Below are 72,089 nucleotides of genomic sequence, written 5' to 3' on the forward strand. Positions count from 1 at the left end.
AGTATACAGTTGGAGTTTAGTACAGTTTATTATTCTCAGACTGATGGTAAATCAGAGAGAGAGTTATCTAGTTATTGGAGGGGCACCTTATGAGATGTTGTATGGTAGGGAATGTATATTGCCCATGCACTGGGATGAGGTGGGTGAGATGTTATATTTGGATCCTGTGGTAGTTTAGAGGATCATTGAGATTATTGAAAGGTTGAAGCTTGGATGCTCGCTTCCTAGAGTAAATAGGAAAGTTATGTTAATCTGAAATGCATGAACATGGAGTTCCAAGTGGAAGACTGTATCTTCCTTAGAGTATCACCATGGAAAGGGGTGAGGAGATAAGGGCAAGTTAAGCCCTAGATTAGTAGGACCGTTGGAAAATCCTAGATAGGAACGGTCAGGTTGCCTATAGATTAGCCTTAGCTTCGGCACTGTCGGCCATATATAGTGTATTTCAAATTTCCATGCTGAGGAAACATGTGTTAGATGAGACTCATGTGTTGAGTTGTGAGGATTTGGAATTGGAGGTTAAGTTATCCTGTGAAGGGTAGTCAGCTCAGATATGAGACTGAAGGAACAAGGTTCTGAGAAACAAAGTTGTACCTTGAGTTGAGGTATTATACAGAAACAATAAGGTCAAGGGAGCGACCTGGGAACTGGAATCAGTGGTGCGGGATTGATACTCCGGGCTAGTAAGATAAAATTTTGAAGACGAAATTTTCTGTAAGGAGGGGATAGTTGTAACGTTCCAAATTTCCTAATAAGGCTTAGGGCCTTGATTAGGGGGTCGGGAAGGCCATAATTGATTTAATGTGTGATTATGTGATATATGCATGATTATGTGAATTATATTATTATATAATGATATTTGCATGCATGTGAGCCCATTTCTTATTAGAAGGGTATTTTCGTAATTTTGGTCGTAAAGGGCGTATTTGTATATTTATGTACATATATGTGATATTTGGGTGAGACCACATTTTTATGTGGATATTTTTTAGTTATTCGGCATGAGACGATCCTAGGATGCAAGTTAGCGGTTTGGTCATAACAGGATTAATTACCCAGCTTGGGGTAAGTCGAGGGGTAATTTAATGCTTAGCACATTACCGGGAATGAGCGGGTAATGGGATATGATTTATTAATTATTTGAGGAAATTGGGAGTAACAAGAATTGGAGGACGTTAATTATGATTAACGAGATAGGTGGGAAATGACAATTATGCCCTTAGGTGGCTTTGAGGAATTAAATGACCTTAGGGGGCATTTTGGTCATTTTGACCATTAGATAAACGCAGCCAAGGAAGGTTGTGGATTAAGCTGGGCAAAACAGAGGGTTCCCTTTCTCTCACTTGATTATTTCCTCTTCTCTCCTAGTTGGGATTTTTGAAGCAAGCAAGAGATTTGAGGCTTAAGGGTTTGAGGATAGAGGGTTTAAGATCGTGTTCAAAAATTGAAGGTGTTAATTCAGGGATTGAGGTAAGGTTTTTAGTTTAAATTTATGAGTTGTTACCCTGTTTTGAGGTAGTTTATAAGTTTGAGGTTTTGATCATAGAATTGGATGTTTGGTGTGGTTTTAAGTCGTATAAAGCTTGGGTTTTGTTGTTAAAGTAGTGATGATGTTGTGGTAATGTTTACTTGGGATATTGGCATTGGTTTGATGAGTTTTGGTTGAGGTTTAGATTGAGAAAAATGCAGGGGAGCTGGGTTCACGGGGTTAAGTCACGACCGAGTTCATGCAAGTCGCGACTTGAAGGTGTTCCAGAGCCTCCCCTGGGCTCTGTCAGAAAGGCGTGCTGCGACCCACAGGGTCAGGTCGCGGCCCGCCCCTGGCACTCAGACAGGGGACCTCTCTTCCTTGGGGGCGTACGCAGCCCTTGGGGGCAGGTCGCAGCCCGTCTGTCTCCTTTGTGCTAGGATGGATTTTAGCCAATTTTGGGTGCGAGTTTCCAATTCTCAAGGCTTGAGATCGAATCTACTAACCATTTTAGTAGGATTCGAGGTCCCGGGAGCCGAGTTTTAGCTCATGAACCTTTTATTACTTATTTTATTGATGGGATTCCATATTTGGTTATGATTAGGTGACCGCTAAGGACCTAAGGACATGATCGTTCTTCATTTATTTTATGCTCAAGTCTAAGGTAAGAAAACTGCACCCAGTATGTGATGCATGTGATTATGGCATGCCATGAATATTGAATATGGAATTGATTAGAGCTTGAGTCTCTGTAATTGTGCATGATTATGATTATGCTTGTGATTATTGGTTAAGCATGATGAATGCCTTATATTTGGATATTTGACATAGGATACATGTCTATTTGCATTACCTCATTGAGGAAGCACTGACTTATTAGTCAGGGAACGACATTGGTGTTTAGTATTGATTATGAAGTTCTGACTTGTTAGTCATGATCGACAGTAGTACTGAGCACTGGTCGTATGGTTTTGACTTATGAGTCAAGAGCGGCATTAACGTGTTTAACACAGGCCGAAATGATTAGATCTAATCAACATGAGCATCAAATGCTTGACCGATCTATTGGTCGAAGAAAACTAAAGTGTTGGTCTAGTCTAAAGGCTAGTTACTTAGAGCCAAAGCTAAAAGGCTCAGGTGACTGAAACGTCACATGGCTTGGGGCGTAAAACCCCAAAGAGACTTATTAGTCATCTATTAAGAGAGACTTATTAAACATCTATTCAGAGAGACTTATCGGTCATCTACCTCAAAGAGACTTATTAGTCATCTACCCCAGAAAGAGAGACTTATTAGCTATCTAGTCAAAGTGCAGGACTCTATATTCCTTTATTAGTACCTGTCTACATGCGTGAATAGGGTTATTACTGCTAGGCATGCTTTATACTCAAAAGCTTGTGTCAATGAGAACTAAGCTCCATCATTCATTAATCTGTTATCTGAAAGTTCTGAAGTGGCATCGTCACAAGAAGAGTTTGAAACATCAAGGAAATTTTTCTCCCGAAGATTGTCTAATAGACTTTCAGCTTGGAAAACTAGAGTCCATTAGGTTTCTCAAACAACTGAATTCTAGGTCCTTGCTAACTCAGATGCTTCCTTCTCTTCCCCAATCACCCCAAGCTACGTGGTTGTTACCCCTGTGGTGGATTGACACTGTCCATCGCCACAGGAGCCATGAAAATTTTATCTTGGAATTTCTGAGGTTTAGGCCATACCTCGAAAATTCTTGAGTTGAAGGCCTTGCTTCAGTCACTTATGCTGGATTGTATTTTTCTCGCTGAAGTGAAAATTGATACCAAGAAAGTGGAAGATCTGTTGAGAAAGTGGCACTACTACCATTCTGTTGCTATACCCGCAATTGGTTTGGTAGGAGGATTAATTTTCGCATGGAAATTGGGGTTCAATTTGAACTAATTGCAATGAACAAAAATAACATCTCTGGCTTCGTTTAATCTGACCCCAACTTTCACCCTTGGCTTATCAGCTATGTCTATGGCCCTCCCTATGCTCAGGAGAAGAAAAGTTTTTAGGATTCTTTGCTAAAACTACAGCAAAAATTCAATGGCCCTTGGCTGACTATTGGGGTCTTAACATAAGATTGGCCAACACTAACAAAGTAGGAGGGTCTCCAAGAGTATCCCAATCGATCTAGTATTTTAAGGAGTTGTTTGATGAAGTGGGTCTTTTTGAGCTCCATGTTAAAGGTAGAGCACTCACTTGGGAAAATCATATGGATGGCGTGGCTCATATAAAGGCAGCTCTAGAAAAAGGGGTCATTAATGAGGATTGGGCGAATCTTTTTCCAAAAGCTTTGCTCAAGTCATTCCCTACTACTAATTCATATCATAGGCCAATCTTACTGAACACGGCTGGGCTTTTCTTCCAAGGAAAATAGATGTTCAAGTTTGATGCTAATTGGACCAGGGATGGCAGAAGCCACTTCATTGTTAAACAAGCCTGGACATCTTATTCCCACAGTGATCCCACGACCAAGCTGTTCAGGCGCATAGGGGCTACTAGAGTAGCTCTTTTGAGATGGAACACAGAGCGATTTGAGGATGTATGGATAAAGATTAGAAAGTTGGAAATAAGAATCAATGTCCTTCAGATAGAGAGGGTGGGAGTTAGATGTTTGGGCAAGGATATGTTCATTCGTAGGTAGATAAATGAGCTACAACAACAACTAACTGTTTTTTGGAAACAAAAGGCACGCATTGACTAGTTAAAGGATGGGGACAGATGCACCAAATTCTACTTCATCTCTACTACTATAAGGCGTAGAAGAAACATGATTGAGAGTATAAATACTGAGGATGAGACTTGGCTGACATCTCGTGACCAGATAAGTAACAATTTTGTTGAACTATTTTCAAAGATTGTTTTCATTGAATATAGTTGAGTTGCCTTCTGAGATTATTGATATTTTGTCCCCAGTCGTTGGTGGTGAGGAAAGGATATCAGTAGTCATTGTTCCTTCCAGGGAGGAAATCAAAGAAACTTTCTTCTCTATGGGGAGTGTCAAGGCCCCCGGTCCTGATGGGATGACAGTTCTATTCTACAAGACCTATTGGGATAGTATGGAGGATGATTTTTGTGAAGGAGTTCAACAATTCTTCGGAGAAAGGAATATGCACAGAGGGTTCAATGCGTCTAATATTGTCTTAATTCTGAAGATTAAGCATGCTTGTAAGGTAATTCATTATAGACATATTGCCCTGTGCAATGTGTTTTATAAGGTCATTTCTAAAACACTTGCAAACAAAATAAGACCGTCTCTATCTCGTATAATATGCCCAACCCAAGCAGCATTCATCCTTGGGAGGTCGATTAAGGATAATAATGTATTACTGCAAGAGGTCATTCACTCCTTCAAAAGGAAGAGAGGAAAAATAGGGTACTTTTCTTTGAAAATTGACTTGGTCAAAGCCTATGACAAACTGCGATGAGATTTTATTCTTAAAGTAGATTACTTAGGCTTTTCTCAGGAGTTTTTCTCGTGGGTTATAAAATGAATTGAAATCGCCTCGTATTCCCTCAAGTAACTTCAAACCTGAGAGAGGAATTAGACAGGGAGACCTCATATCCCCCTATCTTTTTATTATGGCTGCTGATGTCCTTTCGAGACTAATTGATATAAAGATTGGTGAAAGAAAAATCCTTAGGGCGCATCTGTCAAGAGGTGGCCTGCATCTATCCCATCTCTTCTTCGCATATGATATTATTTTAATGGGAAGGGATAATTTGGAAGAGGCCAGAGCTTTTTGGGATTGCCTGCAAACTTTTGTAATTGGTTGGGCCAAGAAATTAATAAGATGAAAACCACCATCTTCTTCAGTAACAACACCCCAAACTCCACCAAGAAAGAGTTTGTTGGGATTAGTGTCATTTAAAGCATATGTTTTGAACAATGTTTTATGAAATAAATAATTGAAATTAATTTTTGCATATATTGTTTGTTTATTATTATTATTATTATAATAAAATTATATGAATATCAAAAAATTCTCAAATTCGTTATTGTGACTGCAATCTTGAATTGGTACGAGAGGACTAAGATTGTAGTGAACGAATTTAAACAGTTCGCAGTAAAACAAAGTTATATGGAATCTTTGAATAAATACTGTAAGTACGGTTCACTAGTATTATGAATACATGTAATCTAGATCTGAATTACTGATGTAGTAGGACATCTTAGTGGAGATACTTTGTATAAAGTGATTATATATGAACGGGACCCGATATGTTATTAATACTTAATAATACCGTTTACTTTATAAGTATTAATTTAACATATCAATTAGATGATTATATAAAAATTGATCTTAATCCTGAAGTTATTATGAACTCCTGTTTATGTCATATGAGTTCTTTTATTCACTTGTTATGATTTGTCAGAATGATCAGGCTGAAAACTTCTATTTTGGGAACTCATTAATGTAGATGGCTAGGGACATAATATACAAATATGGAATCTATACATTTCCGAAAGGAATTGAATAATGGCTCTCTTAAGGGTTAGCTTTTGGAACTGAAAGGTTATTGAGCTCAAATTCATAAATCAAATTATGAATTAATTAACATTTACTAGTAAAGTTAATGGTACTTAGGAAACAAGATATAATTAAAGAGATTAAACGGTGATTACTTCCTACTTTAATTATGAACCATTAATAGAGCATTGAATTGTATGTAGTGATTAAATCGATGAACACTTTTATATATTTAAAAGTACTCAATAAATAAATGTCTATAATTACAAGAGTGCATTCTCATATTTTTAGTGGAATAATATTGAGATTAATAAATTAAGGTTATTATATTAAAGAGTTTTAATTAATAATCTAAATTTATTGGAGCTTAAAATTATAGGTTCATAGGTCATCGAGATGGCTCTATCAACATTATTCAAGGTAAGAGTTTAAATTGGGAAAAATCAAGAAAATGGCATATTTGGAATAAATTTGTTCGTCGAGGTCAAATATGAAATTGAGACAAGTTATTTAATTAATGTGGTAATTTTTTAAATTAGCAATTTCAATTAAGGCAATTTTTCAAAAATTATTTTTTAAAAATAAAATGGCATTTTCAAAAATAGCATATAAATAATCTAAAATAGGGATGCTACATGCCAACCACAGTCCAGGGACTCTAGTTGGCGTGTACAACAATATCAATATTGGATCTTGATATTTTTCTTTTATTTATTTATTTAATAATATATTTATAGTTTGAATTTTCAATTTTGAATTTAAGTAATTATTTTATAAATCTATCAGAAATATAGTTTTACAAGAGATACGTAATATTTTAAGAATATTCAAAAAGAGAAAGAAAATACATCGTAATATTTTCCTATTCTTGAAATTTGTCTCAGACCTAATATTCCATGATCTCATGTGTTGAGAATATCTTGTGAATTAGAAATTTTCCTACCGTTACTCTACGTGCCCACACACGTCTTGAGATGTAGAGATACATCTTGGAAGATCTTGGTCTGAGTATCTTTCAAAGAATAATTTAGATTAAATATTCGTTAGAGATACAAAAAGATGGCGAGGATTCTTGATAGTTCTTCAACTGGAAAACCCTCATCTTTTTATTTCTCTATGATTAATGTTTTGCATGTTAATGGATCTGATTATTTAAAATTTGTTTAAATAAAAATTCTTTGAAATCTCTGGGCCCAACACCCCGTGCTTTCCACTGCGCACTTGGTAAACCAGTTAGCAAAAGAGTTAGCAATTGACCTTGGGGTAACCACTCAGATTGGAAAACTCAAATACCTTGGTGTGCCAGTGTTCAGATCCAAAAGCATAGTGAATGACTTTAAATATATTATCGATGCCTTGGAGGAGAGGCTTGCTGGTTGGAAAGCCAAGAGTTTGTCCAAGTCAGGGAGAGCTACTTTGGTTAAATCTGTGGCAATGGCTTTGCCTACTTATACTATGCAGAACTCTTATTGAATAACAACTCTTTAATGTATTAGGAAATATATTCAGAGAGAGTGACAAAAAGTATTTCTTGTATTATTGTCTTACAAAAGCTGATTGGAGTACATATATAATCAGTAGGGGAAAAAGGTTAGTATAACTAACCATAGTTAAGGATAAGGTAGGTTAACTATGCACAAGGGTAAACTAATATCCTAATACTCCCCCTCAAGATGAAGTGTACATATTTGTAAGACTCATCTTGTTTAATAAGATTTGAAAATGAGTAGGAAACAGAGGTTTTGTGAGTATATCAGCTAAGTTATCTTGTGATGGGACATGAAGAAGCTTCAGTTGGCCATTTTGAACTTGCTGACGAACAATGTGACAATCTATTTCAACATACTTGGTGTGTTCATGAAAGACGGGGTTCTCTGAGATGTGCAAGGCAGCGGTGTTGTCACAGTACATGACGGCTGGTTGTGTATGTTGAATCCTGAAATCCTTTAACAAAGCAAGTGTAACTCCCTGGTTACCCCAGAACAGTTATAGTGAACCGAAAATTTGACTCGCTACCCGAGTCCTTTGGTTAAAAACGTGCTTCTAAGTGTTATTAACAGGCTAAGGTGGAAAATCAATAAAAAGGAAAGGATATATTTTATTAAGTATATAAACTGTTCATGAGCTCATCAAAATATTTACAAGTTATTTATTACACAAAAAGCTCTCTACTGCTTCAAATTTACAACCCGCCGACCTAAGTGACAAAAATAGGGTAAACCCCCTAGTTCCTCTGAGAACTCCTTGGCTGTGGTTCTCAAGCGGCCACATATGTACACATCACCACCTAAGCTCTCCACTCAAGGCTGGGTGAGCTTTTCTTTCCCTTTACCTGCACCACATAGCACCCATGAGCCAAGGCCCAGCAAGAAAAACACAATATAGCATGATATAATATCAACAGTGTTCATAATAATCATTCAGGACTATTAGTCCAAAACAGATAAGTGACAGTTACAAAAGTCACTAAATTGGGTATAGCTCCCTTTAGCCTTGTGACGATAGGGTCACCGGGTCTTAACAGATAAGTGAACCTTTCACTAGCTTAAAGCAGGATAGGTGCATGGTGACTAGTCACCAACATAACCTTCCTCATGACCATAAAGTCATAACCCTGGAACATCGTTCCCTAGCCATGTGACGAACGGTCACCTAGGCCTTTGGCCCTGGCTCTCAGTAACTAGTCTTAGACTAGCCAAGCGCTTATAAGTTTCATCGACCTTAGGGTCGGTCCAGCATTAATGCCTTAGATCCATTCAATGTTGATATTGATTAGATCTAATCTTCATTCGGCCCTGCGCTCAGGACGCTTATGTCGTTCTGACTCTTAGGTCAGTATCCCTGACTAGTCAGTACCATATACAAGTAAACAATATTCGCTAGCGTTTAATATGCAATCCATGTCCACATTTATCAACCAACATGCCTCAATAACGTTCATGCATGTCACATACACAGGGTGCAGTTCTTACCTCCTGTTCGAGCGAGAGATATAATAAGAACAACTACTGAGAACGATCGACCTTTTGGTTCCTTAGCAGTTACCTGGTCATAACCAATTATGGGATTCCATCAATAAAATGAATAACAAAGGTTCCCAAACCAATACCTAGCCTCCGAGACATCGAATCCTACTAAACCGGGTAGTAGGATCGATCCCGAGGCCTAAGGCTAGAATCCCCAAGCCAAAAACTCATTTCTAGCCAAAATGCCACTAAGGGTCGCGGCCCTCCCTAGCCATGCCGCAGCCCACCCCTCAAACAGAGGCGGCCTCCTTCAGCACCCATCATGAGCTGCGGCCCTCCCTGGCCATGCCGCGGCCCAACCTACACTTCAGCCAAAACTCTGGTTTTTTCCTCCCTTGCGATTTTCCTTGAAACCAACCTTCCAAACCAAATCAAAACACCACCCAAACATCCAATACAACCCCTAAACTTGATCTACATCACACCCTCATCAAAACCCAAGTTAAACACCAACCAAAACTTCCATTACTTCCAACTATCCACAACAAAACCACAAGCTGAAAACTAAAACCAAAACAGAGCAAACCAGGGAACTAGTGGCTAGAAACTTACCTCAAACTCAGGTTGTGATGCTCTTCAATGGTAGAACACTCTCCCAAACTCCCAAGACTTATTTCCCAAGCTTGAATCCTTAACAATGGCTCAAAAATCACAAAGAAAAATGAAGGAGAAGGAAGGTACGGGTAAGCTCTTGAACATACTCTGTTTCTCTTCATTTCAATAGCCATAAAGGGCTCATATCTATCCTAGGGGTAAAAAGACCAAAATACCCGTAGGTTTAATAAAGGTTTCTAAAGACTCCCAAGGGAAAAATTGGTATTTCCCATCTATCTCGTTAATCATAATTAACGCTCTTCAATTCCCGCTATTCTCAAACACCAATAATTCATATCACGTTACCTGTAATGCCCTGAATTCTTCGGTATGGTTTAATGGCGGGATTAGTAGGCCGGGAGGGCCATACTTGTTTAATTATGCCATTAAATGATATTATGCATGTATATGTGAATTATATTATGATATGATGTTATATGCGTGCATGTGGGTCCATATTTGAATAATTATGCTATTTTGATAATTTGGCCCATTGAGGGTGAATATGTGTATTTGGGTGCATAACTTGATTTGTGAATGAGATTCCATTATTATGGAGATATATTCGAGCTATTCGGCATGAGACGGCCATATATAATGGATTAGCGGTTTTATCATAACGGGGTCAATTTTGGGGTAGTAGAAATGTTTACTTGATGATAAATTGGGAATATTTGAGATCAGGATGAAATTTCGGAGGTTTTGACTATAATATCCCCGGGGGTGTTTTTGGGACCCCAAGCACTAGGTTTTATTTGAGGTTACTTAAGCTTGAAGTAGCTGTCAAATAGAACGTACGATTAGAAAACCTCTCGTTCTCCCTTTTGATAGTCCGTTTTACCGTTTGAGCATTTTTGAAGATATCTTGAGTTCTAGGAGTCGGAATCAAGTGAGGATTGAGGCATAGCAATCCTAGGAAAGATTAGAAGCTTCTTAACTGAAGGATTTGACAGAAAACAACCCAATCAAAGGTAATCTAAGTTTAAAGTTTTGAGTTTTCCGAGTTTCTAAGCTTTGAATTGGACTTTGTGAATTGTTGAGTTTTTTGTGAGTTTGAACCTTGGGTTTTGGTGTTTTGAGAAGCTTGGGAACCTTGTTTTGATGATTGGGGATGGTTTGGTATGATTTTGGAAGCTTGGAGAAGTTGAAAACACGTTTGGGTATGGCCCAGGGTTGGGGGTCACGGCTCTGTTCTTGGGCGCCGCGGCCCTTGGGTTGGGCGCCAAGGCGCTTGCCTCTGGATTTTCTGGGGGCCGCGGCCCATGGTGCCAGGGCCACAGCCCTTGCCCTGTTTTCACCCCGTTTGCTTGTTTTGACCCCGGGAACTTAGCTATAGGCCTCGGGAGTGTTCCTACTACTGGGATTAGTTGGGATTGATCTTCCGGAGGTTAGATATTGGTGTGGGAACCTATGTTGATCATTATTATTGATGATGTCCCATGTTTGGTTATGATTAGGTGACCGCTAAAGGACTAAAGGTTGATCGTTCTCACGGGTCGTTCTTTTAATCTTTCTAGCTCGAATCTGAGGTAAGAAAACTGCACCCTATGTATGTGTGACATGCGTGATCATTATTGAGGCATGTTGATTGTTAAATGTGGACATGGATTGCCTATGAAATGCTAGCAGATGTTGAATAATTGTATATGTACTGATTAGTTAGGGACACTGACCTAAAGAGTCAGAAATGGCATAGCGTCATGGACGTCGAGCCAAATGAAGATTAGATCTAATCGATATCAGCGTTGAATAACTCATATGGGGTATTACCGCTGGACCGACCCTAAGGTCGATGAACTTATAAGCGCTTGTCTGGTCTAAGACCAGTTATTCAGAGCCAGGGCATATGGCCCCGGTGACTGATTGTCACATGGCTAGGGAACGCTTTTCCAAGGTTTTGACTGTAAGTCATGAGGAAGGTTATGTTGGTGACTAATCACCATACACCTATCATGCTCAAACTTATGAAAGGCTCACTTATCTGTTAAGCTCTGGTGACCCTATCGTCACATGGCTGGAGGGTGCTGTCCCTGTATTAGTGACTCCTGCAGTAGTCACCTATTTGTTGGGACTGATAGTCCTGGATGATTATTACAATCATTGTTAATGTAATATCATGCTTTATTGTGTTTTCTTGCTGGGCCTTGGCTCATGGGTGCTATGTGGTGCAGGTAAAGGGAAAGAAAAGCTCACCCAGCCTTGAGTGGAGAGCTTAGGTGGTGATGTGTACATATGCGGCTGCTTGACCACCACGACCAAGGCGTTCTCAGAGGAACTAGGGGGTTTACCCTATTTTGCCGCTTAGGTCGGCGGGATTGTGAATTTGGAACCGTAATGACCATTTTGTACTGAGAACAACTTGTAAATGTTTTAATTAGCTCTGCAGAGCAGTTTGTAATGAAAATATCCATTTCCTTTTTATTAGTTTTCTACCTTAACCTGTTAATTACACTTAGAGCACATTTTTGACCAAAGGACTCGGGTAGCGAGTCAAATTTCCGGTCCACCGTTCACCATAACTGTTTTGGGGTAACCAGGGCGTTACATTACCCCTTTAATTCCCGGTAACACTCTAATCATTAAAACCACCCCGAGTCTCATCCCGAGCCCCGAACTTAAACCTGTTATGACTAGACCGCTAATCAATATTCCAAGATCGTCTCATGCCGAATAGCTTGAACACACCCACATTATAATGTGGTCTCAACAACATATCACCGACATGCATACAAATATACAATTATACCCTCAACGGGCCAAATTACCATCACACCCCTGTAATTAGAATGTGGACCCACACGCATGCATTTAACATCATATTATAATATAATTTACATATACATGCATATTATCAATTAATGGCATAATTAAGCAAGTATGGCCCTCCCGGCCTACTAATCCCGCCATTAAACCACATCGGAGAATTCAAGGCATTACAGCAAGTAACCATAGTAGTTCACAAGTTGTGTTGGCCATAGCACGGTATTCAGCCTCCGCAGAAGACCTTGAAATTGTGGTTTGCTTTTTAGATTTCCAAGACACAAGAGATTTGCCTAAATAGATGCATTAGCCAATGATGGAACGTCTTGTATCCGGACAAGTAGCCCATTCGGCATCTGAAAAAGCTTTGAGCTGAATAATAGATGCTGAAAGATTTGGGGCAGCAACATTATTGGATTGTGAACATGTAGCTAAGTGAAAAAATAAGCCTTGAGCAGGATTGCCTTTGAGATATTGGAGGAGTTTTTTAGCAGCCTTATAATGAGGTTGTCTAGGCTCTTGTAAAAATTGGCTTAACCTGTTCACAGCATAAGAAATATCTGGTCTTGTAATGGTTAGATAAATCAATTTACCAATTAAACTCCTGTATGAAGTAGGATCAGTTAGTAACTCTCCATCATCTTTGCTCAACTTAATATTAGGTTCCATAGGAGTTGAAGAAGGTTTGGCACCTAAAGAACCTGTTTCATGCAATAATTGTAGAACAAAGGGTCTTTGAGAGACAGAAATACCATTAGAAGCCCGGCCTATTTCAAGACCAAGAAAAAAACGTAATGGTCCAAGATCTTTCAGTTTAAACTTGGAGTTTAATCTGTGCTTGAAATCATCAACATCAAGATCATTGTTACTTGCTAGGACTATATCACCAACATAAATCAAGACAACCAAAAAATTATTATCATTATTCCTAATAAAAAGTGAATGATCGGAATGTGATTGAGTAAAACCTTCTTGGAGCAAAGTGGTACTAAGTTTAGCATACCATTGTCTTGATGCTTGTTTGAGACCATAAAGGCTTTTGTTAAGCTTACAAACAAGATTTAGTGGGAGCTCCCCCTTAGGTTGATAGCCTTGAGGAAGTTTCATGTAAACCTCTTCATCTAAATCACCATGTAAGAAAGCATTATTTATGTCAAATTGGTGTAGTTTCCAATTATTTAAGGCAGCTAGGGCTAGGAATACTTTTAAAGTATTGAATTTTGCAACGGGTGCAAAAGTTTCAAAGTAGTCTATACCTTGTTGTTGTTGAGTATATCCTTTGGCAACTAGACATGCCTTGTATCTTTCAACATCACCATTGGACCTATATTTTATTTTGTATACCCATTTGTTGCCAATGATATTATGGCCATGGGGAAGGGAAACAATGTTCCAAGTGTTATTGGCAATGAGGGCATCAAGCTCATTTTGCATTGCTAATTGCCATTCATGAAGCTTGGAGGCTTATGTGTAGCTAGTAGGTTCTACCAAGGTATGGGCAGCAAGTATAGCATTTCAAAAAAATGGATGAAACTTGTCATAGGATATGAAATTAGTTAAAGGGTGAGCAGTAGAATACTCACATATATCATCCTTGAGATGTGGTGGTCGATTAAGTGGGCGGCCAACTTTAGAAGTAGTGAGTGGCTGATCATTGGATGTGCTAGCAGGGACCAAGATCATATTCTCGGTATTGGAATCTAGAGAGGATTGGTTGCTGCCAAAAACAGAGTCAAAAGTGTCAATAGAACTTGGTTGAGTCAAAGGAAATATATGCTCATAAAAAATGACATCTCTTGAATGAAAATTTTGATTAATAGCTATATCAAGTAATGTGTATGCTTTCATACCTGGGGGTAGCCTATAAATATACAAGCACGAGATCTAGGAGTAAACTTGTTTCGTTTACTATCAAGAGTACATGCATAGGCAAGACAACCATAATTCCGAAGATGATCATAAGAAGGAATTTGAGCATATAAAAGTTCAAAAGATGATTTAAAATTTAAGAGTGCAGGTGGCGTTCTATTGAGAAGATATACAGCATTAGTAATAAAGTGATTCCAATATGATAGAGGTAATTTGGATTGTATAGCTAAAGCCCGAGCTACATTGAGTATATGTTGATGCTTGCGCTCAACAATAGAGTTTTGTTGAGGACGCTCAACACAAGAATGATATAAATGAATGCCTTTTGTTGCATAAAAAGAACTAAGATTGAGTTCTTTAGCATTATCCGATCGTATGGCTTTTATGGGAATGGAAAAGTGAGTGAGAACATAAGTATAAAACTGTGGGATAATAGTTTGAACATCAGATTTGCATTTCAACATATAGACCCAAGTAAATCTAGTATGATCATCAACAATGGTGAGGAAATATTTATATCCTTCCAATGTAGGAATGGAGTAAGAACCCCAAATATTCATATGTACTAAATCAAAAGCATTAGGAGCCATATAATTATGAGAGTCAAAAGGCAATTTCTTTTGTTTAGCTAAATGACATACATGACAAGGAACATTATGATTTGAAGAAGTTGAAAAATGTAAAATTTTATTCAATTTGTTGGTAACTTTCATAGAAGGATGTCCTAACCATGTATGCCAAGATGGACATTATTACAAGAGTTCTTAGAATGTACATAAGAACAAGAAGGTAAAAGGGTCTTGTCTTGTTGCAGTAGGTACAAGTGTCCTATGCACTTAGCAATCCCAAGCATCTTGTTCTGTGATGTGTCCTGTATTAGACAATGAGTTTGAGAAAAAGAAAGAGTGCGATTGTGAGTGTATAACAAGGCGGGTACATATATTAAATTTAATTGAAAATCTGGGACATATAAGACATTATTCAGGGTCAGATTTTTGTTTATTTTTACAGTACCAGATTTACACACTTTTATTCTCAAACCATTCGGCAAAGTAAGATAAGAGGCTATTGTGAGATTAGAAAAAGATGTAAAAAACTAGAAATTGCAACTAACATGGTGAGTAGCACCACTGTCAATATCCCAATAATCATGAGAAAGAGATACAAAGTTACCAGAAAAATTGGAGATCACAAGTTGTTTCTCGGCCTTAGGAGTATGGGCTTGCTGAAGCTGAGTACTGAGCATAGCAATTAAATTCTGTATAGCCGCTTGACTGCCCAGTTCAGGAGAAGGTAAAACAGAGGCAGTAGCTGGATGGACAGCAGGCTTATTATTGACATTTTTGGTGTCATATCCAGGAGGAAAACCATGGATGAAGTAGCATTTTTCTTTGAGGTGTCTCGGCTTTTGACAATGAGAGCAAGTAGGCCTCATCCTCTTTGTTCTTGATGGCGGAAGTGACGGTGGGTTGGAAGTAGATGCAGCAATGAGATTGGTGGTAGCCGATGGCCTTATCTTCCTCTGTCTTTCTTCTTGCACAATGGTGGAAAAAACTTTAGAAATAGAGGGAAAAGGATCAAGAAGAAGAACCTGAGATCGGACGGCATGGTAGGACTCATTCAATCCCGTAAGAAATTGCAAAACTTGCTCAAGATTCTGTAGCTCAAGGCTATCATTGGCAGCAGCACAAGTACATGGTGTTCTTGGTCAGAGTTCATTAATCTCGTCCCAAATTGCTTTCAGTTTAGTGAAATAGGCGTTGACGGAATCATCTCCTTGATGAAGCGATATGAGGGATGTCCAAAGATCAAAGATGTGAGGCCCATTTCCTTGATTGAATCTTGTGTTTAACTCAGTCCACATTGAGCAGCGGAATCAAGATAGATGATACTTGTAACGACCCAAAATCATTAATATGGCTTAAGGGCCTTGATTAGTGTACCAGGATGGCATAATTGGTTTATGTGTGAATTTATTGATTTAATGCATGATTACATAATAAGCATGCTAGTATGATTATATGAATATAAATGTGATTAAATGTTATACTTGTGAGAACCACATTATTATGTGGGTAAATCTGCAGAGCACGACTCGAGGCGATCCTAGGGCTAGATAGCATGAAAAGTCACATCGGGGCTTAATAGTTGACTCTGGATAAGTCAGGGGTATTTCAGGTATCAGGTAGTTATTTAGACTATCGGGTTATGAAAATAAATATATGGAGATATATTTGAGGTTAGGAAGTCTAGGCGGGAATATTGGGGAATTTTACCATTTTGCCCTCAGGGACGTTTCGGTACCCCGAGCCTTGGGATTGACTTAACTAATTAGTGATAGAATAAGTAAAATATAGAACTCGGTGGAACAAAAGTTAGAACCGACCTTCTTCCTTCTCTCTCTCTCTTTTTCTCTCAAAGGAACCACAGAAGCAATAGGAAATTGGTTGGGAAATTCAGAGAAATTGAGCTGAGGCTTTGGGGATTAGCTCATGGTTAGCTAAAGGATCTAATCAAGAGTTAAGGTAAGTTCTGAGTTTTATTTTTGGTGGTTAAATTCTGTGTATATAGCTGAGTTCTAAGTGTTTATGGGTTTTGATTAAAGGTTGAATTTGAGGCTGGAACCTTGGAAGTTAGGTCAGAGAACTCTTGGAGGATTGGTTCTGCAGCTAAGGTAAGCTCTAATTTAAGGTTTAAAGGTTGGGTTATAGTGTTTTCATGGCTGGGTTTTGTATTCTTGAGTTAGAAAGTTTCAGTAATTGAAATGGGTTTTTGATGGGTTTCTAGCCTAGATCTCAGATGGGTTGTGTTGTTGGAATCTTGTGGCAAGTTTTTGGATAATTGAGTTGAGGAATTGGGGTGGTTTTGGGTGAGTTTGCTTTAAAATTGAGGTTTTTCTGGGTTCGAAGGGGTCGGGCCGCGACATAGTTCTTGGTGAGCTGCGACCCTTCGAAGTTGATGGGTGCTGAGGAAGGAGGGCGAGCCACGGCATGGTCTAAGTAGGGCCGCGGCCCTTACCTATTTTTGGGCATTGAGAGGTCTCTGATTGGGGCCATGCTGCGGCATGGGTGGCTAATGCCGCGACCCTTAAGGGATTTTGGGATTTTGAGATTCTAGGCTTGGGAATTTAACCTAGGGTGCTCGGGATTGAATCTTTTACCATGTTTGGTGAAGTTCAATGTTCCGGAGATTAGAAATTTGTCTAGAAGCTCATTTAAGTTTGTTGATGGTATCCTTCACCTTGGTTGTGTCTAGGTGATAAAAGCTAAGGCTCGAGAACGAATCGTGCTTAAGGAGCGTTGCTCATAATCGGTAACCGCAAAGATTAAAGGTAAGAAAACTACACCTGGTTGAATATATGTAATGGGACTAAGGGTTCCCTATTGTGTATGCTTGAAAAGATGGTATTAAGCCATGCAAGCTAATTAGTGAACCAACGGCCTAAGGGTGCCAAGGGTTACACTAGCGCACAGGGCGCGACTTGGCCACTGGTAGCCAAGGACAACTTAATATGCACTGAGCTCAGTTTAAGCGAGCCGGAGTCAGTGGGGTAAACAGAGGGTACGGCCCTGATTATTATGTGATATGAATGTTATAAGTGATTGATTGCATCCATGATTCTGAATATAAGCTGAATGATTAATGTGGATTATTTGATGAGAGTTCATGCTTAGTGAATTTACTATCTGTTGTTATTGTTTGTGTTGCACATCATGTTTTCTTGCTGGGCCTTGGCTCACGGGTGCTACGTGGTGCAGGTAAAGGCAAGGGAAAACTTGATCAGCCTTGATTTGGAGAGCTCTGCGAGCGGAATGTACATGGCCAACTGCTCAGCCGCCACGATTGAGGTTTAGGTAAGGACGCGAGACCCAGAAATTGTTCATTTTACCTTAGTATGGCTGATAGTTGTCTGTATTTTTGGGAGTCTGTAATCCAACTTTTAAACTCTGTTACTTTTGGGATCCCATGTATATAACTGCTTAATTTTATAAAATGAAACTTTTGAGACCAAAACCTTTTTAACCCTAGCTCATACATGTTTAGTGACACGTTTTTAAATTAATGACTTGATTAGCAAGTCTTGCACCTTTATAAGTACACAGTGTAGCAGTCTTGGCTATCCAGGGTGTTACAATACTGCTCTTGATTTCTGGGGAAAGTGAGTGAATAATCCAAGACATAACCATTTGATTACATCTGCTCCAGTGATCAAACAAATGGTGATCAGAAGAGGGTTGGGGAATGGTTCGAGTGAGGAAGCCAGTTTTGTTCTCGCAGCCACGGAGAGCTTGAAGTCATGAGCCCACTGTTGAAAATTGGTGTCCGTGAGAGGTGGAGAAGCTAAGATCAGACTTGGGTGGTCTCCAGTGCCCATGAAGTAGGGATTGTTGGCATCTTCTTGAGCAGGTTGATCACGCAGAGGAGGATCGGAAACCGTCAAAGTGGTCCTTTGTCCAGTAGTGGTCGGCACCTGAGAGGGAGGCAGCACGTCGGAATCTATGGAGGAGGAAGGTTGCTCTCGTTGAGGTATATTTCTTGTTCGTGCCATGGGAGAAGCAAAGGAGAAGGAAGGGTTCAAGAATTAGTTTGGGGTTGTGTTCTGGCTGATACCATATTAGGAAATATATTCAGAGAGAGTGACAAAAAGGATTTCTTGTATTATTGTATTACAAAAGCTTATTGGAGTACATATATAATCAGTAGGGGAAAAAGGTTAGTATAACTAACCATAGTTAAGGATAAGGTAGGTTAACTATGCACAAGGGTAAACTAATATCCTAATATTATGTTGTCGGGTTCTTAAGGCTAAATACTTAAAAGGGAGAAACTTTTTCTCAGCTACTTATAAGGAGTTGGACTCTTGGTTTTGGAAAAGTCTAGTCAGGACAATTCCTCTTCTGAAAAAAGGGGCAGTAAAGATTCTTGGGCATGGTCATTCGATTTGCATTTGGGAAGATCCTTGGGTACCTTATATGGACAACTTTCGACCATCACCAAAGGGAGATCCCAAGATTGGGTGCTTCTATGCCTCTGAGTATATGTTAAATGGGGAGCATTGGAACAGTTTGAAATTGCAAGAGACGTTTTTCCCAGAAGATGTTGAGGTGATTTGTAAAATTCCAATTAGTGGGGCTGCTACTAATGATAAATTGGTGTGGATCCATAATGCAAATGGTCAAATTACAACTAAATCTGTATATCTTACTCTTATCCTTAACAGAAAGCCAAATGTCCAGTTCATGAATTTGTGGGAATGGAATAAGTTATGGAATGCTAAGATTCATGAAAGGCATAAGATGCTTTGGTGGTGCATTATCTCATATGCTATCCCTAGCTGAGATCGGCTGCTTAGGATATTTGAAGTGGATGATGTATCTTGTTCTCTCTGTGGAAGTGATAAGGAATCAAATGACCATATATATTTCTGCTCTGTGATTTTGCTAGAAGTCTTTGGTTTTCCTCGCCTTGGGGGCTTGTTCCTACACCCGCTACCCTATCTGGCAAAGATTGGCTACTCTTCATATGGGCATCGAAAATGTTTGGAATTAATACATATGAGTTCCTGCTATATGCATCTCTAAGCAGAATAAAATTTGGTTTTGTAGGAATGATCTTATCCACAATAAAAGAAAAACGAATGCCCTTAAGTGTGTGGAAGATGTTAAGATGAATTTTGAGTCCTATAAGGTAACACGAATCCCAAAGAACATAGGAAAGGAAGTCAATGGATGGATGCCTCCATTCCAAGAATGGGTGAAGGTGAATTTTGATGTTGCTTGTGAAAAGGCCTGATGATTGCTATGCGTAGAAACCACTTGGGGGAAGTGCTTTGGGTAGTCACAAAGGAAACAATGCCATCCTCTGTGATGGTAGGTGAAGCCAGAGCTGGCCTCCTAGCAATCAAGACTGCTATCTCAAAAGAGCTCAAGTATGTATAAATTGGAGGGGATACAACCACTGTGATAAATTTAAAGGCTCTGTTAGGAATTGAGAAATTTTGGCTGTTGTTAGAGATATGGTTACTGAATGTTCTAATTTTATGGGATACCAGTTTTCGTTGCTAAATGGGCAATTTTGAACAATTATTTAGGTGAGGTGAATATGTAATGACCAAGTCTGGTCTTTCTGATTAATGGAGTAGTTTTAACGTTTAAAAAAAAATAACATATGCTCAGTATTTATTTTGTAGCAAATATTTTTAAAATAAAAATTAATAAAAAAACATAAAATTTAAAAATCTAACACCTTTTCTTTAAAAAAAAATAAAAAAATAGTACAAATATATATATATTTTTTAGACGAATTCTTTAGTCCCTCACAGGACTCAGTCCTTCAATATGGGGTCCAATTTTTTGCCAAGTGTTAAAATTTTATAAGATTTTGTCTCTTTTTCACATTTACTTTTGACTTGCATTCACCGGTTGTGTGAACCGGTTGGAAAGTTCTTGGTGATGTGGGTATAAAAAGTATGGGCAAAAAAGTAATTTCTTGTCCAAAAATATATACAGTTGAGGGCTTGATCGTAAACTTAATATAAACTTGAAAGATATTTACGATTTTTGTAACATAAACATTATACTTCTGCTAAGTGATTTATATGTTATGTTGAGTAAGACGCAACAATAACCATGTAAGTAAAACTGATATATATTTTGTAGTTGTTTTATAAGATTTTTTTAAAGTTTTTTTCCATGGAGAGGTTTCATTTATTCAATATTAGGAGGAATGAATCACTAACTCAATTAAGTATGGGAAAATGTTATTTAGATGACTAATTAATTAGGAGACTCAGTACTTGTTTGATTGATATATGTTTGACACAAACAAGTTAATATCTTGCAACTAGTGTTTACATAAATTAAGTGTTAAAATATTCTTAATACAATATCATAAGTTTAATGGGAAGGTCCTAAACAATACCTGACGCTGTCCAACTCACGGCAAACAACACCTGCTCTTCAATCATCCACCTCCAACCCACGATGCCGAAAATTATCAACCTCTATGTGCCCGTCCTCTTCTCCCAACAAAAAAATTCAGACCCAAAATTTGCAAGATTTATTGTTCTAGTTAGGAGGAAATAAACCTTTTGAAAGGAGTCCTTCAAACAATGAAGAAGAAAAAAAAAACTAAAACAAGATGTAAAGGGTGTGGCCGGTTGCAAATGGGTAATTATGGGCATATTGGTATTTTGACCCCCAATACACTCACCAAATAAATTTAACCGTCCACTTTAGAAATAATTAAATTCAGTGGCTCGAAATCAACATAGGACTAAATCTTTCGAAATCATCCGAGGGATGGAAAAATTCCCTTTTTTTTTTAAATATAAAAGTTAGTCTTTTTTTAAAAAAAAAAAACATCACGTCATTTACATAAATACATTTATATTTCTTAGTATACATAAGCTCAATTAATGCCTTCCTCTGGATATCTTTTTCCATTAAATAATAAAAATCATTTGAGTTGTGATTCTTGTAGGCTCTTGGGTTTATAAATAAAAAAACATAACTTGTTTAGAAGGTTCTCTTCTTATTACGATCAAATACAATTGCATCCAATTACAGCAAAACCTACAGTCACGTCGGTCAGCTAATCAAATTTTACTTTCTTCCTCCTTGCCAGCTACTACATGTTCCTCCTTGCCAGCTACTACATGTTCAATCAAGGAGATGGGACTTCAAATTTTTACTACAAAAAGCTATTGAGTATTCAAATATTCAGGAACATAGACAGAAAAAATAAATAAATAAATAAAGATGTTAACCATCAGTATAATCCTATCCTACAAGTTTATGATCAGTTGCTGAGAATTCAACAATCCTATTTCAAGTGCCTCCAGGAGCATCAATGCCAGCAGATTTGCGGTTCAAGTAACGAATAACAGCATCATCGACCCTGTTCAAAAGAGATACAACTTCAAAGTGAGAGAATGATGATGTAAATGAGTTTAGCAAAAAAGTTGGGGTTCTTCAGTGTACCACTGATGGCTATTCAACTTGTTGTGTCTTAACCACATACTTTTGGGATTTAAAACCCTCTACACGATTAGTTACATGAATACTCCCCGTCTAATCCTATAATAGCTGGGACCAGAAAAATATAGCAATTACCATGTAGGTACCAAAAAGGACCTCAAGCCTTGGAGGAGCTAGCCCTTTGAGTATTCTATACATACAAGTATTTAAGCAAGACCAACAACTAGTTCAGTAAACCGAAATGAAAAGCAAGCACGGCATAATTGAACTCAAAATGAATATTTTTGGTTTGTAACCTGATGGTAGTAATTCCGAATGGTCTGTTTGGATGAGAGATTTGGGTTTGTAGAATAGATGTTACTAATTCTGAAAGGTTGCTCAAGATTAAGATATAATAAACGTGGAGAATAGTTACTGCAAATCATGTACACAACCCCCTCAACCCAGAATCCCCCATAATCAAACTCTATGTTATTTGACAATTCATAATTGGGTTGAGAAGCCAACACAAATAGGTAACTATTAACGCACACAATAGATAACTGACATATATGGTCATGGAAGCATACCAGGGTTGATTATAAAAGTCAGAACGCTGCTCCTTTTCTGCGTTTCGGCTGGCATCTCCAGCAACGAGCTTTAAATCTTTGCTCTGAGAAGCAATTAGAGTGTTAACAAACTCTGCTGGAGACTGACTGAAACCAAGAAAGAAAGCTCGCCGCCTCCGATGTTCATGAATCTTCTTGATAGACGCAGAAATCAGTTCATCATAAGCATGGATTTCCTTGCTATTCTCAGTACTTGCCAAAAATGTTGACATTTCCTTATCCAGAGAAAGAGGCACATCAACCAGTACATCATAGCAGGTAGTTCCAACTGGACAATTTCCTGAAAGCTTAACTTTATGTTCCAGATGAATGGGTTGTGGTGGAGTTAAATGTTGTGCTAACTTTTGTGAAACTGATGTAAACTTCATCTTCTCCTCCCCAAACACTTTTTGAAGAGGCGGATCACACATGAAAGAAGTAGGGTCACTGGGGTTCTGTAATTTTCTAGCTTTAACATAGTGCCAAATTGCAGCTATGATTCTTATACGGCTATCTGCCTCAATTCCAAGAACTTCCTTCAGAGCTGGGGAAAGTTTATATTTTTCTGGCGCATAATTCATTTCTAGCCTAATTAATGCAGAGAACTCTTTATCCCCTTTTCGCTTCACTTCAAAGCCCTCGTGAAGAGCAGACGAACGAGCACTTTCCCACAAAATTACATGATTATCTGGATAAAGGTTCTGGTCCAAGTATATAGTTATTTTCTTAAAAAAAGAAGAAAATTTTGGACTCAACTTGGGGTTCATACCAGCAACTACAGGATCTTTTCCATCTTCCAATAGCCTCCCAACTATCTTAAGTGACCAAGAAGGAGGTTCTGCATTCTTGTTCTCAGGTATAGTCTGCGTCTGATTTGCATAAGTGTTGAATACGTATATTCTGAGTGTTTTCTGAAAACGTGGGGATATTTTGAACGACTCCTGAATGTCCATTTTCTTCCTCGCCAAAGCAGCATCCACACGAGCCTCGAATTCAAGCAACTGAGTATAAAGGGCAGACTCGGGCACAAGGTCTGCTACCTTATCCGGTATTTGTTTATCAGGTAGCTTTCGCTTTTTTCGACGAGCAGCTGGGGTCAGCTCCATGGTTTTAAATGGAGAACTTGTATTAGCATTGGATGAATTTGTGGGTCTTGAAGGTGGCTTTTGATTAGCTCGCTTGGCACTTCCAGTACCTGGCGTTGCCACAGAAGGCGACGGTACACCAGCATTATTATTCATGGAATTGTGCAACTGGGCAAGGGCCTGAGCTTGAGCTTCCAAGTCGGCTCGAATTCGGGCTTGCTTAGCTTGACCGAGAGCGTGAACTTGTGCTTGTGCATGACCCTGACCCTGACCCTGACCCTGACCCTGTCCCTGAGCCTGAGCCTGAGCCTGTGCTTGAACATTCACATATTGAGTCTGAACAAGTCCTTGGGCTTGAGGCTCAGACAGCTGAAAATGACCCGGAAAATGAGACCCACCTTGTGTTTGATGTTGTGCCTGAGACAGAAGATGGGGCTGCTGATTCACAGCGATAGACTGAGGCACCATCCCTGAATTTCCAAAATGAGGAGGTACCACCACACCCTTGGCCTGACTATTGTTATTCATTGACATTGTTCAATCTAACATCACTATCGTTAAAATCTATTATTCCTCTAAAATCCTCAAACCCCTATTTGAAGCCACCCAAACCCTTCAAAATTTCCAAACCAAAACAAAAATATAAACTTGGGTCTCTTGCTTATAAAACTTGTCCACAATTTGAACCAAAAGAGATTCCAATTCTAGTGAAACGTTAAAGTTCCTTTCATCACAAAAATTTCCACAACAATTTAAAATTTTCCTATATAGATGCAAACCCAGTTCTCCAAATCACAAAATTAGCAATATATGAAGCCCGAGAATTAAAAACTCCAACACTACAAAGAAGAGAAACAAAACTAATGTTCAGAGCTTTCAGCCATCGGAAATTAAAATCTTGCGTAAACGAATTTGAGAAAACAAACCGACAAAAATAAATAAAAACGCAGAATCTAAAAAGGGTAAGCGAAGGAAAGAGAAACGAAACATTCTTACAAGTTTGAATCTTTTTTCCTGCTATTTCTTCTTCTCTGTCTAAAGATCGGCCATGGACCCAAATTAGCTTCCCTCTCTCACCGCTGTTTTATGCAGTTACCAAAATTACAATATTGCCCCTTTTGACGTTACAGAAAAAACAGCTAAGGCCCAGCCCAATTCGCCATTAATAAGAACCGTCTTAAAAGGCCCAATTCATTATGGGCCGGATTTTGGCCCATAGAAACTGAGTCCAAAACAACCCGTTAGACCGTAAACCCTACCTCTGAACTTTTCCCAAGAGACCCATATATATTGGAAACCCTAGTTTTCGTCTAGGGATTTGCCACTTCGTCAGGGAAAATTTTGAGTCGGAAGCGGAAGGTCAGAAGAAGCCATGGTAAGTTACTCTCTGCATTTTTCTTGAAGCAGCATTTTATACAATTACTTCGATTGGTCTGACAATCGAAATTGGTGTCATTTTTAGCTATGAAAATGTAAAAGTTCTTACTTTAGATTCTTACTAGAGATGTGTTTGTATTGGATTTTCAGGTGAAGTATTCTAAAGAGCCTGATAACCCTACCAAGTGTAAGTGATTGGATTTTTTTTAAAAGGATTGTCATCTTGTTTCCCTGTATCTTGCTTTTAAGATTGTGTTGTTTGGGAGCTCAGAAATGGACGAAAATGGTTTGAATTTAAATATCAGAGTTCCATTTCTGAACACCTAGAGTTTGAAATTTTAATGATTTATGATATTCCTGTATCGGTCTGAAAATTGGATTTGAAATTTTTTGGGGGATGTATAGATGAATAAGTTTTAGATTCTGAGGTAACTGTGATGTTTATGTTGTTTCTTCGTAATTCAGCCTGCAAATCCAGGGGGTCTGATCTCAGAGTTCACTTTAAGGTACATTTTTTCACTTGACGAACTATAATTTGGTTTTGTGGAGTTGGTTGTGTTCAATTGATTCTGCTCAAGTTAACAAAGTGCCAAGCGGGGAAATGATGATTAGAATAGTTGTAATTTCAATTAATCAAGACACATTTGTTTGTATAATGTCTCCAATTCGAACTGGTTGGCTGTTCTATTTTTTGTCCCATGCCTATTTTAAGTTGTCTAATTACTAATTAGAATCTTCTAATGTTACTTTTTTTCTCTCTTTTTCTTAGTTAGTGGCATCTTAACATGATATGATTATATTTTCTGTAGTAATTTTTTACGGTCAATAAAATTGAATTTCCGTTGAATATTCCAATGAAAAAGTATATTCATGAGATGAAGTTAAATTACATTACTTGAATATTTGCTTAGTATGTTGTTTGCATAAGTTTTAGCTGTGTTAAGATTATATTTGGTATTATTTTGTTTGTGTATTGCTCTTTGTTTTAAGGAATAAGAAATTATGAATAAATAGGACGCTGAGTAGAACCAATACGTGTGCAGCTATATTAGAATTATATTATATAGTTGTACTATATTTTCTATTATCTTTTCTCTCTTTTGTTGTCTTTTTTGCTGCAAATATTGATTTTATATGCTTGTATATCTCTTCAGAATACTAGGGAGACAGCGTTCGCAATTAGAAAGCTGCCTTTGATCAAGGCTAAAAGGTATTTGGAGGATGTTTTGGCACACAAGCAAGCTATCCCATTCCGTCGCTTCTGTAGAGGAGTAGGGCGAACTGCACAGGCTAAAAATCGCCACTCAAATGGACAAGGACGTTGGCCAGTTAAATCTGCCAAGTTTATTCTTGACCTACTCAAAAATGCTGAGAGCAATGCTGAGGTGCTAGTTTATCTAAGTTGCTTGCCTCTATTTGTTAAGTTTTGGTTTTTCTAATATGTTAAATCTGTATCTTGCTGTTTACTTGGTTTTTCTAACAATTTTCTCCTATCAATACTTCTTTAGGTGAAAGGTTTGGATGTTGATTCACTTTACATTTCTCACATCCAAGTGAACCAAGCTCAAAAGCAAAGGCGTCGTACATACCGTGCCCATGGAAGAATTAATCGTGAGTATTTGCTCCATGCTTATTTACAAGTCATTTGCTTAGCTTTTTAGTAACCTTTACCATTTTAATGCAGCTTACATGTCATCCCCATGCCATATCGAGTTGACTTTGTCAGAGAAAGAAGAGCCTGTCAAGAAAGAGGTAATTAAATTGTTAAAAGAGACATGTTCTGATATTTACAATTAACTTTATTTGATGCGTCTTTTTTAAATTGTGCAGCCTGAAAGTCAGTTGGCTTCTAGGAAACCAGAGAAGAGTCGAGCTTAGAGAGCTCTATGAGGTGGTGCCGCTGCTTCTTCAACAGCTGAAGGTGTAGGCTAGTAGAAATCCAAGGCGACTTTGAGTACTCAGAAATTTTATTTTTATTTTCCGCCAAACCTAAAGCTTTTTTTTGTGGCAATTTTTATATTTTTCTTTCTTCTAGAGCTCATGCTTAAAGCCTTTTTGGACTATTTTCAATGTTAGTTTGTTTTGATGAGTTGGAAATTCATGCTGGATACTAGAGCCTTAAATCTATCTTCTGTACTCTATTAAAGTTTGTTCTAAAACTCTATATCGTTGCATTTAAACTCCATGTGTAGAAAATTCTATAGCATTCTTGAGTATTAATTTAATTAAACCGGTGGTGATTTCACTTATAGACGAAGAAACATCAAAATCTACTTTCATTTATGTTGCAACCACAACCTCAAAACAACATAAAACACACCATAAACGAGAAACAATTGTTGGCAAAACTGGTTTAATCAAGGAATTAAAGCTAAACAGAAAATAAAATATAAAATGGAACGCAAACACATACGTTGTTCGAATGAGTGTTGGCTAGACACCACTCTAATCCACGGCGAAACCAGCTCTGACCATCTCTTTTTTAATTCCGAGTTTCATTTTGTATAAAAATGGAGTCTTGCTCCAATAATTCTCTCTTTGCTGTGGCACAAAAAATTCTCTCTGTGTATCTCAATACAAAGGAATAGAAAAATTGATTATTAAATGATAGAAGAGGAGCCTTATACACATGAGAGGTGTAAGCAACTAACTTAACCTCTAAGTCCCGAGTACCAACTGTCATAACTGAATTTTGAATATTCAGTTATGATGTCCAATAATAGCCAAGTTGACCTTGAGCATTTGATCAATACTTAACAATCATCCACCTTACCTTGAGCTGGTTATAAATTGGCAATTCAGCAGCCGAGTATGTTGAGCAATTTCAGACAGTGCCTAAACTTGTTGTAGGGAACATACTTAGTTAACATGTTTGCTGCGCTATCCTTAGTTCCAACTTTCTTGACTTGAACTTCATTTCTTTCAACAACATCTCTCATAAAATGAAGTTTGATGTATATGTGTTTAGACCTCTCATGGAACATAGGATTTTTCATAAGATGCAAAGCACTTTGGTTATCACATAACACTGTAATGTCTTCTAAATTGTACCCCAATTCACCTGTGAAGCCCTTCAACCATATAGCTTCTTTAAGGTGGTCTTAACTCTCTTCTTGCCCTATCCCTTGCCAATTGATAGTTGTCTAGATCTGTCTGAGTTGTTACACCACTTGAATCAACTTGATCTTCATCTTCTAGATTCTCTTAATGCCCTATTGCGTTATTTTCTTCAATCTGAACTGGTATGCTTCTCTGAACACTTGTATCACTTGCTTTGTCTTTCATTGAAACATTTTTTTGTACCATAGCCATTTGATCTTCCTTGAATACCACATCCCTGCTTATGATACATTTCTTGTGACCCTCTTCCAAACACCACAATCTGTAGCCTTTAACTCCACCAAGGTACCCCAAGAACATACATTTCAGTGCTCCATTGTCTTGCCTTATATGGACATAGGCAAGACAACCAAATACTCTCAAGTGACCTAGCTTAGGTGTTGCTCCTGTCCACTTCTCTTGTGGAGTTTTCAGATTAATTGATGTGATGGACACATGCTGATTATATAGTATTTTCCCTAATACAGCAGAAGAGATTGAAAGTACAGAACCAACAAGCCATGAATAACAATGAGAGTAGTGAATGGAACAATGCTATTTAGGAAGAAATGACTTCTCTTATTAAGAACAACACCTGGATAACAGTAAACAAGCCACCTGGACAAAAACTCATAGGCTGTAAGTGGATATTTAAGCTAAAGGAAGGTCTACCAGGAGAGAAAATCATATATAAAGCCAGATTGGTTGCAAAGGGCTTCAACCAGAGAGAGGGTATAGAATTTACAGACATTTTCTCACTTGTTGTGAAGCAAACATCCATTCGAGTGATAATGGACAAAGTGTCCAAGTATGATCTAGAAATGGATCAAATGGATGTTACGACAACATGGAAGGCTTGAAGAGAAAATTTATATGGCTGAACCTGAAGGGTTCAAAAGCAGCAAGCTAAATCAGGTATGTCTGTTACATAAATCTTTGTATGGCCTCAAGCAGGCACCAAGACAATGAAACTCAAGGTTCAATGAGTTTATGACTCATATAGGCTATACAAAGAGTAGCTATGATCCATGTGTCTACTATAATAAATCCATGTATTTACTATTATATGTAGATGACATTCTGATCATAGGCAAGGACAGATCAGAGATTGATGGGCTCAAGAGACAGTTGGGGTCAGAATTTGAAATGAAAGATCTAGGTATTGCTAAGAGAATTCTGGGAATTGACATCATAAGATCAAGAACAAAACACTTGCTCTTATCTCAGAAGAATTACCTTGAAAAGGTACTGAACAGGTTCAATATGAGAGAAGCAAAACCTGTTACAACACCTCTAGCACCACACTTCAAGCTCTCACAGGAACAAGCACCCAAGACTGAAGATGACAAAGAATACATGGACAAGAAACCCTATGCTTCATGTGTTGGAAGCTTAATGTACTCGATGGTGTGTACAAGACCTGATTTAGCCTATGCACTAAGTGTGATAAGTAGATTCATCTCAGATCCAGGAATTGAACATTGGAAGACCCTGAAATGGATCATGAGATATGTCAAAGGTACCCTGGACCTTGGACTTATGTATAATGCAAACACAAAGTAGAGAACTGAGATTGAAGGCTATGTAGACTCTGATTAAGCAGGTGCATCAGTTGGAAATCAAATCTGCAAAAGGTTGTGGCACTGTCAAGTACAGAGGTAACAGGCTGTCTTTACTGCTTCTCCCCAATATTTTCTCTCTAAATTTGCTCCTTTGACCATGCACCTAACTCTTTCAATCAAAGTTATGTTCATCCTCTCAGCAAGGCCATTTTGCTGAGGGGTTTTGGGAACAGTTTTATGCCTTGCTATTCCTTTCTTGTCACAGTAAGCATTGAATTGTCCTTAGCTGAATTCGAGACCATTGTCTATTCTCAATTTTCTGACCTTCTTTCCAGTTTGAGTGTCCACTAGTTTCTTCCACTTAACAAAAGTTTCAAATGCCTCATCTTTTGTCTTCAGTAAGAACACCCAAACTTTCCTTAACTAATCATCCGCATTGCTTAAGAAATAGTTGGCACCCCTAGTGATTGAACCCTTGAAGCTCCCCATAGATCATAATGCACATAGGCCAAAGGTTCCTTGGTTGTGTGCATTCCAACAGAGAATTTAACCCTGCAGCTCTTCCCCATGACACACTCTTCACAAAACTTTAGTTTCCCATCCAGCTTCTCCTATTCAATTCCACCCGGCCTCTTGCACTGACATGGCCTAGTCTCATGTGCCACAGCTTGGTGTTGTCAACACCAACTCTTCCAACTGTCGTATCTGCATTCCCTTTAGTAGCAACATCAGCTTTTCTAACCTCTGTCTTCCCTACCAGAACATAGATCCCATTCTTGAGTTCACCTTTCATAACCACCATTGATCCTTTCAGAACCTTAAGTGAACTTTCAATCTTGATTGTACAACCCTTTGAGGTCAATTCCCCAATTAATAACAAATTTCTCTTGAGTGCTGGCACATATCTCACATCTGCCAAAGTTCTTTGTACACCATCATGCATTTTTATCATAACAGACCCTATACCCTCAACCTTACAGGCTTTGTTATCACCAAGTAGGACTGAACCACCAGTTATGACTTTGAATTCACAAAAGAATTCTCTGTGAGGAGTCATATGAAAGGAACAACCTGAGTCAAGAATCAATTCTTCACTAGCTTCTTGACTTGAGACTACCAAAACATCAACTGAATCATAACCATCTGATGCAACACCAGCATCTCCCCTTTCCTTTCCTTTGCCTCTTTTCAGCTTTGCCTGTAAAGTCTTGCATTCATCTCTGTAGTAACCCTCTTTCTTACAATAGTAGCATTGCTTTCCTGACCTTGATTTTGATTTAGATCTCTGACCATGGTGATTGTTCTTGTTGCTATTGTTTCCTTTATAGTTTCCATTGTTTGTCTTGTTCCCACCAGATCTTGAATCCATGTTCTCTGATCTGCCTCAAGCAAACAACCCTTCACCACTGCTCTCACCCTTTTCTTCAAATCTCTTCTGTATTTCTTTAGAATTCAAAGCAGCTTTCACCTCTGACATAGTCAAGGTGTCCTTTCCATACAATATAGTATCCACAAAATATTCATAAATTTTTGGTAATGAACTGAGTAAAAGAATACCTTGATCCTCATCATCAATCTTGACCCCGTTGTTGTTGAGATCCAAGATGATCTTGTTGAATTCATCTAAGTGTGTGTTTCTTGAGTTATTTGCTTTCATCCATCTTGAGAGTATAGAGCTTCTTCTTTAGATAGAGTTTGTTGGCTAGTGATTTCTTCATGTAAATGGCAGCTAACTTCTCCCATAAACCAGCAGTAGTCTCTTCACTTGACACTTCTCTTAAAACCTCATCTCCAAGGCTGAGTAGTATTTCACTATGTGCCTTTGATTCAATTTCCTTTATCTTCTTCTTGTCATCTCCAAGATTCTCAAGTTCTTCTTTGTCAATAGCCTCTGAAATCCCTTGATGAACAAGAAAAACCTTCATTTTAATCCTCCATAAGCTAAAGTCATTAGCTCCTGTAAATTTGTCCACTTCAAACCGTGCGGAAGCCATTTTAGATCAAATCTTGATCTTTCTTGAAACCTTGATACTGTTCTTGATGGCCCTTGGAACCTGGCTCTAATGCCACTTGTTGCAACCACAACCTCAAAACAAGAACATAAAACACACCATAAACCAGAAACAATTGATCAACAATCAATCTAAAGACAAAACTGGTTTAATCAAGGAATCAAAGCTAAACATAAAATGAAACATAGAGAGGAACACAAACACATACGTGGTTCGAATGAGTGTTGGCTAGACACCACTCTACTCCACGGCCAAACCAGCCCCAAGGGCTTGATAATCTCTTTATTAATTCTGAGTTTCAATATGTACAACAATGGAGTCTTGCTCCAATAATTCTCTCTTTACAGTGGTACAAAAAATTCTCTCTAAGCTCACTTATTTCTCACTCTATATATCTCTATATGAAGGAATAGAAAAATTGATTATTAAATGATAGAAGAGGAGCCTTATATATACACATGAGAGGTAAGCAACTAACTTAACCTCTAAGTCCCGAGTACCAACTGTCATAACTGAATTTTGAATTTTCATTTATAACATCCAATAATAGCCAAGTTGACCTTAAGCATTTGACCAATACTTAAAAATTTAGAATTAGAAATGTTCTTTTTGTACGCGTAATCGTTCGAGTTGTTTAAATGCTCGTATTCTGAGTTGGTAAGAGTAATTTTTTTTCCTTTACATGTATACATTTTAAATACCAGACAGAAGAGTGAGAAATTAATTAATGTAGAGAAGTAATGTAAGAAATTGAAACTTTTACAAAAAAGCAAAATCTATAAAATATTTTTTCAAGACAAATTCTTTATATCTTGAAGTAACCCTATTTTACAAAAACATTGTGGGTGACCAAAGCTTCAGATTTCCCACGTTTTCACTCAAATGTGCTCTGAATTTTGTTGAGTTTAGTCTGAAATCCATTAGTTACATTTGCCTCTTTAACTAGTCTAAATACAGCTGTTTCTATTACACTAGAATTGTCCAAACAAAAGCTAGTCAATCGAGAACGCTACTACATACTGTCATGAGATAAATCCCACGTTTTGCATGCCAGGGGAAGAACAAAAATGTATATAATATTATCATTCATTTCAACAAATTGGGGCAAAAATATGGGAGCTGCATAGGATCATCTTCAAGGTTGCACAGCCTCCAGAAGCTTCACATACACTTGTCTTGCAGATAAATCCTCCACCTTAAGTAATAATGATTGTTAATACTGGAACAATGAGGAGTAACTAGTTATATGCTATGGACCAAAATGTAGTCAAATGTTTTTGTTCTACTCACCACAAGTAGTTTTGATTTGTTATTCCATCCCCTTTGAAGAGTCATTTGGCTCAATCTCAAACCCAACACCTGTATGAAACCAAATAAAGTGAGGCTTAATTTTGAATGAGAAAGAGAGAGAGGAGCAAAGGATGAACTGGAATCAGAAGTATACTTTTCCCATAAACTCCAAAAGTTCATTGTTAGCTTCTCCACGAGCTGCAGGAGCAGCTACGGTAACTCGAACATCATCAGCATTCACTCCTTTTATTGAAAAGAAAGAGAAGTTAGAACAGAATGTATCATTCTATAGAAATACTAATGCTATGCCGTTAACTATTTCAAACACCGACAACTGTGAAAAGTAACAGGTAAATTACGAGGGTCTTCAGACAATTATGGAGGCCATTTTCTAAATTGTAAATGTAGATGTTTGTTCATCTTTCGTTGAGTAAAAAGTGTAAGAAACGGTAGATCAACGAGCGTATGAGAAATTAACACCCACTCAAGGACACGGGCTCCAAAAGAGACTCTTAGGGTAACATTACAGAATACTGAATCTAAATTTAGAAACAAACCAACCAATGGATCTAGTGTTATAATAGTGTTATATGATAAGGTAGGTGTGAATCACTATGTTCTTATAGCATAGAATGCCCACGGACCAGCACCAGCAAATGCACTATTGCATCAATGACACTGATGGCAAGGGACTATGCTCATGGGATTGCTCTACCATGAAAGCAATATTTGCATCGTGAGACTGTTAAATGTTAATGATTGCACGTTGAACTTAGACTCCTGTAGTGAGTAGCTTTAATAAGGAAACAAATCAGACACAAGGAAAGCAATATAAGGAACTAACTACTACTCTTCATCCCAAGCTTTTTTGAACCAGGCTTATTCGTAATTTCTTCATATACAAACACTAACTTCTAATTTTACATATCATGCTTAAAGCCTTGTTGGAAAATATTAAACCCATCAATAGGAATAACTTACTTTCTGCGAGCATTAGAAAGTGCGATAGTTGCCAAAATAATCAAAGCCAGGGTAACTCAAAATTCAAATCTATGAAGACTAAGAAGCACAAGCACTCCAATACATAATAGTTTTGAAAAATGAAGAGATGCAGAACTCATTTAGGCCAGCAACTTTGTTAAAGATGGATGTGAGATGCAATAATAAGTTAAATTTTCCTTTACTTGTTATTGCAGAGCGCTGTGCACGATCTTCCACTTCTATTGCCACTTGAACTAGTCCTCCTTCCAGTTGTGATATGCAGGGGGGCACAGGAGCATCCTTCAATGCATATCAACAAATAAAATCTTAATCTTATGGAACTTTGATACATTAATAATGAATCCAAATGCGAAGTTACATGAAATGAATTTTCTCTTTCAGAATTCAACTGGACAGTAACTTCAAAAATCAATATTTACAGCCCAAAAATCAGATGAAGTGATAAGAGTGTTAGAAAATCATTCTCCTTCACAATTATGAGACAATCTAAAGTAAGAATAAATATATTCTCTAGACAAGAAAGCCTAACTATGGTTACTTGACAATCAAATTTACAGAAAATCGCACATCGCCCTACAAAATTACAAAATCTATAATACCTGTGGGTTAGTTTCAGCAGCAACCGTACTTAAAGCACCATCAATCACATAAATTAAGGAAGTAGATTCCAAATCTTCCTCTGCGCGATAGCAGACAAAGAGTTCACAACCCAAACAGTTCATTCGGAACTGCTTCTCCACCATCCCTTCACCCCTGGTTAAGGAAGATCACAATGGTGACGTAAGACTCACATAACTGATGTATGTTAAATTCCAAATAAACACATAACTCTTAGTATTCCTGAAACTTTTGTGACAATATATATAAAGAAAGAATACAAATTTACCGCTTCAGAAGAACCTTTCCACCCTCACTAATGTTTAACCTTGCAAGATGTTTCTTCTTGTCTAACACATGAGCTTTGTCAGTCTTTCTTTTTGGCATTTTCTGCAACTGGGTATCTTATAACAAGCACATTTCAGAACTCAAACAGCAACTACCAACTAAACTCAAATTAAAAAGAAAAACATAATTTGCCTAAGATAAATAACCAATCTCAAATGGGTATATCTTGTCTAAGCAAATAAGGGAAAAATAAACAAATTTCAGTCCTTCAGTTGGGTTTGGTGGTTTCAAAACTGTGATAAACAAGTTCATAAAGCTTAACAAGGACAACAATTTGTGCTTAATCGAATCAATCATATATACTAGCAAAGATACCGTTTTTCTAAGTTTGCCCCACATAAAATCACGAATTTAAATTGTCAGAAAACGCAACAGTGGAGTAGCTGAAAACATTGAAGATTGCATATATATGGTTTTAGAGATAGAAGAAGGAATACCATACCAGTAATGAGGACGTGAGATCCACAGTACTTGCAGTAATAGACGAAGAGGTCAGAGTCAGGACCAGCAGGACGAGCGTCCTCGCTCGAGTAGGTGTGGGTTGTCCTCTTCGGCATTTTTCTTTGTTCTTGTTCTTGTTCTTGTTCTGGCCTCCTTCTTGGTTAGACCACTGTAATAATGAAGAACCATTTCTTCCGATCAAAAAAAGGGTCGGCTGGCCTCTGGTCTGTGGTATCTAAAACGCTGTCGTTCAATGACTTCGGGAACATTGGGCCTAATCTTTCAATGACTTCGGGAAAATTGGGCCTAATCTTCCAAGCTTGGGCTGGCACACTATTGTTTTGGGAAATTTACAAAAATACATTAACATTTAAAAAATATATGAGAAATACGGTAGATTACAAAAAATACGGAACTTTTATGAAAAACACGGAGTGGCAAAAGCGTAAATACGGAGTAACAGTGAAATACAACTTTTTTTGTTAATAGTCGTTACAAATTCGTAAACACGTGTTACAGATACGTAAACCAGCAACATAAAAATATTTTTGTAAACAACATTTACTAATATATAACTAAGTTTTACATATTTGTAAACAAGTTTTACATTTTTGTAGACAATATTTACAAAATAATTCGTCGCTATTTTTTTTTTTTTTTGTAACAATGGTTTACATAACTGAAATTTTTTATATTTGTGACTAATATTTTTAAAAGTAAGTTGTGAATTTAGTTAACGTATAACATACAAAAATATATAAAACTAAGTTAAAATGTTAAATTGCATTAAACAAGTAACATATATATATATTTCTTAAATTGTAACTAACATTTACGAAAATATTTTATAGTTAAGAAATCATAACCAAAATATACATAAAAATATTATACTTTTCCATATTGTTACAATATTGTACCAAAAAATTACAAGAACCTTCATATTTATGCTATATAACTTAAAAATATAAATTTAAGATATTCATTATTTCTAAAAACACTTTATTAAATATATATATATAATGGTGAAATACAATATTTTTTTAAACAAGTTTTACATTTTTATAACAACAGTAACCAAAAAATTTATTTTTGTAACTATCATTTACATAAATATTTATAAATTGATTTAACATGATTGTTACAAAGATTTATAAATTTAAGTTTAATTTCAATTAATTCGATATTAACTTGTATAAATATTTATTTACTTTGAGTAATTGTATAAATATTTATTTTAATATTAATAAATATATTCATTTTAAATAAAAATAAATCAATCTACTTTATTGAAGGTAGTATTATTATATTATTTGGTACACCTGAATTCTCATTAAGAATGGAGACAAAAAAGCAACAAAAAAAAATTAAAAAGAGATGAGTGAAAGAAAATAATTTTTATATATATTATCTCTTATAGTCAAAGCTAATGGATATAAATACATAAATATAATTTAGTTTGAAATTATGCATCAACCGCACAAAGAAAAGAAGGGTCAACATATATACGGTTGGGGACATCCGTATTTTTGTAATTAATGTAATATACCGTATAAAACGAATTTTTTTTTAAATTACAGTGGGACATGTAATTTTTCCTATTGTTTTTCGATACAATTTATCATAAATATGATATTTTAACTTAAAATAAAAGAGGAAATTACATATGAGATTTTTAATAGTGTGCAAAAGTATGGTTTTTCTTTCAAAAAAAAAAAAGTTAATCTATGTCTTTTTTTTTAAGAATTTTCACTTTTATGGGTTCAATTTATTATATTTTTGTATAAAAGTTGGTTTATGACAAAGTTTTACTCTTAATCAAGTTTTATTAATTTGGAAGGGTACGTTTGTTACTTAATTATTATTTTTTAGCTTATTTGTTTTTTTATATATCTGATTTTATATTAAATTTTTTCCTGGTTGTTTTTCAATTTTTTTTAAATATGAATTGTGTTTCTTATTATTTTTTATTTATTGTAAATATTTTTTTCTTTTTTTTAGATTGTACGTTTCTTGTTTCAAATCTTGGGTAAGGTAATTAGTTACTTGATTGATCTTTGACAGATATGGAAAAAAAATTTAGAGTTAAGTTAAATAACATGTACCAAAGGGGTAACCAGTTCCCATGAGAGGAGTAACATTCTGTCATAAGTGGGGTAACCAGTTACCATAAGAGGGGTGACGAGTTACTCATATTAAATATAAAAAGAAAAAATCAAATTTGAAGGAAAAATATGAATAACACTTCATTAAAAAATGAAGAAGTAACTATAATTTTAGTAACATATGTAACAAATTACCATTAAAAACCTATAAATATACACACATATCAGAACATTAAGGTAACCAGTTACCCCCATAAATATACACACAAAGAGAGAAATGGTTTGTGTGACTGAGATTTGAGAGAGAGAATAGTGGAATGCTAATTTTACAATAATACCTATGTTTGGCTGATGTGTTTTGGTTTTAAATTTAGCTTCCATATTTAGTTAGCTAGTAATTGTATTTTCCATACTTTATATTTTTCTTTAATAAATTTTCTCATACAAATTAGCAAAAGTATAATTCTCATATTTTTGCACAATGATAGTATAAAAGCCATATTTTTTAAAAATTCCCAAAAAAAAAAAAAACGGTATTGGATTTTTAAAAGTGCAATTTAAAAAAAAAATACTATTTTTGCTTCTGCTATCAAACATATACCAAAAACACATAAATATATAGGCAATTTCTTATGTGGAGACGGTAAAAACGTCTGCACCGGTGGAGACGTTTTTTTTGCTCCATTTGATCAAATTAACGGCTGTGATCAATCCAAATAATTGTTCTAACTCTCTCTCATTCCCTCACAAGTCTGAATCCATTGACACACATTCAGAATTCTCTCTTCCGAAACAACTCATTCACACACATTGAGAACTATTCTCTCTCTCTCTTCCGAAACTCTCTTCCAAAACAGAGTTCTCTGTTTCTTCTCCATCTCGGTTTATCTTCTCTCCATCGTCTCTCTCTCCATCTTGGTCTGTGGTTGTTCCGAAGCTCTCATCGTCGGGTAAGTTATCATTTTCGTGCCATTAATTTAGCTTATGAACCTGCCCATCTTTGTATGATATCAGATAATATCATCTATATATGGGTATTAATATAGAGAAAGATAAGATGTATATATGGGTATTAATATATGCTATCTGAATATATATGGGTATTAATATATGCTATCTGAATATATATGGGTATTAATGAGGAAGATAAGATTAATTTACACCATGTGTATAAAGTATTATAGAAATTGATTGTATGTGAGTTGTAACACGAAAATGATATACATACTGGGTGCACATACTGCACCAGCTCACCAGGAAACACAATCGAATACAGGGTGCCCAGATGGATTTTTCCATTCCTAACCGCAGCATTAAACTCAGAACCAGACCATAGATGGCTCAACTTAATGATTCTCCTCCAATACCAGCTAGTATCCTGCTTTAAACATACTCCCATATTGAAACACCCTTTAGATAAACACCATAAACTCATTTAACCCATAACACATCCTGCATACATACATATATATATATACAACTTTTCAATATGGGTATTAATGAGAAAGATAAAATCGTGTATACATTGTTTAGAGCTGCACTTGGACCACTTTAGAGGTGTGCTTTTCGTCTGGGATTAACATGATATATATATATATATATGTTTTGTACATAAATAAACTCATACCCCCTTCATGATTAAAAGAATGATTATGAGAGTTTCTTCTTTCCAAAATGGTGTGAGTTGGCTTAGGCTAGCTATATATAACTTCAGTAGTATTGAAAGTTGCAATAGTATTTAGTTTTGTTAATTTTATTGAGATCAGTTTTTTTGTTAATGTTGCTTATTCTGTACTATTAGCTAGAGGAAAAATATTTGTGTTTATGTCATGTTTTTTTTTTCTAGAAGGAATGAAATTTGTAGTAAAATGATTATTGTATGGTTGTTAATATATTTCCCCATTTTATCTTACTGTTGATCTGGTGATTTAGGATGGAAGTTTTATTGCTGAATTCTATAATGGAATCAATACAGAGGCTGCGTAATGATTATGCTGGGTTGAAAGATGATTTGAGAGTAATTAAAGATGAATTACGTGCAATAACTGAACATGGGAAACATAGACATAGTGAGGCGAAAATCTTTGAGCGTAAAATGGTTGAAAAATTAATTGGGAAGAAGGAAGATGTTGCTTTTGTAAATCCTTTAGGTAAAGACAAAGCAAATGATTTTGATAGAGAGAAAGATGGTGTCGTTAAATGTAGTGGGGTTGAAAGCAAAATGGACGATTTAAGTAACGGTGAGTTGAATAAGTGTGTAGGAGATATTCAGGGGTTAGATGATAGCTCAACTAATATAGAATGCAAAAGGAAGACATGTGTTGGTAATGGAGAGGATAAATGTTTGGGGGGAAACTTCGAGAACTTTGATGATACTGTTTTCATAATTTCATCCCAATTTGGAGAAACATTATTGCAGCGTGAAATGTCGATGAAAGTAAGTAATGGTATCTTTTGGTAGGTTAAAAGTTGATTATCATTATTTTTTTGGTATTTTTTATTTTACTTGTTGAACCTAATTGGTTGTTAATTTTGAGATTGTAGAAGCCTAGAGTTTGTACGATTAACCAAAAATGTTCAAAGTTGTCGAATGTAAAAGTAGGAAGTCAGTCAGTGTCTAGTAGCATTGGTAGGCCTGTTGATCGGAGGAAAAAAACGGTAAATGTGTAATTGAGTACGTTTTATATTTATTTGTTATTGTACCTTGTTTTATAATTTACTAGTTTATATAATCAGGTGAAGACTAAATCACAGACAACTCCACGTGAAGTTTATGTTTCTAATGTTACAACTGGGCAGAGCCAAAGCATAGGGCCCTTTAAAATTCGCACCCCCATAATGGACGATGATATAGGAAAATTAATAGAATACATATTTGATGATAGTTTGAATCATGAGTAAGTATATTTTTTTCCATTAGTTAACAATAAAAAATTTCTATCCGATACCCAATATTATTATAAATTTGTTTTATAATTGTGGCACAGTGAGACACTGGTAGACACGGGGTTTAATCATCTCACGCGTGGTTTGGTTCGAACATTGTGTCCTGGGGTTTTTATTAATGGAGAGGTATGGATTGATAATGTTGGACTGTGTACTTAGAAGTATTCACTTTATATATATTTCCCCATCTAAACTAATATTCATGGACGGTAAGGGTAGGTTTCCAATGTTTTTTTCTTGTTTTGACCGCAGGTGTTGAATGTAGTATGTGAGATGAACACACGTAGGGAGCAGCAAGTTTCAACAGAGAGTCGTTCGTCATGGTATTTGAATACTAGAATGAAGGTGAGTATTGTTCCTGTAGCAAAATTCAACTCAATATAAGAGATATGGAATTAATTGTGAATATTTTTTAGTGACAGTGTACTGGAATTAGTATTCAGAACTTGTTTCCTCAAAGTGGTCGATCTGATTCAGCTCGTAAACTATTTATTGGAGATTTGAATTTATGTGGGAAGGTATATTTATGTGTGGAATTTTTTTGTATTTTTGGGTTTATTTTATTAGTTGAAAATTTTATTATTTTGCAGATTAAGATTCCAGTTCACAACGAGGAGATGCAACACTGGGTTCTCTTTATAGTTCATGTAGGTAATGGGGTTGTCGAAATATGTGATTCGATGCTGCTAGGGCGCAAAGAATCATTATCACAATCTCTTGTTCCAGTGGTGGTGAGTTTTTAAATATTTTGGGGATGTTTTAACCTTTTTCATTGTTGGGAGTAAAACTGAGGTGGGTTATTAATTAACTAGAGAAGGTTTTCTATTTCTAAACTAAAGGTGTAGTATTTGACTATCATTACAGTTGATGTTATCTTGTTTTGTCCACACTGTAGTTGCAACAGCTTGATTTAGTTCTCCGAGATGAGTTATCACGGTGGAAGGGACCTGTGAAGTCATTCACATGTTTCAAGGCTTTCACTAATAATAAAGTTGTCCAACAATCAAATGGATATGACTGTGGTATTCATGTTATAAATTGGATGGCACAACGCAACCCTTCTGACTTCAAACCGAAGGGTGTAAGTTTTTATGTTGTACTGTATTAATTTTTAAAACTATTGAGTTTTTTAGTAGTTGAATAATGTTTATATTAAGTAATGGAAATTTGTTTTTTTATTTATTTCATAATTCACAATTTTTGTTAAAGTATAACTCGGATGATGAAAGGGCTCGTGTCGCTGTTGGTTTAGTGACATCAGTACACAACAAAGTTAGGGATCAAATAATGGCTTCAGCGAGGACAAAGACGAATTCCACTCCATGTGTAGGGAAATAGGTTTGATGATTAGTAATTGTGAGTGAGGTGTTTCATGAAAAATATTTTTAATGGGGTGTGGGTCTATTGTCATGGGTGCTCTGCATATCCTTTTGAGCTAATTTATGTATTGTGATATACTTCTAATTTGATCTTGTTGCCCCTTTCTATATGTGAATGTCAGGGTGTTTATTGTGTGGGGGTGATGAATTCTTTGTATATAGGTGTGGTGTGATGTATTATTAAAATGAACAATGATGAATCAGCCCCTACTTGCATATATTGAAGACAAATAAAATATATTATAAAAACTACCATGGCATATTAAGCATTTTCTATTATAGAGCTTCATATATTTGTCCCACTTTAATTAAGAATAAACATTTATAAACACCACCCTGTCCTATTTCAAGTTTTTATACTGAAGACAAGAATCATGGTATAGCATAGCAGTGGCTGTTTGTACAGCAGTGGTGGTTGTTAGTTGTTCTGAAAATTTTGGTATATGATGTCCCACTTTAATTACTAGTTGGAGTTGCCTTATAACACCTGCAATTATATGAAGGTAACGTCTTCAAAATAATATAGGTTTTTTATTATTTTGGTGGAAACTATAATTGTTCTACATACCATTAAAGGTACCAAATAGGAGCAAAGCAATTTTATAGATTGTGCTGAGACATAGCATATGAAAATTATAATTATTGAGCCTTCCCATAAGTAACAGAGAATATTGTTTTCATTGTACAAGATATATATAACTCATTCTCAGATATAACATGTGTTGTGACCTGACAAACCAACGCAGAAAGTACCATAACTATTTATTCATCTGAAACTTGTATCTTACATCATATAGAACATTCAAACAGAACAACCATGTATATAATAACAAGTATGAATGGAACCCATTAACAATGACCACAAACAAAGAGTGATGCCACTCCACAAGCCAGAGGCACGCGCAATTAATGAATGTGATGCAATGATATTCGAGCAAAGCTTTTATACACTAATGACCATTTTTGCGTAAATTTAAATTTATAAATTAATGGCATTACTCTCGATTTAGAGTAAGTGCAATTAAAAGCATTCCATCGTACATGATGGCAATCCAAGACAAGATTCGAGAAATGAACTAGTCGTGTCATTAAAGTTTGCCATTTTTTCATAACTTAATTGGCAACCAAATGAGATAGAAGAGTACTTAATAAAGCTCTAGACAAAATATCATAACGAAATCAGAAAGGACTTTTCCACCAATTGTTTCCCTCCTCAACTTGTGTTCCCACATTATTCACTTTATCATTCTGTAGTTCACTGCCACAATCGTCAACAACATCATTTTCTGTCTCATTCCCATGTTGTGTGTAGTCCATTGAGTTTTGCCCAGCCCATTCATCATTCAATCCCATTCCATAGCATTGGTCATCTTCTTCTGCATCTTCATATTCATCTGACTCTCCAATCCGGTGATCCTTCTTCCATTTTATCGGGCAAGTCTACTTGTTATGTCCACTTTTATGGCAGATACTACACTTGCGGCGAGTACCTTTTTTCGAGCCAGGTACCTTTGCTGTACCCTTACTTTTTGTGAAGTATGGATCCAACACTGGGAATTGAAACTCCCTGTGTAGATGCAGGTTATGGCTAATCTCCTTGTCTCCCATGTCCACAACTGCTTTAAGCTTACCGCATAATTTGTCAATCTCACTTTTTGCAATATGGTATGTCGACTGATTCCTCGATCCAAGATACGCAAGTTCACCCAACTGGCTACTAATTGCACCAAATCTTGCACTCTCCACCTCTCGTTTGTCTAAGGTTGCGTCCATATTGTCAATTGGAATATTGTGAGTCTGTTTAGTCTCAACCATCCACCGAGATAGTATTAGTGCTCGAGGCATTGAAGTAATGTGTAGTCGTTTTATTGAAGCAAATATATGCCGGCATGGTATCCCATATGACAAAACTTATTGGCATTCACAAACAAAGAGATCACGCTCCGGTGTTACATATACATGCCTCTTCACTTGTTCAGCAACATACTTGTGAAGCTTCAAAATGATTGCATCCTCTTCCTCCAATAGGGTTTTCACCATGTACCTACCTTCTTTCAACATCTGGTGTCGTACCTTGTAAAACATGTTCCGTGTGTAAAGATTTGCTAATTCATCCTCTATCTGTGGCAAATTTGTCTTCCCGAGCTGGGGACTAGTGTGAAGTGTAATGTACTCATCCTTTGCTTCACGTTGTCTAATTAAAGATAAGGTCATGTTGACCCCCCTGACGAACTCGTACAACTTCAACTTTTGATTCACTTTTTTCTTCAACACCGCATTAATACCTTCACTTCGTTGAGTAGTTGTCATTCCACAGAAGAAATTCCCTCTCAGAAATGTTTCAGCCCACTTCTCCTTGTCTGCATAAAGTTTTGCAGCATATTCAATGCCTTGTATCCCAAAATCTTTCACTAAGTCGCACCATTTATCTTCAAACTCGTCCTTTGTGTAGTACCGGAATACCAATTTGGTAAACCTACTCACAAAAGATGGATCTTTCACTTTTAAAACAGCTTTGTTGTGTAAATGCCAATAACACAATCGGTGGGGTACATTAGGCATCAACTCCTGTAGCGTGTTAGCAATAGCTTAGTCTCCATCTGTCACTACTGTTTTCGGTAGAACACCTCCCATGCATTCCAGGAAAGCCCTTGTCGCCCACTTGTAGCTGCTGGCAGACTCATTGTCAAGAATGGCAAAGCCCAAAATGCATGTGGTATAGTGGTTATTAATTCCTATCCATATCAGCAGCGGCTTCCCATAACTATTAGTCTTGTACGTCGAATCAAAAGCTACTGCATGGCCATATGTTTCATAGTCTGATCTACATCTCCCATCTGCCCAAAATAGATTAAGAAGACGATTATCCTCATTGTACGAAAACTGTCCAAAAAAACCAAGGTCTTCATCAGCTTTATGCTATAAATATCTGATTGCCTGCCCTGCATTGGAACCGATAAACTCAACTTTTGAAGCATGGGATATTCGATTGTAAACATCCTTTGGTGTGAATGGAATCTTCTCATAACCACCCATTTGCTTTGCCATGTATGACATGATGTGGCAAGTTCTTATGCCTGACTCCTTCATTATTTGTGCAGTCGTCAAGGTTCCTTGTGTCATTATCCGATTGGACCGAAGGAATTGTTTATGGTTGTCTGCTACAATGTTGTGAGAATGAATTGGGATGAATTCTTTGCATATCCAATGCGTACTACCCTTCACCAAGTTCACGTGAAAGCAAACCTTGCATCCCACTCGACTAATTGGCTTAGGCTCCCTAGTTCTATCAAGCCTTCCCACATGCATTTCAGATCGCCAGTCCTCGCGGGAGCATACCCACTGACGTTGACGTACATCACCTGTAGTATTTTTTCGCATGATACTTTTACGTAGGCTGAACCCAATGAATCTTGCATATTCAAGAATGAATTCTTCAGCCATGTCCAGTGATTGAAAAACATGCCCAACCATGCCATCTCTACTCAACAACAATGGGTTTTCGTTTAAATCATACTTAGAAAATTGGTTGGTATCATTCATTTCGTCAGTTGCCATTTCCGTCTTTTCCAAACTTGATGTCCCACCTTCATCAACTGTATTCTCCATGGCATCTCCACCACCTTCATCAACCGTATTCCCCATGTCATCTCCCCCACCTTCTTCTTCCTCATATTCTTCACAAAAGCGTAAGCCAAACCAATCCAAATCATTCTCTTCGATAATGTCTGTTTCGGACCTTTGAAACATAAAATTCTCCAACAGTTAGAAATTAAATGGTATTTTTTAGCCAAATATTCATATGCAAATCTACATTAAAATCAAACTATCCCAGTCTTGACATTTGTCTTCATTAACAGTTAATTCCTATGATATTTTCTATTCCCCATAATCATAATTTCAGTCTCATTTTGACTCGAAAAGTTGAAAACGAATTCATAAAATAACTCACATATTAATTGAGGTAGAAATATTTACTATATAATATGTGTTCGTTACATTCGGTTATAATATTGTTTCAGTAACAGTGTTTCAATCAAGTGACCCTATTACTATACTACTGTAGAAGTGTAAGGTCTGCCATAAAATAAAATAGAACCACGTTAGACCTTATGTGCTAAATCATTTGTATAGGCCTATCGTCGTACTGGGCCAAATAATGGACTGACACTTAATGCTACTCGACCCAATATTACATTCAGTATCGTTTTTCTTCTAATAATCTTGAGGACAGGGTCACCGTCTTATCCGTGACAAACTTAAGGCCTCCATGAGGATTTCAGACAGGGCCAATCCAAAATTTTACAATTCTTATGAATCTGATGCATTTTTACACTCACTCAACATTTCACCAGATATAAAATTAGTTACTGTCCAACCCACCCTAAATATATAGCCATCACGCATTTGACATTACTCATGAAACCCTAACTAACTTTAACAACTACTTCATGTATATAACATAACATATAGTATTTTTCATTTACCGGTACTCCATTGTGCATCATCAACTGTGACCTATAATTGAAATGAACTCCTCCTGTAGGCGTAGGCGATCTTGCGGTGCATACAAAACAGTCGCCGAATAAGCAACAAAGAAAACTCTCACTCCGCCTCCTCCAATCCAGTTTTAACCAACGGCGTTTTGTTATGTTATTCAATGGTTAAAAATCAATGGACCATTTTTAATAATATTTAGATTCTACTTTAAATATAATTATCCCATTGAGCCCATCAAAATATTTCATCAATCTTCCTCTCCAGCAATTAATTACCAGCAATTAATTGCTTTGTATCCTGACACAAATGACAAACGCAGTCAATCCTGTCTCACCTTTCCACAAATTTGCTAGAGATAATTATGATTTTTTAAAAGATATGACAAAACAACATTGGTTTCGGTGCAGTTTATTGACCCACGTTTAATTTTCACATATAGATGGATAAGTTGTTTCATCATAACAGTTTTTTCTATTAATTTTCACAAAGAAATAAATAATAGTATATTTTTATTTTAAAATAAACTAGTATTTTTTATTGTTATAAATTTGTAGAACCCACCGAAAATAATAGCCACTTGGTTGTGAAATGCCCTGATTAAATTAATTTATATATTATTTGAATACTTTGTCAATCCCAAGCATCAATAATACGGTTTTAAATGTCACTTTCTTACAAAAACAAAATTATGTGTTCTATGTGAATGTATACTATGGAAATAAGATTCTACTTGGCCAAACTATACCAATATCAATGTCGTACTATTAAATTCAACGAAGTGACCTCTGCTGCATGCCCTTTATTACTAGTTGATACATATTATAGGGATAAACATGATGTTCTTATTCAAGCAATCCATTCCGAAAAATGTGTCGAAATTGTAGGTGTAACATTTCTTATACCCAAATTGAAGAAATAATAATAAATTAAAATAAAGAGTAATTTTGATAAATTATTCATTATATAAAAATATGGTCACTCAATTCATCCCAACTCAACTTAAAGGTAAATATAACCTACACAACATATCTTGAATCATTTAAATATATATTTATTTAGGGTTTATACTTGTTTGGAGCCTCTATTTTTCCTCATTACCTGGTTGGACGCTGTGTTTTGAAAAATTACTTTTTGGACCCTATATTTCGTAAAATGATTAAAATAGAACCGTAAACCCAATTTTGGTCAATGTTTTCTCAACTAAAATCACAAATAATTTAGTAAACTAACAATTCAGAATAAAAATAAAATAATTCTGCTTAAAAACAGTGTTGTTATATTTAGGGTTCTATTTTAACAATTTTACAAAACATAGGGTCGAAAAAGTAATTTATCAAAACGAAGGGTCCAGACAGCTAATGAGATAAAACACAGTGTCCAAGAAAGTATAAACTCATTTATTTATTTGTGCACATTTCATTTGAATTATATTAATATTTTTATAAAAAATTTATCTTGTTAGTAATGATACTTAAATATATCTCTATTAAATTAGTTAATTCTTCTTTCTACCATATACTTAAAGAATTGTGTCATTAGCTAACGAGGCCACAATTTGTGATTATAAACTTAAAGGAAAAAATAAGATTTTTTTATATTTTTTGTGGCAAAATTTGTGATGGTATATTTAATGGCTACATTTTATTGTGTAGTTATTTTTTTTCCCTTATAGTGAGTAGGTTTTACAATTTTGAATAAATTAAAATAATTGTACATATATTTTTATTTATCTTATCCACCTATTTTTATTATATATATTAGTAAGTGATTCCAATATATATTTTTACGGCGTTTTAAAAAAAAATCTTAGGAAAATATGCGAAAAATTGAATTATCAATTTTTATATCGATTAGTAAATTAAAGTGAAGGCAATTGTTCAGCGCGTTTTTGGCCAACGACGTGAGAACGTCAAAAACGATGAAACCTTCAAGAGAAATAAAACGACACACCCGGTTTTGAGCCGAAAGTCAATAGCACACACAATTTTTATAGTGGTTCAGCCCCAATATGTTGGTAATAGCCTAATCCACTTAGAGTTATGATTATTGATATGTACTAAAGATCAGATGAACTGAGCCAACTGAGTTTCTTCAGTACAGATTACAAGAATACAATAATTCTTTCACATACAAGCACTTTCTCTCTCTAGAAAACTCAGACCCAAAATTTCCCCGAAAGTCTAAAAAGAAGTCCATTTTCTAATCCCATAAGTCATATATTTATAGGCTTAGGATCATACATCTGATATCCCCTAGAATCGGGATATTCCATTATATTTATTATAATTAAATTACAAAAATATTTAAAATGTAACAGAACACCCAATTTGTGGGAAGAATGAGATATTCCCGCGTATGCCAAGACCAATTATTCTTGAAGCCGTTTTTGGGAATCTTGAGTTAGTCCTCCTCTATCTGGTCGGCCCATATCTCCTTCAAGATGGTTGGTCAGTATCACCTTCTGGTCTACCATGGCACTCTACCATGGCACTCTGGCCTAGCATGCCATGTTTCTGGTCTAACATGGCACACTCGTCTAACATGTCATATCTCGTCTAACATGGCACACTGGTCTAATATGGCACACTGGTGTAACATGCCACATCTCGTCTAACATGGCACTCTGGTCTAACATGCCACATCTCGTCCAACATGGCATTCTGGTCTAACATGCCGCATCTCGTCTAACATGGGACACTGGTCTAACATGGCAGACTGCTCTACTCCTAAGCCAAGTCACTTTATCACAACTCTGAGGAGCCAATACATTTATTGACTTATTAATGTGTCTTTTTCGGACCATGTACTGCCACTTGTCACCTCTATTGTCACGTGATTGAGGAGCAATTTTTTGGGATAACAGCAATGTTCACCAAATCTACTGCATAATTATATTCCTCATTTGTTGTTGTTAAATGAGCTAGTAGATTTGTGATTATTGTTAGACGATATGCCAATCATCATTAGAGCACTCACATTGGAAGAGCCAAGATAGCTAATATCTATAAAATATACATAAAAAGTCTTAAAACAACATCCATTGGATGTTGTCTTGCTACTGTACTTTACAAATATTTTACATAAATCTACAGTGTTAAGCCATATTTAGGGAGAATTATTCATGTAGCAAAAGAATATTTTATTAATTTGTATAACATTATAATATATAATGATATTATTGATAATTAAAACATATATTTGAAATGAATAAAAAATTTGTGAAAATATAATATTTAAATGATATTGAGAAAAAAAAAATAGAAAATATGATGTATGGTAAAATGTAAAACTTAGAGGTAAAATAGAAAAATGTGTGTTTTGAGGAGGTTTTTTAAAGGGTGGAGTAGAGCACCGGATGGGAGTGCTCTTAGGGGTCGTTTGGTATGAAGAGTTTACAGTTTTCATATTAGTGGGACAGTTGAAGAGGGTAATCTGTCACTTTCTGTGTTTGGTTGTGCATAGGAATCGGTTAAGTTTTCATATTCTCATAAAATTAATATAATAATATATTTCATCAAATAATTTATAAACAATTTTGTTGACGCGGTTCTTCGCCAACAGGTAATTAAGAAAAGAAGATAAAGGGATTAGTGCTAATGTTGAACCGAAACAGATATATGATCTTAGAAATTAAAATGTGACTAAAGACACGTTTTTGAAGTGGTTCAAAAGTTACAATCCTTCTACTCCACTAGTACGTATTATTGCTATATACTGGATATTTGATTACAGTGTATTTCTTACAAGAGATAATCCAACCCCTATTTACTCCCAGGGTCTGCATATTTATAGGAGAAGGCACCTGGGAGTTGGTAAGAAGGTTACGGGATGACCTTCTTACCTATCGTATCAACTCTGTGACATTCATGATTAATTCCTAAACCTGACACATAAGTGTGGTCAAATCAATAGGTAAGGAGATAATGGGCCGCACGGCCGAACCCAGTCGTGGGTGTCTGAATACGCACGTTCCTGCTGCGTGTCGGAGAAGTCAGGGGCATATGAGACACATGATGTCTGATATATGCATGTTTACCTTGCGTGTGTTGACTTTACACGGGTCATAGCCTACAACTCTAGCTCGTACCACGAGCTAGATACTTAACTCGACCTTCGACCTTCAGAGTCCGGACTCAGTTCTTAGGCAATATTGGCGAACCCTTGGGTTACCTCGAGCTAAGGAGGTATGATCTTATGACGGCAGCTCCAGTTTTGTAACCAAACTTGAAACTTGGACTACAATATGGTTTTGGTTTAACATTGAGTGTTGAGATTTGACTAGCTATGATTTAAAAAAATATATATAATATTTTTATAACGAATAATAATATTGTGATTATCATTAACTGTATATTGTAACTAATGGTGTGGTTGGTGGGGTTTTTCGCTAATTTTGTGGACCCCACCGCATATGCAGTTTGAATAATTTTCCAAACTGCAACCCGCACCGCATTGACCTCAAACCGCATGAGTGTGTACTTTTTAGTTAATTGAAGTATTTGATGAGGAGATCCAGTCCAACTAGGTTAATATAAGCTAAGTCTCATCGATATTCTGTAGTCTGATAATCTGATCCTATAGAGGAATGCTTAATTGGTCAGTATTGCACTAACAATTCACGTTTTCTCTATAGGTGAATCAGGTATATTTTTTGTATTCTTTAATTTTTTATAGTGTTCTAAATTGTATGCAAAATTATTAATAAGATGTTGTATGAATATCTAACATAACAATTCATAACAATTGTATGAATGTATGGTGGGAGAAAACAGATGAAAGGATAAGGTTTTTATCACAATTCTAAAAAATAAATATTACAAAAATTACATAAATATTTTATAATAATTTTGAAATTAAATGTTGAATCCACTGTCTAAATTTCTTCCAACCAAACATAGTATAGTATGAGAATTACAAATAAAAGGCTATATCTCACTCGATTAACCTCATTTAGAATAAAAATCTTCACTAAACTCAATACTAATTTAAAAAATATAATTAATACTAATTCATTTAGAATAAAAATGTTAATTAAACTAATTTTTTTTATTTAAAATCAAGACCTAAACATCGTCTTTTTTTCAACTTAATAACAAAATTTAAAAAAACATTAAAAAAATAATAAGTAAAATTACATGATATCGGGTCTTTTTTATATACATATTAAAAAAAACTATGAAGTTATTAATCTCATATAAATAAAAAAATAAGTCATAACTAGTGCATCAATTAAGTGGTATCATTATAAGAGCATACTATTTATTTTACTGTTTTATGATTCATTTAATTTATATATAATTAAATATTTGTGATATATTTTATGGAGATTTTCCGTAACCAAGCAAAAAAGGTCGGGTTTTTGATTATTAAAAAGAATAAGAAAATATGATGAATTTTTTTTTATTAATAGTGACAATATATACACCTAGTCCACTAGTAAATCAGTTGATGCGTGAAGTAGCTATGAGATTAATACTTTTACTAAAATATGTAACTGCAAGGTGACATCTTCACCTTTAATATGTAACTATTAAATTTTAGCTTTATATATTATAAAGGATAATAAAGGTCATCTTCACCTCTAACTATTGCCCTTACAGGTTCAACAGTAATTTTTTGACTATCGGAACAGAGAACCACACTTTTGAGAAGGTAGATGACAGAACAGAGAAGGTAAAAAGCTAAAATACAAACATAGTTAAGGAGGTGTACAAGCTTACTGAAAAGAAAATTAAAAATGATGGAAGAAATAACTCTTTAAAGATAAGTGGATTTGTGGAGACCCTATTCATCGACTACGCATGTCGGATGCGAAGGTTGGACGTAGAACCGAGTAGGAAACCCACAACGAATGCTGAACTTACTTCATTTGCTGAGGTTTTTTCATTCCCATCAAGTGAAGTTGAGGTTTCTTCGGCAGTTGCCTTTGGTCCATTTTTTTGATACTGAATTTTATTCTTGGTTTCTTCATCATCATGGTTTACCTTGTGAGGTGTGACTGTGATACGACCAAAATATGACTCATATTCTTCTATCGCTTCTTCTATGGTGTTGTATCCTCTAAAACAGCTGCCACTAAATCCAAGCACCTCTTTGCTGCAATCATCCCATGACTCAAAAATACCAGTTGATCTGCCCACAAATACGACATAAATTTTTTTCGACCCATTGCTTGGAAATAAGATGATGAGATACAAATTAAAAGATGGTCAACTCAAAATAGAGTGTGTCTGAGGAGGAACGGATGGAGTTCTTTATTGGCATTATTTTTTTTATAGTTACTGTGACTTTTAGCCGACTGACACACGCTTATATATTGAGTAATCTTTAGATACCCTGTAAAAAGTCAAACTGGGTTTTTATTTGTTTACTCTCGAATTATTGTCTCTGCGAAAAAAGTGTCGATAAACAGTAACCTCCTGTACATACCATCATGATTTTTTAGCTAAAAACAGCCTTGAACAAATCACCTTATAATTAATTTTAGGGAAACATATATAAAATAAAAAACAATTGGATTTTTTGGATTTATTAAGTGTAGTATGGTAGAGTAAAGTCGAGTAGAATAGAATAGGGGCAGGTGGAGTGAAAAAGGAGATTTTGACAGAGAGGGTATATAATATTTGGTGAAATTGAAGTGACATTGCTGAAATTGGCAAGTCGTCATGCCTATTTGTATGTCCTATTTGTTAAGTTTGTCTTCAGTCTTCTCTTAATGTTAAGTGAGTTTTATACTCATTTATCAATGTGTTTTTAGGTTAAGTGTTAGGGATTTAGTTTTGTTTTGTTCTATTTTATTTTACGCTCGTTTTTATGTGTTTCAGGTGTCCAAGAGATTATGTGACTTAGGTGTGGAACAAATGAACAAAAGTTGGGGGAAATATGTGTTTCAGGCTACTTTCTGCGTGTGCAGTAAAAGGATTTTGGGGCCTAGACTGAGAAAAAAGGAGGCACTTTTGCAGACCTAGACTGACAGAAGAGAGTGACAGAAGATAGTGACTGACAGAAGAAGAGTGGGATCATAGAGAATAATTGGGATCAACATATTTTGGAGTGAGATTATATTTGCTTTATGATTAATTTTTTGTTTATATATTATGGTTGGGTAAAAACTTGGTATTAGAAGAATTTTGAAGTAGAAGTTAAAAAAACAATTTATTATTTTTTATGAAAGGAGAAGGTTACCCTAAAACACATTAAATTTTAAATTTTAATTCTTAAAGAAAAGTTTTTAATTGGTTTGAAACCATATAATGTTGGTATAGACAGAATTGATGAAGTAGACGGAAATCCAATAGTTTTTACAGAAGCTTAATCTACTCTTGTTGTTTAGCTTCTTGAAACTAGAGTCTTGGTGTTGAGTCCAATAATAGTTCTTCTTTGAACCAATTAGTTTATTTTGATTTAGTTATCTTGATAAAATTATATACAACTTTTCTTAAAGAAAAATTATATTTTTCAAAGGAAAACTACTATGACTAAGGGGTTATAGTATAATTTTAAAACTTTTTAACACTTCATATTTTTTTTCTTAAATAATAAGAAAGATGTAAAGGCAAGAAAAATTGAGATGGTTAAACACCAAAATATATGCTCATATAAGTAGTGATATCGCCCAATAAACTCCTAAGCGGTCGCAGTAGTAATCGGGCTATGTCGTATCCACAGAGAGGTAAAATACAAAATTAAAAGAAAGATTAGTAAATTAAAAATCATAAACTTTGGAAAAATGTGAATTTGAAAAAGAATATAAACATTAAATGAATAAAATCGAGGAATTAGAATCAGAAAGAAAATATGGAAGGCATAAGTTTCATTCATGCAAACATATATATATTTTAATAAAATTGAGTCATTATACTCAACTATAATTCTACACCATTAATTATAGTGGGAAAATATATATATTAAAGCTTACTTTAAAATATGTTCTTTAATTAAATTATACTAACTTCTAATTTTAATACCTATCATATTATATACTTTAGAGCGACAAAATACCAATGGCAGAATGCAGTAAAAAGCATATAATATAACAAATATTCTAAATTAAATTAAAAACCTAAGTTACATAAGAAGAGCATGACTAGACTTATGTAAAAGATAATAATAAATTTAGAACAAAAATTAGAAGAAAATAAATTTAATTGTAACAAATATATAGAAATGAAGAACAAAATAAAGAATCAATATATTAAAAATATAATGTAACACATGAACTCCACTCTAGCCTTTCCACAAGAAAATTTAGCCTAAAATAGGCATTGTTTTCACTCAAGAAAATGTAAAAGAAAAATAGGAAAAGTAAATGTTTTTCTCTCCAATACTCTCTACACTCTCCTTACACAATCTGATGAGATTTTACACCATTTGGTACTCTATTTATAGTGTAAATAGGACTCAAAATCGTGTAAAACCGTGTATAAAATAGTGGGAAAGTGGCTTAAAAAGCTGATGAAAATGGGAGACACGGACTGGTCGTGGTCGGGTGCTAGGGAGCATGGGCTGACGAGTGGGACGCGTGGCGGGCTATGGTTCGCTGCTGGGCTGGAGGCGTCAGTCAAGGTCGGGCCGTGGGAGACAAAGCAGGCGCGTCAGGCTGGCGTGTCAGGTGCAGTCCGTCAGACGTGGCAGAAGTGGCAGGGCGTGTCAGGGGCAGCTCGGCTCGACTCGGCTGGCGTCAGGCTGCTGTGTGGGACGCGTGTCACATGCTGGAGGAACGGCTTGGCTTTGGCGCGGCTCGGTTGGGCGAATGAGGATCTGCCACGTGGCAGCGTGAGAACAGCCATAGGCTGGGTTTGGGCTCCATTTTGGGCTTGATTTTGGGCCTATTTCTCCTTCAAAAATGTCATTTTCTTCATAATTTATTCAATTTTAATTCTTTCTTTTTCCTTTCTTTTTCTTTGTGTCAAAAATATATTTTATTTCCTGAAAATTAAACACAAATTAAATTAAAATTAATATTTTCAAATATAAAATATATGACAATAAATCTGTGAAAATATTAATTAAAACTTAATTAATTTTACACTTTAAGATTAATAAAATGATATTTTTGAGTACTAATCACAACCCCCAACCAACTTATTGCTAGTCTCTAGCAATTCAAGCAAAATAAGAAATGTCAACATGATATATTTCCGGTCAAAAATTATAAAAAGAACTTAAGTATTCACACAAAATGTTAGTAACAAGTCAACAAGAGTTATCAAGATTACTTTGAATAAATCTAGAGTTGTGAGTGTGTGCACCAAACTTGAACCTTCTTACCACAAACCATAGCTCATAAAGCCTTCGAAATTATGCCAGGTAAAAGTCTCAACTCCATTAACCTCCCATGTAATTGAAAGTATTTAAAGTTTAAGGGTTTCGCTCATGGAGTTGGAAAAGAAGTAAGCACTCATCAAATTGGTATATATTTAGGACAAACTTTTAAATAATTATTGAAACGAAGATAGGAAATAAACTATTTGGACAATCACCATAAAGAGTACCACAAAACCAGTTTTTCAGGATTTTAAGTTAAATAGACAATCTTTACATTTATTCGAAGAGCCATAAAATAAAACATGAAATTAATAAACATACATTTTTTTTTTTTTGGACACAAGAGACAACATAATTGAAAATGATAGAAATATTGCTCTTGTGTCTTTCTCTTTTTTTTTTTTTTTCTATATATATATATTTTTCTTCTTTTATTTTTTTTATTTTTTATTATTATTATTTTTTTATGAACAACATAATAAAATGCTCGATATGTTTGATGGCAAACATACCACAATCCCCACTGCATAGAATCGATTTTGTGTCAATAGAAGATAAAAATAACTTTAATTTTCAGATTTCAATATGCACTAATTAAATAGGGGAATACCTTGTCTTAGTCTGAGGACACTCCTCTGGAGGAATACGACAATATGAGAAAGGCCTTGCATTCTGCTCAGGTATCTTTTGGAGGTCCTCATGGTCGTCAAACAAGCCAGAACACCATAACAATGAAGGCATCAGTAAGCACCAAGGCTTGATCGCTTCCTCCTGGAGAGCGGGACTGACGACGCTATGGCTGGAATCATAAACATTGATGCACCACGTTGGAATGCAGACTTCAATGGCGATCCAATGTGCGGCTTTCTCGACGTGCAAGGCAAAATATACTTCACTCACATTTTGCCATGATATAAGGTATTGATTATCACCGCCCTTCAACATTCTCAGCACATCGTCGTCCCATGTATACTTAGGGCCGTTCTCTGTGAAATGATTCCAACGACCTAGGCACACCTGGGGGAAGGTGGTGTTCATTATCGCAGCATCCTGCCGAAATGCATCACGGTAAAAATGGCGTCGGCGGCGTAGCATATGCAAAGCGGCATCAATATGCTAAAAAAACATAAAAATTCGTTATTACCATCAAAATATTATAAGATTGAAGTGAAAACATGAATGTAATTTACATACCGAATCCCACAGCCAAGTCTGGAGTGTCTGCAACTGTAAGAACCATGCCACACCATGCGTCCCAGTATACACGTTGCGGTCTCTCTTATTGTCAATCTTCCCGACCATCCACCTATGGAAGGTCTTCTCCTGTCGTGGGTGACACTTCCTCAGTGGTTCAGGAACTAGTCCCTGTTTATCTACTCTGAGCTTCTTTGTTGGGTCGGTGAAGTCATCATTACGCTTGGGCCTACGTTTCTTATTGACAACTTCAAGGCCAGCTGCCTCCTCGAGCTACAGTACTCGGACACTGGGACTGTCAGCATCACTGTGAGCTACAGATGTATGGGCCTGTGGAGTGGAGGGTTGATCAGCGCGCTCGTAGTCTGAAGGCAACATATCAGACTCTGTATCTGATTTGACGTCGGTTGATCGACCTGAGACCAGTGAGAGCACCTGCGCCAACTGAGCCATGATCGTGGACTGATGAGCCATGATCGTGGTCTGATTCTGTAGTAAGGATGTCTGGCCCTCCTCAACCCTCTTCAGCCTCTCCAAAAGTTGCTCATAATCAGGCTGGGCAACCTGACTAGATGAAGCTGCACAGGCCTGTGAAGTGCGCTCATCAACCCTCTGGACATCCTCATCAAAAATGGAGGCTTCCCTTGCAACTTCTGCTAGCTTGGCTGCCTCCTTCTCAGGTACCACTACTTCATCCACTGCAGTCCCAGCCTCCAACTCAGGGAATAACCCAGAATCAACTTCTGGGAGGCTATTGTAGTAGGCTACCTCATTCGGACGTGGCTTCAGCATGGAAAATACCACTAACTGCATAGTTGAATAATATGTGTCAGAAAAACTTTAATAAAGTAAATCGTTAATCAATTAATTTGTGATATTTAACAAGATAAAATGGAACTTACTCGACGATTGGCGAATATAGGAGCCAACAGAGCTGTCGAAATAGTGATATCAGTCTTCGTAGCCCAGCTGAGCATCCTAGGAATCTGATTCCCACTATTCTCACCGAAATTACTCCCGAAAGAAGGCATGGCCTCAAAATCCCAGTAAAGAACTGCGAGTGCATAGCAATTGAAAGTATACTTGGCCTCCTTCTGTTTTTTGCTTGACCCCTCTTTCGTTTTCTCCTCGCAGTGTTTCAATTGCTTCTTCATGTCCTTTTGAAGGCCTTTGATAACCTTCTTAAATGACAACTTCCCCGAAGGATACTTGAAAAAGTAATCAATATCCTCAACCATCCTCAGGGAATCTCCCCATATCATTGTTGTCTTCTCTGGGGCATTTAGTACCCCCTCTATCAAATAGCACAAACCCAGCTTAAATGCATCTTCTGGGTTTGTGGAGGCCTTCAGTGCATCTTCCAACTGACCAAAACTAACCTTCGGATGACCATTAAAATATTCCTGGATAATCCGATCACTTGAAAGATGCTCTTTCAATTCATCCGAGGATAGTGATTTCCCAAAATTTAGCCCGGTAACTAGGGCAAACTCTGCAATACCAAATCTACAAAGAGTGTTGCCCAGGTAGAACTGACCCTCTTCAGGCTTCTTACTTTGTACCTTGCGCAACATTAGCTGATGGAGCAAAACCCCAGAAAAACTAAACTCTTTTGACTTAAAGAATTGCCCCAATGGGCATGCCTCTACCCTTTCAATTAGACCGTGCCTCTTAAATTGCTCTACAAGGGTATCCAAGTAGGCACTACCCCTGTAAGTGACACGGCCAGGAAAATGCTTCTCCAAAGGCACAATAAGTTCAGGCATCTGAAAAAAAATAACAAAAAACATGTTAAAAAAAACAAAATAAAACTCTAAAAAAACAAAATATACAATCTGGTAAGGCAGTTACTATCGAGGCAGAAACAATCGAGTTCTATCGAGTCTTATCGAGGCAAGGAAAAAAACCAAAGTTTATTCATATCGAGTCCTATCTATGTGGGTCCTAAAAATCCCAAAGCCATGTAAGCTCGAGTCTTATGAAGTCCCTATCGAGTCCTATCAAGGTGTGTTCTCAAATTAAAAAAGTCTTGTATCATCGAGTCTTATCGATTCCAATCGAGGTATGTTCTAAAATTCCGAGAGTGTCATCGAGGCCCCTTATCGAGTCATATCGATGCCTATCGAGGTATTCCCTAAACTACCCAAAAAGACGGACCATCGAGGCCCATCGATCTCTATCGATGCCTATCGAGGTATTCCCTAAACTACCCCAAAAGACGGACCATCGAGGCCCATCGATCTCTATCGATGCCTATCGAGGTATTCCCTAAACTACCCCAAAAGCCTGTGCCATCGAGGCCCATCGATCTATATCGATGCCTATCGAGGTATTCCCTAAGCTACCCAAAAAGACGGACCATCGATCTATATCGATGCCTATCGAGGTATTCCCTAAGCTACCCAGAAGCCTGTACCATCGAGGCCCCATCGATCTCTATCGATGCCTATCGAGGTATTCCCTAAACAACCCAAAAAGACGGACCATCGAGGCCCATCGATCTCTATCGATGCCTATCGAGGTATTCCCTAAGCTACCCAAAAAGACGGCCCATCGAGGCCCATCGATCTATATCGATGCCTATCGAGGTATTCCCTAAGCTACCCAGAAGCTTGTGCCATCGAGGCCCCATCGATCTCTATCGATGCCTATCGAGGTATTCCCTAAACTATCCAAAAAGACGGACCATCGAGGCCCATCGATCTCTATCGATGCCTATCGAGGTATTCCCTAAGCTACCCAGAAGCCTGTGCCATCAAGGCCCCATCGATCTCTATCGATGCCTATCGAGGTATTTCCTTAAGCTACCCAAAATCCTGTGCCATCGAGGCCCCATCGATCTATATCGATGCCTATCGAGGTATTTCCTTAAGCTACCCAAAAGCCTGTGCCATCGAGGCCCCATCGATCTCTATCGATGCCTATCGAGGTATGCTATAAAAGTCCCAAAGTCTGTATCATCGAGTCCCCATCGATCTCTATCGATACCTATCGAGTTTCATGAAAAATATCGAAAAAAACACACATTTCTCAATGCCAACCTTGATCTATCCTATCAATAAAAACCAACAAAAATAATCAGGCACATAGATATAAAACGAAATCCCTCACCTTCTCGACGTTTCCTGAAAATGTGGTTGGCTTTCTAGACGGTTGGCCTTCCCCTTCTCCGATCGTCAAGTCCGACCTTTGGCTGCCCTGCTTGGTGTTGTTCGTGGAAGACGAAGAAGCTGGGTTTGAGAAAAGCATGCATTAAAAATCAATAAAACACGCCTTTATATATATATTTTTTACAATTTATATTTTTGCATTAATTAACCGCTTAAAAATCAATAACCATTAATAGATAACAACGTGTAAATAATTAATCATTGTCTACAATAAATTTCATATTTTATTTCATATATGGTATACGTATTAATACACTATTCTAAAATTCCCAAAACATTTTCGCATCGATTCATATCGATGTCTATCGATGCCTGTCGAGGTATTCCCTAAGCTACCCAAAAAGACGGACCATCGAGGCCCATCGATCTCTATCGATGCCTATCGAGGTATTCCCTAAGCTACCCAGAAGCCTGTGCCATCGAGGCCCCATCGATCTCTATCAATGCCTATCGGGGTATTCCCTAACTACCCAAAAAGACGGACCATCGAGGCCCATCGATCTCTATCGATGCCTATCGAGGTATTTCCTTAAGCTACCCAAAAGCCTGTGCCATCGAGGCCCCATCGATCTATATCGATGCCTATCGAGGTATTCCCTAAACTACCCAAAAAGACGAACCATCGAGGCCCATCGAGCTCTATCGATGCCTATCGAGGTATTCCCTAAGCTACCCCAAAAGCCTGTGCCATCGAGGCCCCATCGATCTATATCGATGCCTATCGAGGTATTCTCTCAAATTCCCACAGGCATGTGTCATCGAGTCCCCCATCGATTCTTATCGAGTGCCATCGATGTATGCTCTAAAATTCCCGAAGCCTGTGTCATCGAGTCCCCATCGATTCCTATCGATGTCTATCGATGTATGCTCTAAAATTCCCAAAGCCTGTGTCATCGAGTCCCCCATCGATTCCTATCGATTTCCATCGATGTATGCTCTAATAAATTCCCAAAGCCTGTGTCATCGAGTCCCTCATCGATTCCCATCGATTTACAATTTATATTATTGCATATAACCATTAACTAACCGCTTGATTTTGAAACCAACGTGTAAATAGTTAATCATCGTGTATTAAAAAATAGTGTCACTTATAATTTTGTACAATAAATTTCATATTTTATTTGTACCAATACCATCATAAACTTTAAATATACATGCCCATAATATTATACTTAATTTTTACCATTTCATATATGGTATAATTATTAATACATTATTTAAATCAATTAAATAGGATAGTTTTATTATATAATAAAGGAAAAATATCATCATGTGGTTTTGGCCAATAAATGGAAATCAAAGATTTTCCTGCATGTGAAAGGGAAATGTGTTTGAGAGAAAACAAAAAAACAAAAATCTAAGGATAAATAAAGAGATATTGGTTGATTGAGATTGGTTCATCTAACGGTGAAAAAAAAAAGACTCTTGGAATGATGGCACTGCAAAAATAATAAATACCGTGTAGACACGGTTTGGACAGTCCCATCCGAACTGAAACCATCATTTTTTCATTTATTGCCTTGCGTGTGAATCTGTTAATATATATTTCATTTATTAATATTTGACCTTCTGAGTCTTTTAATTTAGTTTGTTTAACATAGTTTTTATTTCAAATCACATGATGAATATAATCTATTAATGTTGTTATATACTAAAAAATGTTGTCCTAATTTATTAACCCTTGGCGTTATGAGGAATCTCTTTCAAGCCAATGGATATAAGAGCGATGGGTGCTTCTGTGCAGACTACACCGACTTCGGTGCTTCCCCATATTCATCTGAGGAGGCACAACCATCGTCGCCGTCATTGATGGTGATAGATCCACAACTCTTCCAACGCTATACCATGAGCAAACTCGATGACATCGAAATCAGACAAATAGAGTGCAATAAGAAAATAGATCGCCTGTCTTCTCAGATGGCTGCCTACTTCAATGGTGCTGGTCCCAAACCTACTCCACCCACAACAGGTCCATCTACTGGAATCAACAACGGTAATGATAAATAGTTATGTATTATCGTTGGGAGGTTTCTGCAGTTTTAAGGATTAAGTACTATATTTTCGTTTGAACTTGTTTGGGGTTACGGAACAGACTCAATATTTTGTATGGTTTGTGTTAGTAAACACGACTTTTGCCTGGAACTATTTCACAATCTGTTTTGGACATGCCCCTTGTAGTACTAATTATGCGTTGGAAGCAAAGACCTGATTTTGCTATAGATAATGGCTTAAGTTTTTAATTTTAGTATTGTCGTTCCTGTTTATTAAGGTTAATGTGCCTCTACATCATCAATTCTGAGTATGTTTGTTTTAGGGCTGTTTACACATGTGTATAAATAATAACAACTTTGTTTGAAATTTTATACCCACAACATATTAATTAATTATTATTATATATAACAGATTTTATTTAATTTAATAAATAATTAAGGGTGTGATTGGTATAGAATTCCAATAAGATTTTATGTTTTTAAAATTTAAAAGTTGTGGACGTACACAAAAATCTTGTTTGGTTTAACATTTTTTAAAATAATTTTTAAAAACAAACTCTAATTTATCAAAGGATTTAGGAAATGATGTTTTCACGTTTTCTTACTTGTTTCTTATGTTCTCATTATATATTAATAGACTTTTTACATTTTTTTTAAGGTCTATGTTATGTACAATAATTTCTCTTTACTGACAAATTTTATTTCTTTCTACACTTCTGGTGTTAAATTATTTATTCTATTTTTTTTAATAAAAAGGGTATTTTCTTCAATTTTAAATTCTTATTCACCTTTATAACTATATTTGTTAAAATATTTAATTGTAAAATTATACAAAGGGATGCAATTGATTCTAATTTATAATATATATTTTTAAATAAAATTAAGGTAATGATAAAATATTTTATAAAATAAAGATTACAAAAAAAAAATTACTATTAATAAATAAATATAAATTTATTATTTCAATTCTATACTAAAAGTTAAATATTATAAAATAAAAATAGCTAACAAAGTAAAATATTTATCTAACTCCACAAATTGTAAATTGAGTTTTTTTTTAAAAACAAAATTTCTTCCTAATTTTCTTTAATTTTTCTTATAGTCTTGATTTTTTTTTCTGTCTTTTTTACAAGTCAATTACTTTTTAAAATTTTTATCATATAAATTTAGTAAAATAATTAATTATAAAATCATATAACAATATAATTTAATTCTAATTATAAAATCATATAAAAAATATTTTCACTTCAATTATTATTATACCAAAAATAAAAAATATATGTTACATATTCAATTTTTAAATTTTCTACCAAAAAATTATATATTTTTATAGAATTCAAAAATAGTCTTCAGACACTAAATCTAGAACATATTCAGACACTAAATCTAGAATCTTTTTTCAGAATCATACTTTTTCAAAATATAATTTTTAAATCACTAATTGATGCCCTAAAAAAATATAACTTTAATTTATAAAAAATATCAAGGTTAATGACAATGCAATATAAATTGTTATGAATTTAATTAATGTAATATTATAAAATTTTAATTTATCAATATAATTAAATTTTATCCTGTCACACCATTTCAAAATAAACCTCTCTTAAAAAAAATAATATTATGTATACTCAATCACGATAAACAATAGTATTTTATAAATAATAATATTTTATCTTTTATCTATACTTCTCATGCTTTCTCATGCTTCACTAATATTCTCCATAAAACAATGTATGAGGGTAGTTATGTCAATTTACACATGGTTATCAGTGTAAATGGTTAGTTAAAAACCAGAGTTATAATTGAATGGTTTTGGCCTATTTTGGACCGTTACACCTATTTTAACAAAGGCCACGTATACCTGTTAGGGTTGGGTAGGTTGTCAATTAATTTGTGGGATAAAATATACAGATTTCTCTTCATTCACGATTTTAACATCTTTTGACACTGTACTCAACTACTGTGAATCTGATCTCAAAACTCCATTCCCAACCTTCACAAAGTCTGTGTAGAATACTTGTACCATCGAAGAGAATCGACAGCGGTGCTGGGTGGGTACAAAAATATTCTGTGGACAGCGGTGGTCGCCGAATTAAAAATCGCAGCCGCCAACAACCTTCGAATCCAATCGTCGGCAAGCAGCAGAAATTTGAGATCCGTTAAAAGGTGTATGTTCTTTAAATAAATCACTTTCCATTTTAACTTCATCCATTTATTATTTACTTAATATCCATTCAAGTTAGAGACGAAAATTTATGTTTAAAAATGTAGGTGGAGGAAAATTAGGGACCTGAGAAACCGACCAAAACCATCCGCTCTGATATATATATATATAAAGCATATATCTTCACCAAACTAATGCAACAAAGTTTAGGAAAACATAGGCAGGGACACAAATGGCATCCTCAAGTAAAAGCCATATATAAAAAATGACAACTTTACTGCACTCCTGAGGTGGGGTTAGAAAATATGTTTAATTCGTCTTACATTGGGGAATACATATTTGGCCATGTACGAATCACAAATTTATTTGCACTCTTTGTTGTACTATTACCTTAATTTGTCTCATCGCGTTTTTTATTAAAATTTTAACTGTCACTTCAATCTAGCTTCAATTTGGTAATCGAATTTATCAAAACACGGAACATGAAAAGAGGAATGACCATGTCCGATGAGGTGAAGATGAAACTGGCCTCCAAGCGTGTATGTAAGTCGGACACCTCCATCTCTTCCTCCTCCAGCTCTGGCACCAAGGAATTCATGGTGGGGAAATCCGACCACAAATCAGACATCATTGTACACCAAGGACAGCATGGCATTCGTAGACCGAACAAATTAAGGACAAGGAATTCAGTGGACACTATCCGATTAAATTCAATGGACCACCTTTCATTTGAGGTACTCAATTTAAGTATATATAGCTCCAATTTCATATACTCAATTTAAGTATATATAGCTCCAATTTCATATAGGCATTTAGCTGTACAAACACTTATTCCAACGTATTATTAAAAGTCATTCCTAGTCCTTACACCTCTCGTTTGGTTTTTCTTGTTTCTATTTTTATGCATACAACATAAAATTTGCTCATTTGTATTGGGAAGGTCGGTGTGGGTTATTTAAATTATCTTAAAATTGAAAATTTGTATTATTATGAGTACAAAATTAATTAATATACCATGTCAGGAGAAAGAGATTGATATTGACGGGGCAGGAGATTGTGAACTAATCATCGAATGGTATGCTAAGCTCCCAAATTCAGTAAAAGATAGAGTTAGAGTGACAGGATTACAACCTTTAGTGGACGGCATAAACCAATCAGAAATGGATGTTGCACTATTACAAGTACTTGGGGAGAAGTGGTGGGATACAACACATACGTTCATATTCGAGAAATTAGAAGAGATGACATTGACCCCCAAGGATTTTAGTTCAATTTCTAGAATACCAGTGCATGGTAACCCATTGAAAATGGATAGACGCATCCACAAAAATATAGAACAACTAACAAAGTTAGTAGGACAACCACTAGCAACCATTGGCAGAAGAAGGGTGAAATTGAGTTGGCTATACACAGCTTATCGCAATATGCAACTAAGAAATATTGAAGACCATGATATTTTAACTAGGGTCTTCATACTCGCACTACTTGGGTGCACTTTGTTTGCACGTTCTAATAAGATGGTGCACTTGTACTACTTACCGTGTTTGGCTAGTATAAGAGATATAGGATCTTTCAATTGGGGGGGGGAGCTGCATTGGCTTTTATGTACCAGCAAATGGATGACTTATGTAGACACAACACACACTGCATGGGAGGCCTTTGGAAAGCATGGGAGGTAATACAAAATCTCTGTATGAGGCATGTTTGTGTTGCCATTTTTCTAGTCATCATAGAATGTTGTATAAAACATTAATTTTTAATATATTATTGAAACTTAACAAACAATTTTCTTCTTATAACAGTTTTGGGCAAGGGAATACCTACCATGTGTGCGCGTTACACCACAATCGATATCATCAAAAGTCTTTCCACGAAGCCTTCTGTGGAGTAATTGCCCTCCACCAACAATGGGGATTGCGGCCCTGTTGAAGTACTATAGGGAAAAACTAACAAATCTAACATTGGACGAGGTAAAATCAAATGTACGCTATGCTAGCGTATAGACTGTAATTATGAAACCAAATTCACTAAATTTCTAATTTAACCAGGTTGACCTCTGTCCATGGGGAGATGAAGAAATTCAACCTTACTATGTTGCCCTAAGTGAGGTAGCCAACTCCAGTCGAATCTTACTGGTTGGCCCGAACGGAGCAGAGTGGTATTTGGGGGAGCGAGTTTCAATGCAAAGTTGTGGAATTGTTCCCAACCGAATACCACAACTACCACCCAAGTCAATGCTTGTTCGAGAAAAACTGGTCATAATTACAAAGCTGTGGTGTTTGTTTGGTAAATCGGCATCAGAATTCTGGGAAGAACAAACAAAGGAGAACTGTGAAAAGTACAAAAGAGAAGTTTTGTGTACAATAACACACCACAAGGTATGTTATTCAATTTGATGATGAAAGTTAACTTCAATATTATAAATCACTTGGTATGTGAACTGTGTATTTTTGTATTAAAAAAATTTAATCTCACTTTATCTCGCTATGCCACGAACTCCAAACACTATTTATTTTAATTATAGTACAAAAAGACACATCTATGTCTCAGCTGCATCCTTCATTCTAGCATTCCATAAACTTTTTCTGAATACTTAGAGCAATCTTATATATTTTTTTCAAATTCAATATTAGGTAACACAGTCAACACCAAAAACACTTATACGAAAAATAGATGCGGTTCAAAGAGAGTTAATGCAGCAAATGATTACAACAACGACTGCCTTGAATAATTACAAGTCCATACTTGAAAATGTCCACGAGGAAATGGTACCTTAAATCAAATAACAATCCACAAGAATAGGAATTATATTTAAATCAAAACTAATTAAAATTAATCAAATTGCAGGTTCAATGGACAGGTGAAAACAACGAAAGTGATTTCAAAAGGGACAATTAAGGAGATTAAAAGGACTCCATCAACAATTCATATACTGGGCCCGTGGGGCAGCAGCAACAATAAAATTAAATTAATACTTGTTCTTCCTTCACTTTTAGAACATAATTACAATAATCAGGTTGTTGTTTATTAATGAACATTTATATGTCTACTTTAAAAACAACTATTGTTGCCCAAGTTTTGTATTATTAATTAATAGGACCACTTGTGCTGAAGTTTTGTATAATAACCAGTTTTTGAATCCAAGTAACATCCAAAATTAGTGACTGCTTCCTATAGTTGTTTAACAGTTTCATGGTTGAAATATCAGCCACGCGTGTGGCTCATTGGTTAAGTTCAAACATCTTTATTTTTCAACAATTTACAGCCTGAACAACACCAAGCTTTTCCCTAATTTTGTCAATTGAAATCACTATTATTTCTAAAAAAAATAGCTACTCCAAAGATTGTAGACTGGACAAAGAAATCCAAAATAAGGTATATTAACTATAAAATCATTGATAAATTGCAATATATTACAAAACTTAAATCAACACATTCATTGATTCCAATACACTTCAATATCTTCTTTTTCTTCTTCCTTAGCGTAGCTTTCTAACTAATGCAATCCTTGCATTTCATAATTGTGTGCCTATTCACATTACTCACAAAATTACAAAACAAAGTTAACAAACGCAGGACGCTTTCTCTATTATAAAATCTCTTCTTTTGTTCAGTGAAGATGTCAAAATTAGTGCCCCTATAACCTTCCAATCAAACTCCCACGGTACCTAATACAATTCAAACATTAATTATTAGTAAAATAATATTTTCACACAATTTTTTTTTAAACATTCAGATACACTAACATATAATGGTCCTATTCGAATAGGTATTCCAGGAACATAGTCATCAACCACATCATCTGCTTCATCACCTAACACTCCCTTCACATATTCTTGTAGAAGCATTCTTGTGACATACACACTGCAATCATAATCAACGCATTTGTATCGATGGGAAATAGGTTCACTTATACTAAATTGTGTAAAAGAAAAATTGGATCCGTAAACTTTTTTGAATTGTTCACTGAATGCATTGTCCATGGAGCATAGCTGTTCACAAAAGACACAAAAAATATTTAAAATGTGTAAAAAAATGATAGTTCATAAATTTTGAAACATTTCTAAAAAATAAAATTATAATGTGAATAAAAAAACTACACAATATATACAAACCATCGACATAATTATGCCACCACATAATAAATACGAAGGAATGCTGAAGTTATCGAACACATTAACTTTCTTCTCAAACATATTGATTACGGCTAGAAACCAATGTCTTTTAGCAAGCACAAGCACGTAAACCTGCCAGATACTCATCAATAAGAATTACTAAAATCTCATAACAATAAAATAGGAAACCATAAATTATATTCATAAAAGTAATCAATTTAACCTTTTCCAACTGATCAACCTCTCCACACCATTCAAACCATGTCTTTTTATTACTTATAGTACTATAACATAAACTGTCTGGCCGCTACAAAAAGAAAATTAAAAAAACCAAACAATATTGTCATCAACATGGCATACAAAAAGAACAACAAAATTCTTTTAACTAATACAAACCGATAAAGCTGTCGGGATCCACCAGAATCTCATCTTTTTCCCATTCTTTTCCACTTCAACCGCTGATAAAATATCAATCATACAGTTGACAACCTTCAACATTAAAAAACTTGTCACATATTAGTTAATGTGAGTATAAGTCTTCATTGACCAACCTCAAAATTACAAATTTATTTAACATCCTCACTCTTGCGCTGCATAGTTCTTTATCTCCCAAACTCAAAAAATCAGACCTCCGCCCAACTACTTTGTCTCCCAAGAAAACTATCTCCCTTGTAAATGAAAAAATTAGTTCAAATAATTATATCATCTGTTTAAATATAACATGGCCAAATATTTAAATACAAAGCATTCAAAAGCTTACTCCAGAGGTAATTTCGAGTCCATCACATAGTTCAACAACTTTTCCTCAGAATCGTTCAACAACTCCAAATTTGACCACTTTGTTCGGCTTAAGAGGTCTCCACTAATGCAACAACGATCCAAAGTATACTAAATTCAAACACCACAAGTTAAGTAGATTCTAAGATCATTCCAACTACATGTATTTGTATTGGATTTAGTACACCAAAATCAAAAAAATATAATCAACAATACCTTCCCAACAATTTTATCAACTTCGCTATCTTCAATGTCATACATATCACAATCAAAACCACTACCTCCAAATTTCAAAACCAATTTCCTTTCATCCTCAAAGTGCCATTTTATTTTTTCTTCAGTCGTCGACAATGAAATCCTATCACAATGTTTGCTCTCACTAACAATATCTGTAAATTTTTCCAGTTCCATACATAAATCATTCCCTTCTACACAACTAGACCACACTTTCTCACTATGATTAGATACACCACTCTTCTTCTCCCTACCCACTTCAGGATCAAATAAAATCTTATCATTCAAACTATTACCACCAACACCATCAACCTCTAAATCATTCATTTCTACAGTAAAAGTACCAATATTGGAAGGCCCTTCTCCAATTTCTACACCCAACTCATTGCAACCAAGCACACTAGGCAACTTATCAACTTCTCTTATCTCGTTTAAGTCAACCAAACGAACCTCCTCCGACTCAAGTTGAACATTTTTAACCCCCCCATCAATGGGATCAAGTTTTCGCAACTCCAATTCCACTTGTAATGTTTTGGATTTAGATAACTCAACCTTTCCCAAATTCATCGACGGTGTTCCTACACTAAATTTATCTTCCAAACGACCCACCTCCACCATATCTACATTTGCACCATCCAATTTACTCAATTTCTCACTCACAATGTTACATTCACTCATTACCAAAGATGCCTTCTCCAAAAAAACTTCAAAAGAATTGCCCTCTTCTCCTTCTCTAACCTCAGACAAACGAAGCTGGGAAACACCATGTCTAAGAGATGCAATTTCCTGCTTCAATTCCTTCACTTCACTCTCATGTGAATTCAATGCCAACAAGATGTCCCCTAACTTTTCCCTATCCATAGTTGCCTACAATAACAAAGAATTTCTTTCCATAATTATAATTATTATATAATAATTTAAATTGGTTATCGACATTTACACATCATCAATGGTGTCACATTAAAATAATAATTGCTTCACCAAAATATCAGCTTCGCCTAACATATTGGAGAAACCCCCAAAATTGGGTAATATATTAACAACAGTAAAAACACTAATTTTAAACGACTTTAATTCCCAATCAAAACGAATTGCAGTCTATTGTTAAACTTTAGTGACATATCATAACCCAGTAGTATTGGAATATGTTGTCCCTAGTTTTATATATAACAATATTATACATAGCTATAACCACCACAACCTTTTCCAATTCATGGGAATATATTTCAAATAAGTTTTCACAGACTACTTCAGAAAAAACCAACAAACCGAAGGGAAGTCATGAAATCATGTATATATATATAAAATAATAGAAATGCTTTAATACTTAACAAATCCTTAGCAAAAGTTCAATCTACTCAACTACATAAACGGTACCTCTTCATCAACCTAATACCATAAATGACACCTTCCATGCATAAACATCATTCTTCTTTAATTTAGCATTTTTTTCCTGCAAACCCCTCGCATTGAAACATAACAAGCAAACAGAATGCCAAACTAAAATCACTAAACACAGTAGGTCATGGCTAAGTTAAGTTGTAAATCAACTATTATTACTGGTCTTAATTGTACAAACCTGCTACAAATCTAACATCACTACGGACCACACAAAAATTACCCCAAAATAACAGAGTCCAACCTGCACACCCCAAAATAACAGAGTCGAACCAGCTTCGGTGCTTAGACAGAGAAACTTCACTCTCCAACTCCGCAGCCCCTAAATCTACAAATAAGAAACCACCAATAGCCTTGCTTTGAAACCCAGTCTGAAATCAACCACAGCCTAACGCCCCACTGCCAAACACATATATCGTTAATTTACATTCGTATAATAGGTGGAAACTGTGAATTTCTTCACTATATTTTATCTTTATTTGTTGTTCAATTAACTATATATTTAGTCCCTCCATTACAAAGAGATATCAAAGCTTGGAGAGAATCAATGAATTAGTAATGGGTTCAATCCATAAACAGGCAAAGATAGTCTAGCTAACAATAATTTAAGCCAAAATCTTCATAACCCACCTTAAGTATCTGTGGGTAAGAAAATATCAAAGCTTGGAGAGATTCAATGAAAAATAATACAAATTGCAGACTACAGAGAAACTTTGTATATACCTGATCTTATGAGATGGGCAGGTTCGTGAAAGTTAAATTAATGGCAAGAAAATGATAATTGGACTTCAATAGGATAAGGCAAGGAAGTTTTAAAGCTATAGTGTTCCCTAGGCGATACGAGGTAATAGTTTGCAGGCCTTATATACAATGATTCAATAAAAGCAATCACAAGCGGATGGATTACTTGGATTCCAGGTACAACAGAGATCAATGGCCGGACTAGAGATCAATGGCCAATGGCCGGACTAGAGATCAATGGCCGAACTAGTTTGAAGTAAATAGATTCGTCTTACTAGCCTAACAAGAGCAGGAAAGTCGAAAAGAAACAGATTCGGAAGAGAGAGAGAGAATAGTTGTGAATGTGAATGGGTTCGATTGTGAGGGAAAGAGAGAGAGAATAGTTATGAGAGAGAGATAGACCAAATATTTGAAAAATCACAGCCATTTATTTGATCAAAGGGTGCAAAATAAACGTCCCCACCGGTGGAGACGTTTTTACAGTCTCCACTTGAGCAATGCCCTAAATATATATATATATATATA

General features: G+C 35.9%; 3 protein-coding genes across 3 annotated transcripts; 1 reads left to right on the forward strand and 2 right to left on the reverse strand.

The window, feature by feature from the left end:
- Window positions 1-21,720: 21,720 nt before the first annotated feature.
- Window positions 21,721-24,954, reverse strand: LOC133830075 (SWI/SNF complex component SNF12 homolog). Its single transcript, XM_062259980.1, has 3 exons — window positions 24,855-24,954; window positions 22,756-24,697; window positions 21,721-22,106 (listed from the first exon to the last, which is right to left on the reverse strand). Exons 2-3 carry the CDS (start codon window positions 24,390-24,392, stop codon window positions 22,037-22,039), a joined length of 1,707 nt encoding a protein of 568 aa, XP_062115964.1. The 5' UTR covers window positions 24,393-24,697; window positions 24,855-24,954; the 3' UTR covers window positions 21,721-22,036.
- A 161-nt stretch (window positions 24,955-25,115) lies between these two features.
- On the forward strand, window positions 25,116-27,415 carry LOC133830076 (large ribosomal subunit protein uL22y). Its single transcript, XM_062259981.1, has 7 exons — window positions 25,116-25,233; window positions 25,386-25,422; window positions 25,701-25,741; window positions 26,390-26,620; window positions 26,744-26,846; window positions 26,920-26,987; window positions 27,066-27,415. The coding sequence occupies exons 1-7, from the start codon at window positions 25,231-25,233 to the stop codon at window positions 27,111-27,113; spliced, it is 531 nt and encodes a 176-aa protein (XP_062115965.1). The 5' UTR covers window positions 25,116-25,230; the 3' UTR covers window positions 27,114-27,415.
- A 5,250-nt stretch (window positions 27,416-32,665) lies between these two features.
- LOC133830077 (UPF0235 protein At5g63440) lies at window positions 32,666-35,772 on the reverse strand. Its single transcript, XM_062259982.1, has 7 exons — window positions 35,588-35,772; window positions 35,087-35,201; window positions 34,800-34,953; window positions 34,383-34,479; window positions 33,353-33,441; window positions 33,199-33,267; window positions 32,666-33,103 (listed from the first exon to the last, which is right to left on the reverse strand). Exons 1-7 carry the CDS (start codon window positions 35,700-35,702, stop codon window positions 33,044-33,046), a joined length of 699 nt encoding a protein of 232 aa, XP_062115966.1. The 5' UTR covers window positions 35,703-35,772; the 3' UTR covers window positions 32,666-33,043.
- Between the last annotated feature and the right edge of the window lie 36,317 nt (window positions 35,773-72,089).

Source organism: Humulus lupulus, chromosome 4 (genome assembly GCF_963169125.1).
Source record: "Humulus lupulus chromosome 4, drHumLupu1.1, whole genome shotgun sequence".
Classification (NCBI taxonomy): domain Eukaryota; kingdom Viridiplantae; phylum Streptophyta; class Magnoliopsida; order Rosales; family Cannabaceae; genus Humulus; species Humulus lupulus.

What these genes read in the sequence shown, in the direction of transcription:
- LOC133830075 (XM_062259980.1), bottom strand. Translation starts at nt 24,392, where the DNA reads ATGTCAATGAATAACAATAGTCAGGCCAAGGGTGTGGTGGTACCTCCT. An exon ending in GACTTTTATAATCAACCCTG is followed by an intron (nt 22,107 to 22,755) that starts GTATGCTTCCAT and finishes TCTTTTGAACAG; the next exon opens with GGTCGATGATGCTGTTATTC.
- LOC133830076 (XM_062259981.1), top strand. An exon ending in GCCTGATAACCCTACCAAGT is followed by an intron (nt 25,423 to 25,700) that starts GTAAGTGATTGG and finishes TTCGTAATTCAG; the next exon opens with CCTGCAAATCCAGGGGGTCT. An exon ending in TGCCCATGGAAGAATTAATC is followed by an intron (nt 26,847 to 26,919) that starts GTGAGTATTTGC and finishes ATTTTAATGCAG; the next exon opens with CTTACATGTCATCCCCATGC.
- LOC133830077 (XM_062259982.1), bottom strand. Translation starts at nt 35,702, where the DNA reads ATGCCGAAGAGGACAACCCACACCTACTCGAGCGAGGACGCTCGTCCT. An exon ending in ACAGCGCTCTGCAATAACAA is followed by an intron (nt 33,442 to 34,382) that starts GTAAAGGAAAAT and finishes TTTCAATAAAAG; the next exon opens with GAGTGAATGCTGATGATGTT. An exon ending in ACAAATCAAAACTACTTGTG is followed by an intron (nt 33,104 to 33,198) that starts GTGAGTAGAACA and finishes TTATTACTTAAG; the next exon opens with GTGGAGGATTTATCTGCAAG.